The 72,089-nt window shown below is 40.8% G+C and overlaps 3 protein-coding genes across 5 annotated transcripts; 1 reads left to right on the top strand and 2 right to left on the bottom strand.

The window, feature by feature from the left end:
* Positions 1-23,947: 23,947 nt before the first annotated feature.
* Positions 23,948-34,746, bottom strand: hadhb (hydroxyacyl-CoA dehydrogenase trifunctional multienzyme complex subunit beta). Its single transcript, XM_028605569.1, has 16 exons — positions 34,658-34,746; positions 32,500-32,572; positions 32,001-32,042; positions 31,655-31,751; positions 31,461-31,505; positions 30,279-30,378; positions 30,043-30,130; positions 29,502-29,689; positions 29,214-29,394; positions 27,832-27,953; positions 27,373-27,452; positions 27,228-27,275; positions 26,897-26,984; positions 26,530-26,604; positions 26,030-26,194; positions 23,948-24,366 (listed from the first exon to the last, which is right to left on the bottom strand). Exons 2-16 carry the CDS (start codon positions 32,564-32,566, stop codon positions 24,331-24,333), a joined length of 1,422 nt encoding a protein of 473 aa, XP_028461370.1. The 5' UTR covers positions 32,567-32,572; positions 34,658-34,746; the 3' UTR covers positions 23,948-24,330.
* Positions 34,747-34,999: 253 nt separating this feature from the next.
* hadhaa (hydroxyacyl-CoA dehydrogenase trifunctional multienzyme complex subunit alpha a) lies at positions 35,000-49,332 on the top strand. 2 transcript variants are annotated; one of them, XM_028605567.1, is made up of 22 exons: positions 35,000-35,126; positions 37,901-37,942; positions 38,628-38,706; positions 39,149-39,219; positions 39,464-39,597; positions 39,813-39,951; positions 40,048-40,167; positions 40,778-40,880; positions 40,996-41,118; positions 42,247-42,365; positions 42,463-42,519; positions 42,840-42,949; positions 43,052-43,186; positions 43,324-43,495; positions 43,982-44,068; positions 44,285-44,425; positions 44,560-44,628; positions 45,039-45,152; positions 46,482-46,563; positions 47,057-47,171; positions 47,251-47,396; positions 48,715-49,332. In XM_028605567.1, the coding sequence occupies exons 2-22, from the start codon at positions 37,904-37,906 to the stop codon at positions 48,855-48,857; spliced, it is 2,298 nt and encodes a 765-aa protein (XP_028461368.1). In that variant the 5' UTR covers positions 35,000-35,126; positions 37,901-37,903; the 3' UTR covers positions 48,858-49,332. The 2 variants fall into 2 exon arrangements, with proteins under 2 accessions (XP_028461368.1, XP_028461367.1); XM_028605566.1 differs by lacking the exon at positions 38,628-38,706.
* Positions 49,333-52,398: 3,066 nt separating this feature from the next.
* gareml (GRB2 associated, regulator of MAPK1-like) lies at positions 52,399-71,404 on the bottom strand. 2 transcript variants are annotated; one of them, XM_028605595.1, is made up of 7 exons: positions 70,915-71,404; positions 65,549-65,689; positions 61,558-61,688; positions 61,308-61,473; positions 59,438-60,288; positions 57,276-57,445; positions 52,399-54,055 (listed from the first exon to the last, which is right to left on the bottom strand). In XM_028605595.1, exons 1-7 carry the CDS (start codon positions 71,024-71,026, stop codon positions 53,446-53,448), a joined length of 2,181 nt encoding a protein of 726 aa, XP_028461396.1. In that variant the 5' UTR covers positions 71,027-71,404; the 3' UTR covers positions 52,399-53,445. The 2 variants fall into 2 exon arrangements, with proteins under 2 accessions (XP_028461396.1, XP_028461397.1); XM_028605596.1 differs by lacking the exons at positions 61,308-61,473; positions 61,558-61,688.
* Positions 71,405-72,089: the final 685 nt, after the last annotated feature.

Here is a 72,089-nt window from a genome sequence, read left to right as displayed (position 1 = left end):
CAGTAAGATGAGTCTGGTTATGTTATATACAGTAGAAACACATGAACTCTGAGACAATTAATTCAATTTGTGAGACACCAGGAAGTTAAAAAAAATTACAAAATGATTACATTCTACTGTAATGATGAAATGTCATTTTGATTATAGTCTATCAGAAGTCTGTTGTTCAAGTGTAAACTGTAGAAAGTTCAAGAGCGATACACAAGGTTTGAAAGTTATTAAGTTGATGATGATGATGATGATGATGAAGAGTAAAGTTCCAACATGAAACAAGCTTTTTGAATTGAAGTGTTTGCCACACGTTGTTTGAGAGACATTCTACCATGTTTATATATAGCGGGTTAAATATAAGTGACGGCACTCTTTGGATGTTGAACAAATTCAAATAAACACAAAAACTTGTCAATAAATTGTAGAGCATTGCCAAAACATCATACGACCAAGAACACTGATGTAAGAAAAATTCAGTCACATTTTACTTTCTCTTCCCCTAAAAAGAAAACAATCATCCTCATACCATACATCATATTGGGTGGTTATACTTCTGATTTATTTTAAAAAGCATTTTCAATATAGTTATTTCACATACTTTACATGCTGTATATTTGGGAGGGTTGCACTTTAAATTCTTGATGACATCTAACTCTTTTCCCTTTTAAGTTTTAAGGCACTAAGGTAGTATATACATACATACATACATACAAACATACATTACATTGCATTACATTACATAGTTTTGGTCCAAAACTTTTTCCAAATGAACGTGATGTAATTAACTCTAAAAAGCTCTAAAAAAATAGATTAGATTATTAGATTAGTTAGATTAAATCATTTGACTCTGTAGTTAAATCTCCCAAAAGATGAGCTTTATTCAAAGTAGACCCTGTAACACTCAGTACACATTACTACGCAATTCTTACTGTTATATTAATCCATCTTGAAAACATTATATATATTATATTTTCTAGACTAAATATGAATTGTCCAGACATAGATGGTATTTCACTCAAATATTAAAGGTCCAATATGTAATATTTGTACTGTAATAAATCCAAAAATGACACCAATGCCTCATCAGATATTAAGGAAACATGTTAAACTGAAATACTATCTTTTCTGACAACAATGCTAATGTCAGTATTTTTTCTTTTTGAAATTTACATTCCGTGACGGAATTTATGTTTATGTTTTGGTCTGTGTGTTGTTATCAACGGCCCAGTTTGACAGCCAGGCCGGGTTGCCAGATATACCTGTAAAAACGAAAACCCAGCGCGCTACAGCTGTAACGGTAGTACAGCCATGAAAGCAGCAAACAAACGAACAGGATCAACGGAGATAGATTCTACATGACATAAAAAAAGAAGAACAGTTGTGTGACCAGAGACGTAACAACCCCCTGGTAAATATTGGAGATGTATTTGAAAGATGGAGACAGCTTAGAGCCCAAAAGGATGCAGAGTTGGGTTATTTTCTCCTGAACCGGTAAGCATTAGCTTCAGGCTAATTTATCCCAGCTACTAGGGACGGGCATTTTTTGTCATTTCAACATTTGTGTACTCACATTGAATTATATAGCTAGAGTAACCGAGTTGGTTACTCGCAAAAACAATTGAGACATAGCCAGTAAAGTGATCCCGACTGGTCCTGGCTAACGCCGCCATGCTAACCCTGCTAACCGTTAACGTTACCGGGAGGACCAGGCAAGCAGCCCATGGCTGTTTACAGCGTGTAGCCTCTTCAGCGGCTGGAGCCGACAACGGTGAGTTATTTTAAACCACAAGAGGGGGGCTGTAAATCGGAAAGAGAGGACTGTGAGTTTGCAGTGTGTTTAGCAATTGTTGCCGTAATTCTAAGCCAATGAAGTGTGTTCCGTCGGCAAGGTAGCTAGTGGTATTTTTAGCATTTCGTATTGTAATTCTAAGACGAGGAAGTGTGCCTGACTGGCGTGTGGAGAGGACGGTGAGGTTGTTGTGTTTTTAGCGGTTCATACTGTCATTTTAAGCCGAAAAAGTGTGTCTGTCAGTTGTTTACAGAGCTCCACGTGAGCACGGGCTTTTATGACTGTCAATATAGCCAGCATCTAACGTTAGCTACTCCGCTGTGCTGTGGAGTAATGTCTGGCTATGTGAGACTAGCATCTAACGTTAGCCACTCCGCTGTGCTGTGGAGTAATGTCTGGCTATGTGAGAAAAGCATCTAGCAACATTGTTGTGAATGCTGCGGTCTCAGCCTGGCAACCCCCGTGAACTTTGAGTCTGGGCAGGAGGGGGCGGGGGAGACGACTCTCCAGTATTTTGAATTGGTAGTGCAGTAACTATTTTAACCGCTAGCTGCCAGTATTACATACAATATTACATATTGCACCTTTAAGTCTGTTTGTATGTTATTACTGTAAAGTAATGTCCCTCTGATGATTATTATTAATGTGCATTTTGGATCTCTGCCCAAACAGTTTTGATGCTGCATTAGATTTCATGCAGATACAGTGGAAGCCTGCAGCATCATCACAGCAACCATTTATACTGTCCACCAGCATTACTGATTTCAAAGGGACATCTGACACACACACAGACACACACACACACACACACACACATATACAACCACACACTCACTCACACAGAAAAAGGGTTAAGAGAGCCTCGAGGCCAAGTGATTTACGCAAGAATGGGCTGAATAGTTACTGTCTCTTTCTGCGCGTGTGTGTGTGTGTGTGTGTGTGTGTGTGTGTGTGTGTGTGTGTGTGTGTGTGTGTGTGTGTGTCTGTGAGTGTGTGTGGGCACTCAAGTATTTAAATAAAATACTCCAATGCAACACTGCATACTAGCTGTAGAGTTTAAGAGATGGTTTAATGCCCTTCAATCCCTTCTTACTTACTTCTTTTCTTCTTCTGACTATTAGACTATTAGACTGACAACACACACACACACACACACACACACACACACACACGCACACAACGCACACACACACACACACACACACACACACACACACACACACACACACTCGAAGACGCATTAACACACAGGTAAACAGATCATCTAATGCACACACATACAGTACATACATTGAAAGCTGGGTCAAATGTGACCTTCAAGGCACTGTTACAAATGTTTTCATTTTTTTTTTAATTATTTTAATATATTTGATGATTCTTTTGTCATATCGAGTGTGACTTTATGTCTTAAAGACGTGTGATGACAGTACAGTAAATTTTAGGTGCCTATATTTTGATTGCATTCAGTATAAATAAAAAAACACCTATTTTCTCACGAGAATATAAATTCATCTTTTCTTTTATGCCCTAACATGTCCAGGGCTTATAACTGCTAACTAAGCAGGACTCCAAAAACACCTCATAAAGATATCAATCCATGAAGACAGGACATTTAGAGGTGTGTAAGCTGAGTTAAAACACAACCTCCAGATGAGACAAACAAGCAGAGAAACAGTCAGTCAGCCAATAAGATACGTTTGCTTCAGTTTGAGTCTGTAAAGAGTCTGAATGCCATCTAGTGGCTGCAGAAGGAGGCCGTGCTCAAACTGCATATCCAGCAACAGGATCACATGTCACATACGGAGCAACTTCAATGCCAACAGCACCCCCTGCAGGGTGACACTCACCCTCCTGTTTTCAAACAGTTGATCAGTTTTGGATGCATTTTCGGTTTGGTGACTTGGATGGAAATCTTTATTTTGGTAAACTCAGATTGGTCAAGTCTTTGCTGCATTATGTAAAGTTTGAACTTGTGTACTCATTGGAGAGGTGTCTGAGGGATCTTTGAAAAGTCTAATTCATACTGAAACCTTAAAAAGAAAAATCAACTGTTCAGTATTTCCTTTTTTTCTTTTTGAGGCAACCGGCAGATACGGCTTCTGTTGCCCTTAAGCTGCAATCCAATGGACTTTAGTTTCTGCTTTCAGCATATACTGTATACACCAACTGAAATGAAGCCATTAAACAAGGCAGTTGTGGACTGTGATTGTGTCACCGGTTTATGTCAAATCTTTACCCATTCAGCTTACAGCTCGGTACATGTACAGTATGAGTGTTTTGCAAACAGCTACTTTTCCAAAAAGAGCAAACAGGATGTTGGCCAACACAAATCAAACAGCTGGATAGTTGTTCATCACAATGCAGCCACAAAAACTAACATAAAGACTGTCACAGAACTACCAGAGCTGTGTGAGAATGCAGTGTCATCAAAATAGCAGTGCATGTCCGAACCCTTATATAATTGTTGTTTTGTTTTTTTTGCCTGTTTGACAGTATTTTGTTCAGCTATGGTGTATATGAAAATATAGGTTTATAAAAAATATATTGGTTATTTATTATCTGTGTGTTTGTCTTTTGTTTTGGTTCCATCTTTCTTTCCTGAGATTCTGTGTCGATGACTTGTGAGTTTTCTGTAGTTGGTACTGAATTTTTGTTCCATTATTTAGCCAAGGTGACATCGATGCACAAGATTACAGGAAATAATTACTCTAGTTATTTTCAATTTCTTTCAAACAAACTGGAAACTAAGTCAAATGTGTAACTCCCTGTGTGTCAAAGGATTTTTCCAAGGAAAGAGTCTTCAAAAGTATTTTAAACAAATAATAATAATGCAAGCATGCATGAAATCCATTTTAAATTGATGACTTGCCATTGCTTTTTCCTATCAGTAACTTCAATATACAGTTTAGTAGAATAAGTGAACATAGTAAAAACACAGTTGGATGTGTAATATGCAGTATCTCCCATTAATGTCTTAAGTGGCCATCAGCATTCACTCAGCTGGTCAGGGGAAAACAGAGACACTGGATGGGCCTTCAGCGTCTGACTGTGGACGAGCGGGGGACCATGGAGAGTGACATGACACACACACACACACACACACACACACACACTGACAGACACCTTGCGAGAACATTCACACATTCACACTATTTTGTAAGGTGCATATATACGTGCGTGTGTGTGTGTGTGTGTGTGTGTGTGTGTGTGTGTGTGTGTGGAGCTGTGGATCTCCTAATTTAGCCTCTAGAGAGCTGAGACGTCGGGGTGTCAATCTCACTGTGCCGCTTTTTTCCCCACTTAACTTTTTAACCGAGTTTCCTCCTCTTTGCAATCCTCTGTATTTATAGCTGCCAAGCCTGGAGCAGCCACATATGTGTGTGAGTGTGTGTGTGTGTGTGTGTGTGTGTGTGTGTGTGTGTGTGTGTGTGTGTGTGTGTGTGTGTGTGTGTGTGTGTGTGTGTCTGCGGTATTTACCAACATTAAACTCTTTGTGCTGCGTGTGTGTGTATAGCTGCACAGCTGTTGATATTGTGGGGTTAGGGGTTTGGTATTTCAGTCAATTTCCACAGAGACGAAGATGAAGCATAACGCGAGAGAGACAGAGGAAGTGTGGAAATCGCTGGAGGAAAAAGAGAGAGCAGAGGAAGAAAGAGAAGGAGGTGAAAGGGATGAGGAGGGAGGGATGGTGGTGGAGTGGTTTGAAGGGGGTAGAGGGATGGATGGAGGGATGAGGCAGACTAGCCGGGCGAGCTGCTCTGAGACTAATTAAGGTGAGGGCAGTGGCAGAGACGAGGTAATGATGAAGAAAAGGATTTACTCCCTCCATCCCTTTGTCTAAGACGCACACCACCACCTCTCTACCCGTCACTCAGCCCCTCACCTTTCTTCCTTCACCCCCCTCTTCCTCTCCTCCCTCATCGCCTGTCCATCTCCCCTTCTCGTTCCTCCTCTTGTCTTCCATTTCCTGTCCTCGTTCCCTAAACTGGTTCAGAATGCCTTTGGACTACAGTGATTACTGACACCCGAGCGGAGTAAACATCATTTTTAGATAAAGAGAAATTTCTAACAGGTTTGATTTAGAAAAACAAAGAAAGTGGCATTAACATTGTAAGGTTAGTGTGATATGGCCTACTGATATCTCACAGCAGAGAGTCTATATCCTCGACGTTCCACTTCCGGGATTGCTCCGGTGCCGCAGGAGATTCCGCCGGATGTATGTCTTTTCAACCGATTGTCCGTTTCCTTCCGCTTTCTTTGTGTTGGAATTTAAAACTCCGGTGGATTTCTGAGGACTATGGTTAACTGCTCCTCAGATCTCTGCAGGGTAAATCCAGACAGCTAGCTAGACTATCTGTCCAATCTGAGTTTTCTGTTGCGCGACTAAAACAACTTTTGAATTACATGTTCCACCAAAACAAGTTCCTTCCATTGGCTATTTTGCAGCGGCACCGCGCGGAGCTTAGCACCGCCCATGACGATTGTGATTGGTTTAAAGAAATGCCAATAAACCGGAGCACATTTTTCTCCCATCCTGGAATGCTGTGTGGACTAGCCAGACCCTCCTCTGCATTGCTGCGGAGGAAGGTCTGGCAATGCGAGGCTACATAGCAGACAGAAAATGCATTGAAGATGACACAACTAACTTTTTGGATGAAAGCGTATGGACTTTTATGTGAAAAAATCTAAATAGTTTCATATTTCCGTTAGGTACAGAGTTGATTTTTGTTTCCCCTGATTGCCAAGACTTAAGATAACAATTTTCAAAAGCGTTTAGTTTTTATTGTTCTCTGTGTGATTTCAACATATTTCTGTGAAATTCCATTTTCGTTTAGTCTTTTCTTTAGTCTTTATAGTCATTTGACAATTTAAACATTCATGTGACATCCCTGCAGCATACATATCCTGATAGCCCAGGTTGTGTCCTGAAAGAAATTATGTCTATAACATGATTGTGCATCACAGGGTTGAGGTTATACAAGTATTATTACACAAGGAGACCAGGCGAACCAAAATTGGAAAAAATGGCTTAGACAGGGTTAAAGTGTGTTGCATTTATTTTGGGCCTTAGTGTGACCTAAAGATCTAAAGGGGACAAGAACAATTATATTAAGCAGGTAGCTGTCCTCTCCACTGCCGTCAGAGCATGTGAGATTTTAAAAGGAAATGAATGTCATGGTCAAACACATATTTTAATAAAAAGAAAAATGTTCCAGTACAACATCATTCTCTCAGACCAACTTCCCAAGAAGTGAAACTTGTTTGGGAGTTACAGTGTGTGAACTTCTTAAAGCTATAGTGCGTAGTTTCTGTCGCCCCCATGAGGAATTCTAAGTAATGACAACAAAACTGTCGGCGCATCCACATGATACAAGCCTTCCGTGATTGCGCACCCTCCTCCACACAGTTGCCGGTAGCCAAGGAGGACACGGAGGATTGACAACATGATTGACTCTTCAGAAGAGGTCATTATGTTCACTAGACTGTTTTCCTAGTTGTTTACTGTAAATGATTAGGTGACCGGTGTTAGTGTCGTGGTTAGGATGCATACATCACTGTAATCGCTGTGTCCTGTTACCTGCAGGCAAAAGACAAAAACATAACATAACTGTCAAGTCTTTCTTAGGGTTCCTCTTGCTCTCATTCTGCAGCTCTATTCCACTTTGTTTCCCTCTAAAGCACTGTACAGTAGTGCTGCTGTTTGCTGAGAACCTCCCATCTTCCACATGCCAACATTTATTTAAAAAAATAAAAGAAACGGGTTTGGTTTTAGGTTGAAGGCTGTGCAGTTTTGTGATATTATTAAATGAGTTTTGAAAGGGTTGCCTGGTAGAAAGGGCGGTGTGTTTTGTAGACCATGGTTATATTCACAACAGAATTGTGTAAAGTACATAATATCTGTGTTTTACATATTATTAAGGTAATTACGTAAATATGTTATCAACAATCATATCTTCCGTTTGGGGGGAAAATGACACATGCTTTTAGATACATTTGAGAGGCTAATTTAGGCAGCAATGTAAAAAAAAAATACAATACTAAACTGCAGGTGTGCCCGTTAATTTTAATAAATCATGTTTTGGATCAGATCTCGTCGATATTTATACAAGGTAAATGTCTTACGTTGTACTTGAGTACCTTTAGACTCTTTGACTCAAACAATTTAAATGACATAGCTAAAGCAAAACATAAAACATTAAAACATACATTTTGGTTCAGTTTGTTTGAGTTTAAAATGCTGATTGCAGTAGGAATATTATATATATATATATATATATATATATATATATATTTTTTTTTTTTTTTTTTTTTTTTTTTTTTTTTACTTGATGACGAATAAATAAAAATTAAGTTGGATTATTCCAATAAAGTTTTTCCAATATTAAACCTTTACACATGTGTGGTATGTGCATGTCCTCCTCCAATCATATCTCCCTCTCTCTCTCTCTCTCTCTTTCTCGCTCTCACTCTCTCTCTCTCTCTCTCTCTCTCTCTCTCTCTCTCTCTCTCTCTCTCTCTGTCTCTCTCTCTCTCTCTCTCTCATTTTCAGTTTACTTTATTGGCATGACAACAAAATACATCTGTGTTGCCAAAGCATAAGAATAAACATACAAACAGCAACCAGGAGTAAATACATCAGATATAATAAGTGAACAGGATAATTGTGATACAATTGCAGATAATAAATAAATTATGTGCATGTCCCTCAAAGGGTACTTTAAAACAATAATATTAAATTAAAAAATAAAATAAAAACAACAAAAAACAAAACAAAAACAAAAATGAAAGAAAAACTTAACAACAAAACTCTCTCTCTCTCTCTCTCTCTCTCTCTCTCTCTCTCTCTCTCTCTCTCTCTCTCTCTCTCTCTCTCTCTCTCTCTCTGCCACTCATGTGTATGTCTGCTCTCTCACTCCAGCTGTGACCCCCTCCACTGGCAGCTTGTCACGAGGCCTCCTGTTCCAGCCGCGCCAACTGTGTTCCTGTCAACCACCGGCGATACTTCCCTTTTCCAATTGTTCACTTCCACCCACATGTGTGCTACATCTGCTTCTCGCCGTGTTTTGGCATCTTCTTGTTACAAATTTGCATACAAATTGCAGAAACGGAGTCTTATCCTTCAGCACGTCTTCTCCTGTTATCTGTGCCTGTCGCTGTCTGGCCTGTCTCCTCTTTTTAGTGTCATTGCTTCAACCCTACACTAATGTTTACAGGTACATGGAGGCACGCTGCTAAAATCTGATAGGCAAGCGAAACAAAATGAAGTCTGGGCTAAAGCCAAAGAATTATACTCTAAATATTCATAATTTCCCCAACCACAAAATAAGAGGGTTTCCACCAACATATGCTTCAACAAGTGCATTTGTTTTACATGTAAAAGAGAAATTTAAAAGGTCACGTACACTTTTCAATCATCTCATTTGTAACGTGTTTCGCTGTATCTGTATGCATGATGATTTATATAAGCCTATATGCTAAGCAGTACCCCTCCCTGGATAAATAAATGTTAAATGTGTCATGTTACCGCTCAGCATAACAGCACACAGTCAGAAGAACAAGCAAATGTGGGGGGGAGAGAGAGAGCAAACAAAGACAAAGAGCAAATGTCTGATTATTTTAACTGCACAATTAATGTTTCAAATATGTTGTCACCACTTTAAGACTATAACCAGTTCAGGCAGCCAACTCATGTATGGATTTATAATGTGAATACAGAGTTCATGTTAGGACGAAGTATACACCAATTTCACTGAGCTAGGGAGTGATGAGAATAAAAATGTTGTGGCTCTGCATTTGTTTCCTATTTATAGATTGCATTTAATCAGATCTTTTAGGCTGAGAAAAAAAAATACATTAAAGTTTAGCTTGCTTGGTGTTCAAACATGTAATCCACATTTAGGATAGTTTAGTTAATATTTGGACATAATTCAGGCAAACTGCTGAATATTATTTTTAATCTTTTCAAATTTGATGTAATTATTTCTTGCAAGAACGTCTAATACCAGCTCAGTAAATCTTCATCAGATGTTAGGAAGTGTGAATGCCGGAGCACATGTGGAATTCCTGCTCCACTAATAGATGGCTTTTAATTCCTGGGGTTTCAATGAAAATATAAATTCTACTTGCCTTACCATGCACTGATTTTCCTAAGGAAGTCACTGAAATAACTAGATAGAAAAGAACGTCTCCTTCTTTACTTTCACGTATAATGATGGGAGGAAGCAGCATGAAGATAGCATGTTTGATCACTTTTGCACATCAGGCAAAGGAGAAAAGCCCCTCAGAAGAACTAAGGTGTCAGTTTTTCTGTAAACTACACTGCACCGCCAAGCAGTGCGAAAATGTGAAATAACATTGTACTTTGAGCTAAAGGAATAAAGTACACAAGGATTACAGGAGACTACTTTCCAGTATTTATGCGATAAAGGAAGAAAAAGAACAATAAGGTTAAACATGTGTCTCCTTTGTCAGTAGATGGCTCTAATGCTTCAATCAAGCACTGTGTTAAATGAAAATCAATTCTAGTATTAATTGATACTGTTTATTGATCCCCAGTGGGGAAATTACAATTTACACTCTGTTTGTTAGAAATCCCTACACACAGGCCCTGAAATACACACAGGCATGCTCAGGACCTATTCGTGCACAAATGGAGAGATGTCAGAGTGAGTGGCCTGCCAGTGCTGGACCAGCACCCTGAGTGGTTGGAGGGGCAAAGTACACTCTGTACTTTGGTCCGTACTGGGACTTGAACCAGCGACACTCCGGTTCCCAACCCAAGTCCCTACGGACTGAGCTATGTGTAAAAAAGCAGTTTACAATACTGTCACGAAGCAACTTTGATTGGAAGTCATACATGTTAAACGGTTTGAATGAGATTCCAGGGTTATTGTAGTATGATGGCCGGTGGGACTGTCACACTGTGCAGCTCAACATTGCTAAAACTCACAGAACTTTCTTTTTAATTCTAGTTGAGATTGCAAAGTTTCCAAACACGTATATGAAATGATGTACTATACATCTTGTACAGTACAAGATATCTGAAATATTTGCATTTGATGGAACATTACAGCCATGGGAAATGAGCAGATACAAGGTCATTATTTTTTTGCCAACATTAAAGCTTCTGAAAAATGGAGGAAACCTGTTCATTACTACACCAGCTATCACCATTTTATCAGATGATGTTGGTGAGGAGTAGCTAGCCTTATGGCTTGTAGACTTGAAGGAAGATCCTTGTCAGATCAAAACATTGTAGAGTACATAAGAATGTGTCTGCCAGTTGATGCTTTAGATTTTCATGGGGTACATTAATAAACACCTCAAGCTCAACTGAGTGTACTGACTCACCACTGTCGCTGATTAAAGAGGTAGAAACTGTGCTTCTACAAGCCAGTTTTGTACTGAACTGAACTAAACAGCTCGAAATAGAAGAAAAAAAAGACAGAAGCATAAAAAAACAGTAGTTTTGTGTTATATTATGTGTACATTTTAATGAGATTCTACAACAAAACTGCCAAACTCCAGAAAACTTTTTGGATTCTTAAAGGACCTTGATGATACGTGCATGGTCAGCAATCTGTCAAGTCAACTCCCACCTGCTGCCCGTCCCTTTCTGCAATGCTGTCTGGTACTGGGTACATGGTCATTTTGAGTAAACCGGGGACTTTGTCTTTTTTTTTTTTGTTTAACCTAATAATGGAATTTACAAACCTTAACCTATACCTCAACCCAAACCTTATTGATCCTAATTATAGTCTTAACACTTGTATCGTAAGGCCTTAAAAGAGCGACAAAACACAAATAGCTCACTTTGCAAAGATTTTCCTCATTCCAAAGATCAAAAACTCTAAGAGAAAAGGAAGCATACACCAAGGACATACACCTAGAAATCAGCAATGGAGTCCACGTTTTAGTCATGTGAAACACCCTTTTTGTGAAAGGAGGGGTGAAAATAAGCCCTTGACAAATAGATGTTTTTGTCTGCAAAATGGCAGGATGGCAACCTTTGACCCCTTTAGATGTCAGCGCCTAAGAGGCGGGGCCCGCAGCCCAGTGGTTCTCTCATTGGACAATGTCGTTGGACATTTGAGGCCTGTGGGGGGATGTGATTGGAGCGCGAGCCTTATGCAGAGCGCAGGATTCAGGCGAGAACAAGAGACACCAACACAGCATGAGACACATACAGAGAGAGATGGATGGATAGAGGGAGAAACGGGGAGGAAGGTGTGTGTGTGTGTGTGTGTGTGTGTGTGTGTGTGTGTGTGTGTGTGTGTGTGTGTGTGTGTGCAGCAGAAAAGCCCAGATAGCAGTGTGTCAAGAGTGCTGTCAGTCACTCATCCATCCAGCTGGCTAATTGGCTCCTTACCATCTTTCTCTTTCCCTCTCTTACCCTCACTCACTTGCTCTCGCTCTCTCTCTACCTCCCTCGCTTGCCCTCTCTCTCTCCCTCCATCAGGCGTTGCTCCTAACTGCGCGCCGGAGGCCAAAATGCAGATGAGCTCTGCTTCGCGTCAGGGGGAGCTTCTGCTCTGCTTAATTATCTGTGTGTGTGTGTGTGTGTGTGTGTGTGTGTGTGTGTGTGTGTGAGTGAGTGTGAGTGTGTGTGTGTGTGTGTGTGTGTGTGTGTGTGTGTGTGTGTGTGTGAGTGTGAGTGAGTGTGAGTGAGTGTGTGTATGTGTGTGTGATAGATAGAGAAAGAGAGAGAGAGAGAGTGAGTGAGAGAGAGAGAGTAAGAGAGAGAGAGAGTTAGCTTATCAGCTTACTGGCCCACACACACACTGTTCATGCTGCTGCTGCTGCTGCTGCTGCTGCTGCTGCTGCTATGCTAAACAGCAAGGCATCCTGGGAATTGCAGTGACAGCTCATTTTGGTTTTTTCGCAGTCTATGTATGAAAGCTGCTGAGAGACAACCCTTTCCTCCCCCATGCCTCCCCCTATTTCCCTCCTCCCTTCCAACACACACACACACACACACACACACACACACAAACACACTGACACATACATACACACATTGACATATACACACACTCACAAAACCCTCTCTCTTTCCCTGGTGCACATGGGAACAGGTCCGGGGCCTGTCACTAACCCTCCCGCACCCCGTCACCACCCCACCTTCCCCTCATTGCCGCGGTGACAGGGCTTGTTGACAAACGCCAGCAGTCATCAGGGCACCATGGGAAATCTTCTGCCACCATTTTGTCAGCAGAATGACAGAAGCTGTTAATGTCTCGCCTCTCGCCCTGACACGAGACGCCTGGGCTGACAGATTCTGACACACGCCATACACACACACACACACACATACACACACACACACACACAAACACTCCTTGAGATACACACTGCTGTGCACAGCCGTACACTTACACAAATGTCACACTCGATACAGACACAAACACACACGTCCACGCACACTCACACACACTGACATGCAGCACACACACAGACCATTCATGTCCACATTTTGTGCCCCCTATCCTTCACTCTCCCCCCATCTTACTCAACTAAATCAGTCTGTGTGTGTGTGTGTGTGTGTATGTGTGTGTATGTATATATATATATATATATATATATATGTGTGTGTGTATGTGTGTATATATACAGTGGTGTGAAAAAGTGTTTGCCCCCTTCCTCATTTCCTGTTCCTTTGCATGTGTGTCACACTTAAGTGTTTCGGAACATCAAACCAATTTAAACAAAAGTCAAGGACAACACAAGTAAACACAAAATGCAATTTGTAAATGAAGGTGTTTATTATTAAAGGAGAAAAAAAATCCAAACCATCATGGCCCTGTGTGAAAAAGTGATTGCCCCCCTTGTTAAAACATACTATAACTGTGGTTGTCCACACCTGAGTTCAATTTCTCTAGCCACACCCAGGCCTGATTATTGCCACACCTGTTCACAATCAAGGCATCACTTAAATAGGAGCTGCTTGACACAGTAAGGTCCACCAGAAGATCCTTAAAAGCTACACATCATGCCGAGACCCAAAGAAATTCAGGAACAATTGAGAAAGAAAGTAATTGAGATCTATCAGTCTGGAAAGGGTTATAAAGCCATTTCCAAAGCTTTGGGAATCCAGCGAACCACAGTGAGAGCCATTATCCACAAATGGCGAAGACATGGAACAGTGGTGAACCTTCCCAGGAGTGGCCGGCCGCCCAAAATTACCCCAAGAGCGCAGCGACGACTCATCCAAGAGGTCACAAAAGACCCCACAACAACGTCCAAAGAACTGCAGGCCTCACTTGCCTCAGTTAAGGTCAGCGTTCATGCCTCCACCATCAGGAAAAGACTGGGCAAAATGGCCTGCATGGCAGAGTTCCAAGGAGAAAACCACTGCTGAGCAAAAAGAACCTCAAAGCTCGTCTCAATTTCTCCAGAACACATCTTGATGATCCCCAAGACTTTTGGGACAACATTCTGTGGACCGATGAGACAAAAGTGGAACTCTTTGGAAGGTGTGTGTCCAAGTATATCTGGCGTGAAGGAACACTGCATTTCATAAAAAGAACATTATACCAACTGTAAAATATGGTGGTGGCAGTGTGATGGTCTGGGGCTGTTTTGCTGCTTCAGGACCTGGAAGACTTGCCGTGATAAAAGGAACTATGAATTCTGCTGTCTACCAAGAGATCCTGAAGGAGAATGTCCGACCATCTGTTCGTGTACTCAAGCTGAAACGAACTTGGGTTCTGCAGCAGGACAATGATCCTAAACACACCAGCAAGTCCACCACCGAATGGCTGAAGAAAAACAAAATGAAGACTTTGGAGTGGCCTAGCCAAAGTCCTGACCTGAATCCTATTGAGATGTTGTGGTATGACCTTAAAAAGGCCGTTCATGCTCGAAAACCCTCTAATGTAACTGAATTAGGACAATTCTGCAAAGATGAGTGGGCCAAAATTCCTCCAGGACGCTGTAAAGCCTCATTGCACGTTATCGCAAAACGCTTGGTTGCAGTTGTTGCTGCTAAGGGTGGCCCAACCAGTTATTAGGTTTAGGGGGCAATCACTTTTTCACACAGGGCCATGATGGTTTGGATTTTTTTTCTCCTTTAATGATAAACACCTTCATTTACAAATTGCATTTTGTGTTTACTTGTGTTGTCCTTGACTATTGTTTAAATTGGTTTGATGTTCCGAAACACTTAAGTGTGACAAACATGCAAAGGAACAGGAAATGAGGAAGGGGGCAAACACTTTTTCACACCACTGTATATGTGTGTGTGTGTGTGTGAGTGTATATGTGTGTGTGTGTGTGTGTGTGTGTGTGTTGTCTGACAACTAGATGTGTATGGATGTTTAGTGTGTATGACTCTGGAGTGTTAATGAGGATATGTCTATGAGTGTGTACGGCTCCTAATGAGTGAGTCCTACTGAGTGAGAAAACAGTGTCTCAGCTCTCGTTATGGATGCAGCGTATGCGTCTGATCAATAACATTAACAATCCCAACAGGAGATCGAGCCTGGCGGACAACCCTAACTGACCGTTATGAGAACATGATGAACTCCGGACAGAGCGCACACACACACACACACACACACACACACACATACAGATACATATGGGCAGCCTTTCTGGACAGCCAATTACCGTTCCTCATAATCCACTTGCTCCACACACAGCCTCTGCCATCCACCCGAGTACAGTCGGTGAACAACCGACAGATGTCAGGATGTATTTGTGAGTGTGTGTGTATGTGTGTATGGGGGTTGCTGAGGATGCCAATGTTCCCTCCAGAATCCACAAAGATACACCGTCTTAAGCACACAGGCCCCTGATCAGATTAACATTGGTAGTTTACCACATTTGCTGCACTTGCTCCACCTGTTAGGAAGTGTGGTAGAAAACTGAGGTATTTATTTAATGTCTCAGGATTTTATCGAGTCGTACCTGTGAGGACGAACGCTGCAGAATCTGTTGAAGATGGAAAAAGGTGTTTTTATAGTGTGCTTCAAAGTGTGAATTAGGATTAGCCTGGGTGTTTCCAGAGTCAGGAAAGAAGCCCAGCAAGCAAGAAAGATGTGGACAAATTGAGGTAACAAAATGTGACTTTGTGGTTTGTTAAAAAAAATATATACAGTATATTTCAGCAGGTTTGAAGGTTGCTTTGAAACAAGACAGATATAACTTAACAACACAGGGAGCAGTGATAGACATCATCAATTTAACTTCAAAATGTTTGTGATTTACCACGCAACACTGCAGTTCAATTCAACTTTACTTGTCTCTGTTAGAGCGATTGTTTGCAGCAGCTCACCACGCACAATGTAATTAATCTGTACAAAGGCTCTGTGCATTCTAAGCTTTTTAACGTTCAAGTTGAGCTTTTATACATACTCAGAGTTATCAAGCATTTTCATGTAATACATACATGTCACAGAAGGAGCGTAATTGTACAATTGGAAAATTGCATTGATAAAAGCAGCAGAGTGGGCACAAAAATACCAAACCACAAATTGCTCTGATCACAGCTGCTTCATTAAACATTTTTTTTGCAACGCCTAAATGTGTAAAGATATCCATGAGTCTTCACAGCAAACTCTGGCCCAAGGATTTTTCATTATGTCAATATGAAGTGAATTTTTGTTGGGTTTTAAAACAAGACATCTGAAGACATCTCTTTGCACTCTGGGAAGTTTTTACAGGCATGTCTCACAATTTTCTGATGTTTTACAGACTTGTTTTTTAACGATTAACTGTAAATAATCCAAAGATTAATGAACAAGAAAATTAATCATTAGCTGCAGACATAAATCAATTCATGTCTTTTTCCTCAGCTTAATGATGTTTAAGTTTTTTTTTTATTATTTTTTATTAGGTCTACTTGGGGTTGAATTATTGCACATTATTGCAAACAATATACTTATGATACTTTGAAAAAGCGATCTGGTTGCCATATGGAGGATGCATCACCGCAAACATTAAATATCATTGGCCTGCAAGAAACTTTTTAATCTGGTGTCATCAAAGTTTTTGTCCCTTAAGCTGGTTTAGTCATTTTAATTTGGTTCTAGACATTGCACTAGTTTCTATAAACTCAAAAGACAGCACTTTACTGTGCCAACAGACAGTGAACAGAACCAAAAAGTTAATAAACTATTACCTGCAGGTACAGTACATTCCTCTTTAGAGCCCTCCAGTTAGAGTATTGTATGTTCATGGTACACAGAGCTTGCCTGTTAGGGTAATTTGTTTGTTTTGTAGTGTACACAGACTCAAGCTCTGACTCGTAGGTTAACCAAACTGCTTTAATATTATCAGTGTACAAGTACACGCACATACACAGTGGAGCCATGACACTTCTGCAGCATTAAAAGCACACACTCTGTCTCACAAACACTGGCAGAGCTCTGTCACTTGTACAGTCTATACCAAAACTTTTAACATCACACACACCCACACCCACTCATTTTGACACTGCACAGTAAGTAGGCCTACTAGAATATATGGAAACCACACACACACACACACACACACACACACACACACACACACACACACACACACACACACACACACACACACACACACACACAGGTAGAGAGCAGAGAGATACAAAGAGAGCGAGAGAGGGAATTTGATGTCCTGTTTCAAATTACATTCTGAATTATTACACTTACACTGTAAATCTTGTGTAAACTTGTAGTAATACTCTACTCAGTTACAGTATATTATTTCAATAATGCAATGAATTTGAGACAGAGTGTGAAGATTGGGAGAGATTGGTCAAAACCTGGTTCGCCCAGCTAGTTTTGCTTTTGATTAAGTTTAAGTTTGCTGCTCCCTCTGCCTGGAACAAGTTACAGAAATCCATGAAATTTATTAGATTAACTTTTAAGAGGATGTTGATTGACTTGGATGCAGCCACATCTGGCTGCAGATGTTTTGCCTTATGTGTTTAGGATTGTGGTTGACTTTGAAAGATTTGCTGTGTCAGTTGTTTTATGTTTTTGGTGTTTTTGCGTATTTTGTGTTTGTATTTACTGTATGTGTGGTTGTACTGCTGCCTGTCTTTGCCAGGACACTCTTGAAAAAGAGATTTTTAATCTCAATGAGTCTCTTCCGAGTTAAATAAAGGTAAAATAAAAAAAATAAAAATGTATGAGAATATTTCAAAAGCCCTGTTGTTTCCTATTATGAGCAATGGTGTTCTACATGAAAACAAAATATTGTAAGTTAAAACACTTTTGGTTATTTCACACGACAGATTTCTGTATTTGTGCTATTGTCTTCGCTCCTCTCACTGGTTTGAAGTAGGCGGGGCTCAGGTGGGAAAAAAAGTGCTGTCACTTACAAGGATTTAGCAACATTTGCATCAAAATGTGATGACAGTTGTGGGGTTGTTTGCTCATATTGCTATATCTGATCAAACCACACCCACACAGTGATGAAGCAGATTAGAGGGTTTTAGTGTGTAATTTGTGTTAAAATAGTATACTGGGCTAATTAATGTAGCCTACTTGATGTCAGGAAAGGTAAACAATTAGGCAACCAGAGACACTTCCGAGGAGAGGTGGATTCTGAAGCCCAGAGCCAGACAGGAGCCTTGGAGAGGGTTGCCACCTTTCATGTAGAAAAATAAAGGACGACAAAGATATTTTTTCTTTTTCTTTTTTAAGATAATTTTCTGGGGAATTTTTAGGCCTTTATTTAACAGGACAGCTAAAGACATGAAAGGGGGGAATGATGCAGCAAAGGGCCGCAAGTTGGAATTGAACCTGGCCCGCTGCATCGAGGAGCAAACCCTCCACACATGGGCGCCGGCTCTACCAACTAAGCTATCCAGGCGCCCCAAAGATATTTTTCTTAAAACAACGTTGATTTCATACGGACTTGTGGCTTCTACAGGAACAGAAAACCAAACAGAATGCATTTTTTTATTTTGAATTACGGAAAGATTCCGTATTTTAAGGGACAGGTGGCAACCCTAACCCTGGAGCATGTTTATTTTATCAGAGATGTTGTTGAGATGTTATCTAGATGTTGTCAGGAGGCCTAGAATTTACTGCCCCAACCTAGTTACAACTGACCCTAACATGGGCAGTTAAGATTGCAAACTTTGACTAGAGCACTAATATCACTACAGTCATATTCAATTCAATGCATCTTAAAAGACACATTATCCGATTATAGGCTAAACAAATTGTCAAACAAGTCAAACAAAAATCATAATGAAGTCTGATCATCAGGCTAAACATTTTTGCCCCACCATTAACATGTAAAACACGGAATTAAAAACTGCTATCGCTCTCAAAAATGATTGACAAGTCTGACAAGTGATTCTTAACCTCAGAAACAGCAGTTGAGAAAACAATCTCCACTCAAGGTCCACTTACTGGAGCTTTACCAGTCTTCATCAGATGAAGATTTTGATCTGATGAAGTCATTTTCTTATGCTGTTTGCACATCAGTAATGTTTCTGAGCAGGACTACATTTCATTCAGTTGTATATGAGTATTATGCAACCAACAGTTGGTGTCAGTTGAAAATTCTGTTGCTACTGGTAACATCTTCTGTCACAGTTCCTTAACAGTTTAACTGACATTGTTACATTCTGCCACTTGTTAGATCTGTGACTAAGCATATTGACAAAGGTATCTTTATTTAGCCTACTCCACAAATGCCCTTTTATCATTTGGTTCTCTGCTTGTTATAACTGTTTTGTAAACGTTGTTTTTTTTTAATTAAAAAATAACCTTTTTAGGACCAAGCATGCCATAGGCCTACTATCTGCTGAGGCGAATATGTTACTAATAAGCCTGCAACTAGCTAGTTAATAATTGCTGATATGGTAGTCAATAGGTAGTAGTATGTATTTTTTATTTTCATTTTTACACTTGCGGACTAAGTGTATTTTTACAAGATGAATCATTGTGTTGTACATTTCTGGGGGGGACTTAAAGGAATAGTTTGCAAATTTGTCACTGTGAGATTCCAGGAAGTTCTCCCGGCCAAGAAAAAGTTCAGCACATAACTCCATAAAAAATCGTACCTTGTGGTTTGTACACTTCGAATTTTTTGCTCATTAAACAAACAAGATATAAGAAGCTAATTGTGGCTTTAGAGGTGGATTCTGTTGCCTTTTCCAGGCTTTATTCTGGTGTTGATCGTCTGATCTAAATGGCAAGGAAGGACATAAGCTTGTCTCCCACAATGCTGTACTGTTGCTTTAAGGTTGTTCTTTCACCACTGATATTTATTCAGTAAGAGTCATTGAATTTGTTGTTTTAATCCAAAAGGTTTTACTATTGCTTTCACTAAAGAGCTTAAAGGCCAACTCTTGGCTTCAAACTTGATTGTGTTTAGCTCACTGTATAGCTGGCACACACATGCATACAGGATGTGAAGTGATACTCAATTTAATTTTATGTTTTTAATAAAAAATGTATATTGTAGAATAATTTTCTTAGTTGCAGATAAATATAAGTATGTAAAAGGTTTCCATAAGCAACCAAGTGTATTTTGTTGTATGCTTATTGCACAGAGTTGTGTGCTGTCATAGAGAGGGTGGTTCTCCAAATAAAGGAAACTGACGCACAGATGGTTTAGCTTAAGCGGTAAATATATATAAGATAGTTAGGGTCACAGTAGCCTCGGGCAAAGTACACTGAGTAATAATAACAAATGAAACAGGTACAGAATGTACCACTTCACGTGAGAGCAAATGAGGACGAGACATAATACAATGGCCCCCACCCTGGCGGGTGTTTTGTGAAGAGAGCAGTCCCACTGCGGAAGAAGAAGAGGGGGGCCCAAGAAAGAAAGTATAAGAGATGAGGGGAAGAATAGATCGGGGCTCACAAGGTCAGACAGTCTAGAGATATGTGGACCGACTCTGGCTTTTTGTCTGTTGCTAGGGAAACTTAGTCTCTGCTTGCTTTATGATCCCACAGATCTGTGTATTTAAGCTCCGATGCTTGACTGATTAAACAAATATATTTGACTTTATCTTATTGTCTTATTTGGCTCTTGCTTAGGATCAATGTAATTCCAATTTAACGATTGCACGGGGATATATATATATATATATATATATATATATATATATATATATATATATATATATATATATATATAGGTCTTTTATTTGGAGTCAGACACATCGTCCCAAAAGGGGGGACACAAAATATATAATCTTACTTGTGACTTTTGTTTTCTAAAAATTGTGAAAAAACAAACCCCGATCCTAAAGTCCCCTATAGCATATTCATTGGGTGTATTACAGTAGGCCTAGAGAGCACTAAAACCATAGACACATAAAACAATATCCTATAGCCTATATAAACAAATCTGTATAAAAAAGAACACAGTAGGCTTATTAAAATAGTAATGTAATACGTATTACAAAAGCCAGGAAATATAGCAGGATTCAAAACTATACAGTGAAAATGTTTAAAAGCACTCAAAATTGGATTACTTTGTTTGCACAAGGAGTGCGATTGCAACTTGTTTAACATTACACAAGCACGCGCGCACGAGCAGGTGGAGGTAGCGCGAGTCAAGCGCAGCTTTTCAGCAGGTGCCCCTCCGCGTGAGCCGGCTAGGCTAGGACGAGATAAAAGACACCGCTGCACACCGGCTGCACACCGACTCCACCCCCCCCCCCCCCAGTACCCTCCTTCCTCCACTCCCCCTGCCCGCTTCCCCGCGCGCTCGGTGAGGTAGATTTGTAGTGACAGCAGCGGGTGCATTCGCCAGTCATTCCCCATAAAAGGTTCCGTCTGATCAAAGCCCCGCTGAGGCAGGGAGGCGGCCCGCTATGTCGGCGTGTGTCTGCGTGTCTCCGGCGTCTCGCAGGGTTGAGGCGGTTTTGAAGCTTTAACACAAAAACCCTCTCTCTCTCTCTCCCCGCTATTTACATTCTAGCTCCGTTTTGCCTCGGCAGTAAAACATTGGTTTTATTCCCTCCGCCTGTAGCCCGTGTGACAGACTCGGCTGCATTAATCAACTCCTCCCTCTGAGTCAAGGATTTCTTAAACTGGAAGAATTAAATCTCTAAATATATTTTAAACGGAAGTGTCTGACTGAAGTTATGTTAACAACCCCCCAAACCTGAGGTGTGTGTGTGTCTGTGTGTGATGAGTAGAGAAGATTCCCGGCTGATTGCTGAGGGAATCGTACACACCAAAGCAGAAAAGAGCCAATGTGTTGATATACAGTTACCGATCCGCTGTCAATTGCACAAACACTTTAGAAGATGTAAAAGTTTGCCTTTTCCCAAAAATATAAACACTTAAATATCAGGAAGACACCCCTGCAACCTGAACTTTTAAGTAACCTGCCAGCCATATTCCCACATTTTCCATATTTATGTTTTTAAATCACCAGGAAGCCCGAGCATCCCACTTTACCTCCTCATTAACATCAGTCTCCCGTCAGAAGCAGACAGCATTCTTCACCATCAATTAAGCGCACAGGAATCCAAAGCCAGTCTACTGCTGACACATCTCGGTACAGAGGCCGGGATGCAAATGCAAAATATTTTGGTAATGCAAATTTGTTTAAATCTGTTAAAAAAGGAGTAGACTGCACACCCCCTTCCCCCCCCCCCAAATTCATTGTTGTTATCGGCAGCGCAAAGCTTTCTATACATTGATCTTTTCTCTTGCAATAGTTTCAGTCCCTGCTGAATTAAACACAGCCCATCAACGTTACTTGAAATGTTGTCCGTGCATCAAGGCCTTCAATCAGAATAGAGTGTAAAGACACATAGAGACAACACAATAAACTACTCACACTGTCGCTGAGTAGTTGTTTTGTAAACCAACAATTGATTACTGGAAACACAACTACTTGAATTTACGTGAATGCCCTAATCTAATTATCTTATCTAGCGGTAAGGTGAAAACCTAGTTCACCCAGTGATTTCTGCGAAATCTTTTGATTTATGAGAATATGTCAAAGGTCCCATGACATGCTGCTTTTTGGATGCTTTTATTTAGGCCTTAGTGGTCCCCTAATGCTGTATCTGAAGTCTCTTTCCCGAAATTCAGCCTTGGTGCAGAGCCAGTCCCATAAAGAGCTTTCCTTGGAATGTGCCATTTCTGTGTCTGTAGCTATTGAAGAAGAGAGAGGGGGGGAATGGTGGACGTTTGAAAGCCATGATGTCTCTCTCTCTCATGGGCAAATTCTCTGGGTGGGCAAAGCAGAGAAAGGGGAGGTAACCTTGCTCCTTATGACGTCATAAGGAGAAGATTCCAGATCGGCCCATCTGAGCTTTCATTTTCTCAAAGGCAGAGCAGGATACCCAGGGCTCAGTTTACACCTATCACCATTTCTAGCCACTGGGGGACCATAGGCAGGCTTGGGGAACTCATATTAATGTTAAAAAACCTCAAAGTGAAATTTTCATGCCATGGGACCTTTAAAAGCCAGGTTGTTTCCCATTATGAGCAATGGTGTTAAACATGTAAGTTTGAAACACTTCTTGGTTATTTCACATGACAGATTTCTGTATTTGTGTTTTTGTCTTCTCACTGGTTTGAAGTAGGCGGGGCTGATTTGAAGAAAAAAAAGAAGTGTTGTCACTTATGAGGATTTAGCAACATTTTCATCCTAAGTGAAGACATTTGTGGGGTTGTTGGCTTATATTGCCAAATTTGATCAAACCACACCCACACAGCGATGAAGCAGATAAGAGTGTTTAACTTTAATTGTTGCTTATGTAGTCACAAATATTTATTGTTATCCATATACAAATACATACATAAGCTAAGCGCTGAAACAAATGATTATTTTCATTACCGTGTTATCTGCCAATAATTTAGTTAATTGTTTTGTCTATAAAATGTCAGTAAATAGTGAAAAATGCCAATCACAATAATGTTGTCCTCCCTCTTTAGAAAAATACTGTTGCTAATGTCTAACATCATGCACCTGCAACCTTGTGTGAGCATTGTGGCACTTATTCACATTGGCTTCTCCTTGATATACTGTGGCTCATTTGAACAGGATGTTCGTTTGGACAAAAGTCTCCGCAAAACAGATAAACCTAAATGTCTTCAAACGCAACAGTCCAAAACCCAAACGTATTCAGTTTACTCTCATATGAGACTAGAAGAAAAACATAAATATTCACATTTCAGAAACCGTAACCAGTGAATTTCTGCAAAAGGTCTATTTTAAGGGCGAGAAAGAATAGCAAACCAATTAATGAGTGGCAGTGTGGTCATCATCACACCCTTTAATTCCAACAGTTCGTAAGAAAAAAATATTACAGCGTATATAAACATTAGGATCACTGTAGCTCCTCTGAGTGCTTAAATTAAGCTATGTTACATTCGACTCAGTCACAATGCCGACAAGATGCACCTCAAAGTCTATAAACCTTTCTTTACAAAGTTACGCTATAATTTAACAGCTTTGAGGCAAAGCTGAATTTACACAAGATTCCTAAGACTCACTCGCATACTGCATCTGACTCCTCTCTCAGCAAGGCAAAGATGGTGCTAGTATGTACAGTCTGTTGTCTGGTGTGTGTAGCCGTTATGATGAACCGGAAGATCGAGGCTACGGAAGGCGTTTTAAGTAATTTACTGGGGGTAGGCCTCAATCACCATGGCATGACCCTGGAACACACAACACAGGTTTGTCAGGAAAAAAACAAACAAATAGAAAGTTAGAGATGGTCTAAACAAGAAAGAAAATGGAAGCGATGTTAGACTCTCTTTTTGAAAAAACATCTGAGTTGCCCAGAATTTTACAAAAAATGTATACTGAGGTCTACATTTCTCAAAAATGTTACTTAACGCTGTAAATTGTGAAATTTGAATTATACTAAAAGAGAAAAACCAGGGTTTCACCATGTCACATTTAAGACTTTTTAAGACCATTATGAATGAAATTTAAGACTTTTATCACAACATCAACTGAGCCCAAAATTCAGTTTTTTTTCAAACCACGTATCACTAAACTTGCACTTCCCCAAAGCTGAAGAATAAATTCCGTTTTACGTCTATGATACAATCCGAAAGAGACTCGCGCCAATAAGTCAAAAGCTGACTGGCTGCAATATAAGTTGCATGTTGGTCTCATTTGTAGTCGTAATACAGCAAAATTATATTTGGATTAGCGAAAGAAAGAACTACAACACCACGGAATAATAAAAAAAAAAAGTATGAGCATTAGAGGCAGAGTATCACAGGAAATTAAGACCTGTTTAAAATAATATAAGACCTAGAACACAATACTTGAGCGAATTTAAAGGTGCACTAGGAGTTTCTGCATGACGTCACTTCTGTTAACGTTCCAAGTAAATACCAAACAAAACAGAGCAAGCTCGCCCCTCCCCCCATGTTTCCGTAATGGTCGTGAATAACTGACTAAGGGCCGATTATCGGCCGTGGGACAGTCCGGCGAGGTCAGTGACTCAAATCTGTTCGGTGTGTCCCGTGTTGTCGTCTGTCTGGGGGGCTGTCGGCGTTCATTTTGGCCGACCTGACATGTTCGGTCGGCGGCAGGGCAGTCGGGACTCACCCGGAAATGACGAGCGGGATGAGGTGACTTTGTTGAGCTGAGATGAAGACAGATTCAGCAACTGCATGGCCTATTTCTCGCTTAAAATGTTTTCAGAAACATGTTTCAGTGAACTATTTTAGTACAATATGAGATCGTATTCTGAACGGCCGCCATGACAGTCTGGCTTTGAATTTCCGGAGAAAACAAACCCATGTGACGCGTTCGTCCAATCAGCTGCCGGTTTTCATTTCTTGGGCAACAATACAGATTAGCACCGCCTGCTGTTATAGAGATGTATTACGTCTCGTCTCCTCTCGTCTTTTTGGTCTGTTCTGTGGCACTTTTTTGGACCTGGGGGACGCGACTGATCATATTGACGGGTTTTCTGTCAACGGTCGGCCGTCGGCTAAATGTCACTAACCCCCACCCCCTCTCCAAACCATTTTGTCGGTGATTGGCTGGAGTGGTTTGTTGTATTTTGGTGCACAGCCTGTGCCCCTAGTGTTTGTTTGACATCTACGACCCCTGTGTTTTTTCACAGTGTATTCAGGGGGCAGGCAGCTAGCGGATCAAGGAGAGATGCCTAAGATTTGAGATAAAAATTAAATCGCGCTGAAACCATGCAGGAACTCATAGTGCACCTTTAAGACTTCTTAAGGCCTAACATTATTTTGAAATTTTAGACTTTTTAAGAACCCGCAGAAACCCTGAAGACAGTTAGTCGTGGCTTGTGTGACTCTGCTGTCTCATGCACACGTGTCAGCCAGTAATTACCTGTCCTCCAGCAGCACAAGCCGCCACCAGTCCGTACTGTCCTCCCTCCTTCTGCAGCCGGTGTGCCACTGTGGTTACCAGCCGGCAGCCTGTGGCACCAAACGGATGACCCAAAGACAGAGAGCCTCCCCACAGGTTGAACTTCTCCATGGGAGGAGCTCCCACCTACACACACACACGCACGCACGCACACACACGCACACACACACACACACACACACACACACACACACACACACACACACACACACACACACACACACACACACACACACACACACACACACACACACACACACACACACACACACACACACACACACACACACACACACACACACACACACACACACACACAGAGATAATCATACTTGTACTAAAGTACTTATTAGTGTAAAATCTAAATATGACATATGACACCAATACCACATATACATATAAATCAGCTTGGCCTTAATTTACTGTTAATCTGTTGCAGTATGACCAGTGGCTATCTTTACCTTTGATTTCCTGCCCAGGTACGTCTGACCGAACCAATCTGAGTCCAAAGCCTTCATATTTGCCATTATCTGGCCCTGGAAAACACACACAAATACAGTACATCCACAGTTACCATAGATACCAGACAGAAAACATATTGATTTTGACTGATTCAAAAGTGCAGGACATGAAGTAGACCAGTCAAATCTTACTCCACAACAGGAATAACACAGGCCATGACTGGGTTTAAGGCAGACACAGAAATTGAAAGATACAAGTTTAATCATGCATATCTGTAACTTAAAATATCTTGGAGATTGACAGGGCATATTCACCCACCACTACACAAGCTCACACAGTGTCTCGTAAGTAAGTGCGATAACTTACTGCGAATGCCTCGTGGAACTCAAAGACATCAATATCACTCATGCTCAAGCCAGCCCGTTCCAGGACCTTTGGTGTACCGTACGTCGGCCTGGAAAAGTTAAACAGGGCGCAGTGTCAAACAGAAATCAAACTGTTGGTCTTCAAAAGAGCAATTAAATTCACCTCAGAATAAAATGAGTCTCTACCTTCCAACACAAATGTACTGTACAGTAGGTTAAAACACACACTAGGTTAGCTTTAACAGTTCCATCCCAAATCGTATAACAAATATTAGCTTATATAATATTCGCTTTTCTTTCTTTTTTTAGCTAGACTACATTTGTGAACTCACCCCAAAAGCAGCTGATCTTTGGGGTCCTGGGACACGTAGACAAAGTCTCTGCCAGAATGCAAATATAATATGATCAGAACATCTGAAAGAGCATTATATTGGGGAAAACTGAGGCTGCTCTACCAAAAAGAGAGGGTGCAGATACCTGAGGTAGGCTTTAGGCTTGTAACCCATAGCCAAAGCTTTCTCTTCAGACATGATAAGGGCAGCAGACGCACCGTCAGTCTGAGGACACACACAAACAAGCAGTGTTTTTAATGCCAGGGCAGTTCATGAATGGTTCCACTTGGGAGCGAAAAAAGTTGAAAAAGAATCTGGGGAGACAGTTTGAGCAGGGCTATACAAATTTGTTTCATCAAATCGACCAAAAATGTTACCAGAAATTCTTAAGATAATAATAATTAAAAAAACAACAACACACAAAGCCAAAGTTGCTTAACAGTGTTTTGCTTCAGGTACTTTGTAGCTTTGCAGATTGGTGTGTGTGCGTGTAGCTTTGCCCGTTTGTTTTACACACACAGAGTCAAATAAAGAATGAATGCGTTTTTGAACCAGAGGAATTAAGAACACCGAGTGCTGCAGGGCCTGGTGTGTGTGGGTTTACCAGGAAGGAGGAGTTTGCGGCGGTGACCGTGCCGTGAGGTTTAATGAAGGCGGGCTTTAGTTTGCCCATTTGCTCCATGGTGGATGGGCGGATGCCGTTGTCCTTGGAAACAATATCACGACCTGGTGACAACAAGCACAGACAAATGACATCTACTAGTTACAACAATATAACCACCAACGTTTAAAGTACACAACCATCCACAGAATTCCTGAAAACTAACACAACGTATTCAACCATCCCTAGTCTGGATCAATTGAACAAACCCAGAGCTAGCAAGCTACTCGCTGAAAACGGCAGGTTTTGAAGAAAATTTGGATTGTGCAACAAGGCAGGCGTGCTTGGTTCTTTCGTGGAATGATTGTTAAGATTTCCAAAGACTATGTTTACTGCATTTCCTCTCTAACGTTTTGGGACCGATTGGCGGGTATTGTAGTACACATGGCGAAAAGAGCAAATTACGTTTAACCATGTATCCAGCTAATTTAAATGGCTCACGTTACTGTAATGTGTGAACAGTTAACTTCATTTAACATTTTATGTGGCGTTTTTTTTTTTTTTTTTTTTTTGGCTGTTTGCAAATGTTCCACCAAAACAAGTTCTTTCCCGAGACCATTTTGCAGAGCCACCGCTGCTGCGTCCGGAGATTAGCACCGCCCAAGAGGATTGTGATTGGTTTAAAGGTCCAGTGTGTAACGTGTTTAGTTGTTCGTTATCAAAATCTGTGTTGCCCGTTCACAGACTTGTCCTTTTTCATGAATATTTACCACCACCATCAATTCCAAGTCTTCCTTTTGGCTTGAAATTTTATTTGTATGAACTGGGGTAGACGCTCCATATTCATGCTCCATCTTGCAATATGTTAGCCAGTAAGGGACATACAGGACATACTGCTCTGCCTTTCGCGTTTTCGCTGTCACATGATAAACTCACAGGTGCTGCTAATGCTGCTAATGGGTATCATAGCTTCCCGGCCCCGGCTAGTTTGAAGAAAGAAACATGCAGGACCACACGTATTCAAAATCTAAATTTCAGGAACAGGAGTCCCCTTCTTCACCCAGAAAAAGAAAAAGGATATTGAAAAGAGCAAGAGACCAGCTTTTTGAAGCGTGAAGGCTACCGTAGCTGTAATACGTACTTTGAACTGGGTGGTGCGAGAGACTTGATTGCGATATATGATCTCAACGCCAGATGGGAGAAATTCCTACACATTGGACCTTTAAAGAAACGCAAACAACCCAGAGCGTATTTTTCTCCTATCCCAGAATGTATGTGTGGTGGAGCCAGAACTTACTTCACAGCGCTGTGGAGATCCTAACCCCCTAACATCCCTAACCCATGAATGTGTGATGTCATGTATCTTTAGTTTAAAGAAAGTTTACCTGGCACTTTAAAGGAGATGACATCCTGCAGCAGACCGGCGTCCTGGGCCTGTTTGGCCAGTGTGTGTGATCGCACAGCGAACTCATCCTGCTCCATCCTGGAGACCCCAAATGCAGCAGCCAGACGATCAGCACTGTGGCCCATCGTTTCAGCTGTGGAGAACTCAGCCACAGCAGGAAGCTACAAACGCACACAAAGACGCAAGAAATTTGATTTCTGATGCTACAAATCACATGTATCAAACTGAAAGTGGTGTAACTCTTAAGAGATTTTAAGTGAATATATACCTCAGGGGAGAGATGTGCCAGCCGGATACTGCCAATCAGACTGAGCCTCTGGCCAATGGTCTTCGCCTTGTTGAGAGACAGCATGGTCTTTCTCATCTTACGGCTGTGACGGATAGGAACATCGGACATGAACTCCACCCCTCCTGCCACAACAGAGTCACACTGGCCTGCAGCAATCAGACCAACAGCTGGAGAGAAGGACGGAGGAAAGAGAGCCAAACAAAGGTTAAACAAAGAGGAGGACAACCAAAAACATCTTAATCTTAATGTATGAGGACACATCTGACCTCGGCCTCCTGCTCTGACCTCCTTTATTATTTCCCCTTCATTGTCATAAGACATCTGTGTAGTTTTTCCTTATTTTCCTCATCTATAACATGCCCAGATGTTGTGGTGTGTTATGTCTTCAGCTCAGCTTGAGTGCTTGTTTGTTTAGCTTTTTTTGTTGTGGTCAAGATTGAAATGCATTTTTATTACTTCCAAATGATTCTCACAGCAGCAGCTGTGAGAATTGGTGTAGAGATTACTTTCCCTGACATACCTGAGGTCATTGCCTGGTTGGAGGAGATGCAGGCCATGGTGACGGTGTGAGCTGGGATCTTGTCAGAGAAGCCTGCACCCAATGCTGCCTGAAATCACAGTGAAAAATGAAGGAGATGCACAACAAAACAGCAGCTCAAAAATGCTCCTTTGGTTAATATAATGCCTTAGCATGAAGTGGTAATGCTTAGGACCAAGGCTTAAAGAAAGTACATGTACGTGTGTGTGAGAAAATACCTCTCTTGCTACATTGCTGGTTTTGACCTCCTGAATGACTGTTCCATAGATGATGTAGTCTACAGCGTCTTTGGGTAAGCCCGTCCTGTGTAGCAGACCCCTAGGGAAACCCAAATGGACAATTTTAAAATCACAGTAGCACTACAAAAATGTTTTTAACAAAACACTCCACCCCCCTCTCACAGCTCTGTCAGATTGTTGCTCCAATGTTCCTCTCTCTCTCTCTCTCCCCCCCCTCTTGTCTGAACTGACGGGTTTCAGCCGTTTTCAAATGTTTTAACGCCTAGATATTACATCTGAAGGTCACCCGTACTTCACAGAACCGTAGTTATACATGTAACGCTTGTGTTAACGTCTAAAAATCTAAACAGCTCTATTATTGGGTCTATAACGTACCCTGGGTCATAGATAGAGTCTAGACATTCTTCAATAACTGGATTTTTTTCTGGTGAAAAGGAAAATAACTTCTGTTTTAATGAACACTATGGGCCCAGGATCAATTGATAAGTGTAATAATATATTCAATTCAATTTTATTTATAGTATAAAATCATAACAAGAGTTATCTCAAGACACTTTACAGATAGAGTAGGTCTAGACCACACTCTATAATTTACAAAGACCCAACAATTCCAGTAATTCCCCCAAGGAGAGGCATTTAATGCAACAGTGGTGAAGAAAAACTCCCTTTTTAGGAAGAAACCTCGGACAGACCCAGGCTATTGGTAGGCGGTGTCTGACAGTGCCGGTTGGGGGTGTGATGAACAGAGGCAATAATAGTCACAATAAAGATAATGGAACTATGATTAGAAATAGTAGTTGTAGTAGTTCATGGCGTAGCAGGGCACTGCAGGGCGTTACACGGTGCAGCAGGGCTCTCCAGGACGTAGCAGGACCACGGCAACAGATGCAACCATGATTTCGGTGCCGCCCTAATATATGACTGTACATGTAATTTACTAACATAAAAATGTACTTAGTGTTAAGTTACTGGTTACGGCGCTGCTTGGTGGCCACTATTGAAATAAAAAAAAGTGGTATCAATGGCCAGTTTATTGGACTGCACGCTACGTCAGCAGACTGTAATTCGATTTATGGTGTCAATTAAAACTCTGATGGTGGATTTGTTAGTGTTATGACACCATTGACACACAAAAAAACGTAACCTATGAAAATCACTTACTGCAGAGCTGCTCTGGCCAAGTCATGGGGCATTAGGTCAGCATATCTGTAAACACAAACCAGAAAGGTACCTTCAAGATAAGACACTCGCTCTGTAAATGCCATTTGACAACAGGCTTTCCCTCTTCCTAAAGTTATGCTGGTCAGAGGATCCAGCCAGTGAACTTAACCATAAGAAAAGAGCCAGAGACGTACGTGGTTCCAGACAGTAGGAAAGGGGTTCGAACTCCTTCCACCAGAACTATGTTCTTCACACCAGGCCGTGCCAGTGTCTTTTTGCTCTTTGTCTGAACTGGAAGAAAATGAAGACAGTAACAGGCAGTCAGACTCTGATAGTTGTGAGCTGACCTGAGGATTGAGTACTATCTTAATATCACATTTTCAACCATTTAGATTTCACCTAGACAGGGTAGTTTTGCATAGGCTCTGTCCAGGATAAAAGAGGCTCACGATGTTCAGCTCACATTTTAAACAGTGGGATCTCCACAAGACTATAATCTGGATTGGTGTGTAAGTGATATCACTTAGAGTAACGACTTACCCTGAGCCTGAAGCTGAGCTGTCGTACTGAGAGAGCGTGCCCCTGAGACAGACATTCAGAGAAAAACATTCCTTAACATCCTCAATTATATCTTTTAAAAAGGGGGCTGTACTCGATATTCAGCAGCACATTAATAAAGCAGCAAACAAATATATATGTGTAAGATATAATGGCTGAGCAGAGAATCAAGTCTATATTATACAAAATTTTAGATGACAGTGTTGAGCAGTCTGAATTTAAAGACCAGACGTCTGTATTTTAGATTTTAGCCAATGATCCCCAATCAACCAACTGATTACCAGTTAGTGTAATTTGACAAATAGAAAGGCTAAATAAACAAACATGACAGTGGCCCTTAGATCACTGTATGTATTCCTAATGACACATCAAACAATCTATTAGCTGTTGATGCGGTATTTCTGACTCTCTATATAGTGTTCCTTTCACATATATTTGAATATGTTTATCTGTGAAACAATTAATATTAAAGAAAACGTACCCAACCACACCGCCCGGGAAGGGCGGACAGAGCCGCTCCGCATTGTGTTCAGCAGCATCGAAGCCATTATGTTCTACAGAGAAAGAAACTGTAAGTGTTAGTACAAAGTTATAACCAGGGTTGTGATGAAAAAGTTCATGGCCCTACATAACACTCATAACATTTCTCAAGCAGAAAAATGAAGACTTCCATTTAAACTGGACTGCAAACTGCCAGCTAATTCAATAAACATAGTGTTTCAAACACATTTATATCAATGGGGTAAGGCTAAATAACAGAAACACCCCTCTGTATAATGCAGTACAATTCAGCACCTCAAACTACATCCTCCAAAATAACTATAACATTGAATTAAGCTCTCTCTTCAACAAAAGCTGCAAAGTGTAAACTGCACGAAGAGAGTTCTTATTTATAAGAAAGCATTGCACCCTGTCCATTGCACACTATATATAGCCTACACCAAAGTTTTCAACATCTTTGCTCATACTGCACTAAGCCTTACAGCCTTCTTTTCTTAATGTTAATCATTTATATTTGTACATATATGTTTATGTTAACGTGTTTCTTTATTTCTATATTTGTGCATATAAAATAGAATAAAAAGAAAAAAGAAATATTCAATAACATAATAAAATGCACAGGTGGGAACAACCTGAGGGCTTGTAAAGGGAACCCACCTAACATTGGAATTAAAGACAGTTCTACATGCCACAAATTTGCAAATTAACTTAATTATTTTTAAAATATTTAAGGAAAGAAAGAAAAATATTTAAAGAAAAGAATAAAAATCCCAATACTACAAAAAACAAGCAAGAAAAAAGAGAAAGAAATTACAGTAACATAGTATTTACACAGTGTTTTGCCTAAACACTGTGTCATAACTACATTTACATAGTGCTGTACTCTTATAAACAGAATAATGTATTATTTATTTCCTTTTCATATGTTTATCTATGCACCATCCATCTAGTCAAATTCCTTGTAAGTGTTACTTAATTGGCAATAACATCATACTACAAAGCCTCTCGGGTTGGCTTAATACTCTAGATCTACCTCTGTAGGCAAAAGGTCAACTGTGACATGAATGTCTGAATCACATTAACTAGACATAACAATAAAGGCTTTGATTGTTTATACAATTAGCTAATTTGACGTATGATTACCCCCAAATATTCACACTCCATATAATACGGTGGAAATGCAACGTTACTTTGCTGTAGAAAGACATAACTTACCCAGGAATGTAACTAAGTACATTTTTCTCAAGTACTGTACTGTATTGATATACTTTTTTTGTCCTGCTTTTTACTGCTACTCCACTACATTTCAAAGAGAAATATAGTTTTTTACTGCACTACAATTATGAGACACTTTGTTAATAATAATTACATAAGTCTACATACAGTTTGATATTCTTGTTTGATATAATGCAGTACCATTCTACCAATCTACCCACTAGTATTAAGTATCTGAAAATAATAATGCTTCTGTATTATTAATACTTCTGTAACATTTTGACTTCAGGACTTTTAGTTGTAATGGAGATATTTTTAGACTGTGGTATTTCTACTTTAAGTAAAAGATCGGAGTAACGTTACTTCCTCCAACGCTGACCTCAACGTTACCCCCACCAACTATAAAACTAAAGACCTTTAGGCTCTAATCTGCTACGCATAATATATAAATAGCTACATAGACGCCACAAGATGTCTTATGTATGTTTTATTATGTAGGACAGTATGACGGTCACCCTGCCCAACCCCCTACCCTGCCTTTGACCCTTCACCTAGATTCCTATACTAGAGAATGACAGAGACAGAAATGCAGGATCACGGGACTTAAACAGGGTCATAACGGTCTACGGATCGATACAAAATTTGGTTCTTTAAAGTAACGTTTACAACAATCAAAAACACATGATTGAAACATTGTAAACAGTAAAACAGCGTTGGACGCAAGATGCAAGCTAACGTCAGTTAAGCTAAGTAGCTACTAGTTAGCTGAAGTGTCCATTCAATTGTGATCTATTGCCATACATATATCATGATACGATCTATTCCGCTATGCTTCGGGTGAAGAAACGCATTTGAAGAGTTCATATCATGTATTGTCTCTGTCTAGTTCTATTATCAATAGTTATGGTTCGGATGTAGCTTACCTATAATTGAGTTCTGTCTTTGCCGAGACCTCTTCCCTGCTGCTCAAACACACCAGCGCCACAGTGGACTACGTTTTCAAGGACCCACCAGTGTGTTAGCGGACTAAAATATGCCTGAACGAGACATGGACAACAAAAGAATGGTTACATATCTGCTTTCGTTTAATCATAAATTACAATACCGACATCATATAATGTATTGCTTTACTAAAAAAGACAAGATAAGTTAAAAAAAGATAACGTTTTTAGTACAAGAACATTTTATGCGACGGCAATATCTCAGCGTGCTTTGAGGTCCTTAACCTGTTATCGACTTTATCGACACTTTTGCGCCCCCAACGGTCAGAATATTTAATGTGCGCACGGTGTGCTCAACACCTTTTTGAAGAGTTTCAGGTGGAGATGGCAGTTCTTCGTGCAGCTGGAGTTTTTTCCAAATTTGCAACTAGCAAATGTCCTCCATTGTCAGGTATGTGATACAAAATGAATAATTTAATATCTGTTTTATAGTCGACAAATGTAATGGTGAATTGCACACTTTTTGTTAGTTAATGGCATATGCTACATTCTTGTTTTCACAGATTTGTTGAACTTGTAATAGGCGACTTAGCAGCTGGCCTCAAGCTTAATATTTAAAAATAATTTGTGAAATTGTACTGAGAGTGGACAAGAGAATGGTTCTTTTGCACGCTTAGGGGAGATACAAAAAAAAACTAGTTAGTAATTGTGCCAAATTATTGTTAAAACTTATTACTTGTAATCTACGTCATTCAAATGTTAACAGAGACAGAGTATACAAATTTAGCATATACGTGGAGGAAGACGTGTTCAGATCTATTCCTTAGGTTTAAGGAGCGTTATGTAGGCTATTATAGTGTAGTCCTCTAGAGCAGTGGTTCCCAACCTGGGGTCCGGGCACCCCCAGGGGGGGCGGCAAAGATCACAGGGGGGGCGCGAGTCTTTATCTGGTTTAAGGTTGAGGTAAAAAATAAATATTTGCACGTTAAACAAATTATGATAATACACTAAAATATATTATGTATACAAAAGTCTGTATGAAAACTATATATTTTGTTGTATCCTCGTCTTTCCTGCCGCCTCGGCATCACTATTTTATGAATGAAACATGGCGGAGAAACGTAACAGTGCTGATAACTGCTCTGTATCAAAAAAGAAAGTAAGGCTCTATCTCGAGAGTTACCTCAACTTCGGTTTTTGGGGGGGCTCAGCTTTTCTCAGACATGAGTAGGGGGGGCGCCAAGGAAAAAAGGTTGGGAACCTCTGCTCTAGAGGACTACACTATAATAGCCTACATAACGCTACATAAAGTCTACATAAAGCTGTTTACTTTAAGTAAAAGTCCTGCATTCACTATCGTACTTACAAAAGTATTAGCATCAAAACATACTTAAAAGTACCAAAAGTAAAATTAATCATCATTCAGAATGGCCCATTTTATGTTTATTATATTATTAGAATAATTATTAAAATGATTGATGCAGATGCACTAATGTGTACACCACTTTAATTTTGCAGCTGTTAAAGGTCGATCTTATTTGAATTACTTCATATATTGTTGGATAATTTAACCTATGATAATTTATCATAATCTAAATCTGAAAGACCTATATCTAACCACAAGAAATCTCACAGGCAAATTCAGACACGCACAGGCACACATTAAAAACTCACAGGGTGTACTCCTCACAACCAAGGAAGACCAGGTGAAGAGATGGACTGAACACTTCAGAGACCTGCTCAACAGGCAGCCTCCTCTATTGTCAGCAGATATCCCAATAGCCCAAAACCCATTGGAGATTAACTGCAACCCCCCCACCAAGACGGAAATCAGAAAAGCCATTAAGGCCTTGAAAGGAGGGAAAGCAGAGGGACCAGACGGGATTCCAGCGGAAGCTCTTAAGGCCGACACTGAAACCTCCACCAACATGCTCCACCACCTCATGAAAACCATCTGGGAGGAAGAAAATGTCCCATCCGACTGGAGAGATGGCCACATCGTGAAAATCCCCAAGAAAGGAGACCTCCGGCAGTGCAAAAACTACAGAGGAATAATGCTCCTTTCAACACCTGGGAAGGTGCTCAAACATATCCTGCTCGAGAGGCTCCAGAAGGGGGTCGATGAGAAACTGAGGGAAAACCAGGCTGGCTTCAGGAACAACAGATCCTGTGGAGACCAAATTGCCACCCTCAGGATTATTATTGAACAGTCCATCGAATGGAACTCGCCTGTCTATGTGAATTTCATAGATTTCGAAAAAGCCTTTGACAGTGTGGATAGGGAAAGGCTGTGGAAACTGATGGCTCATTATGGGATCCCAGCAAAGATCATCAACATCATTAGAAGCATCTACCATGGGACGAGATGTCAAGTCCTCCATGAAGGATGTATATCGGAGGCATTTGAGGTCCTGACTGGTGTGCGGCAAGGGTGCCTGCTCTCACCCTTTCTTTTCCTCCTTTGCATAGACTGGGTGATTAAAGAAACAATCAACAATAGACGAACCGGCATACAGTGGAGCTTGACCGAGCAGTTCGAAGATCTCGATTTCGCAGATGATCTGGCACTACTGTCTCACACACATCAACAGATGCAGGAAAAATCTGGAAAACTGGAGGAAACAGCCGCTCTGCTCGGTCTCAAAATAAACTCTCAAAACTAAAATATTGCGTATCAACAGCAAGAACAATACACCCATAACCATGGATCAAAATGAACTAGAGGATGTAAACAGCTTCACATACCTTGGTAGCATCATTTCAAGGGAAGGTGGCACCGAAGACGATGTCCAAGCCAGGATCGGAAAAGCAAGGACAACATTCAACATGCTAAACAATATCTGGAAGGCAAAAAACTTGTCACTCAAGACCAAACTGCAAATCTTCAACTCAAACATAAAAACCACTCTACTCTATTGCTCAGAAACCTGGAGAATTATCACCACCATACTCAATAAGCTGCAGACCTTCACCAACCGTTGCCTCAGACGCTTCCTAGGAATATACTGGCCTAACACCATCTCCTATGGGAATCTAAAGGCCTAAAGTAAAGTAAAGTAATGAATCGGTTGATTGAAAAAAATAATTCAGATCGTATCAATATTATAAATGATTGTGTGTTGCAGCTCTATATAAAAGGCTCAGTGTGGTACTCACTCTTTCTTCTTCCTTATTGGAGAGCATTCTGGGCTCTCAGTCCTCACTGCCTCTCTCGCTGTTTCTTAGGTCATGCCAGCCGAAGCCTCTCATTGTCTTCATCATTGGCAGGTAAATAGAAACTTGATGCCAATTGGTCCATCTAATTTACACACACTTATGGTATCACACTGATGATTTGCCAATATATTATGCCGTTTTACTTAAAGTTAGAAATTATTGAGTTTGTGTGGGCTTCCATATGTGAAAGGTTTTAAGGAGGTTAATTATACTGCCCTGCCCAGCCTGTAGCCATTTTCCCCCTTCTGTAAAATCTTTAGTCAAATGTTAGCTGAGGTAAGTCTTTGTTAGCATTGTAACTGACATATGGGTGCCCTGTGGAGTTTTTTTTCTAACAAACAAGTCTTGTTTACATGCGGTATTGACTCATCAAAACACACAAGTGTGTATCCTTGAGGTCTAACAGACAGATTGAATGCATTTTCTTTATGAAACATTTTGCAAAGCTGTTGTTAAAACCTGTGGTGTTAACATCCTTACAACTAACCATCAACCTGTTTATTTGTATGACCCTTGCTTATTTACTGTTTACCTTTTTAGCATTGTGTATATCTGGAAGTTGCATTTTACTGTTAACTAGTTGTATTTATGATACTTTAACGGTAACACTATTTTGACATTTCTGACATTGTGTTCATTTGGTTTTTGCACCTTACTGATAATCTTTATTGTTTATGATTTGTTTTATTTATACCACAATTTTCTCGGGATAAATAACGTCTTATGTTATCCACAGTTACTAGCGTGCAGTCTTCTTCTCCACTACCTGTGTTGGCACAATGCTGGGTATATTGGCACATTATCGCCACCTGTAGGTCAGTGGAATAGTTAAAAAAAACTGCTCCATAGAATTCTATAGGTTACATATTTTTTATATTCTAGATATCGGACTAAAGCCTGTCCAGTGTAATGTTTGCTTCAAACAATAAACTGATATTGATATCTTCATCATCGTGGGTTACATCTGTCAGAGGGTGTGTCGTCTGCCTTTGCGGACCAGCCAATAGTGGTTTTGCTGTTCAGTATCTGTGTAGATGTCTGGCCACATTCAGATTTAGGCTGTAAAACATTCACACGATAGTTTATTGGGCCCTGCCAGTTCCAACTCTTCCCTACATGCCCAGGTGTCCTGAGCAAGGGCACTGTTCAAGTGTATTTATGCTATTATTCTCAAGGGATCATGTTAAACTAGCAGAAATTAGCATAGTGCGTTACTGGTAACCCTCTGTCTGGCTCTCATCTGTTCTCTCCATCAAGCTCGAACACACGTCAGCTACGAGCTCAAGGATGATGTGGCAGTTATACGACTCAATGATCCAACAGCCAAGGTGTGTGTGTGTGTGTGTGTGTGTGTGTGTGTGTGTGTGTGTGTGTGTGTGTGTGTGTGTGTGTGTGTGTGTGTGTGTGTGTGTGTGTGTGTGTGTGTGTGTGTGTGTGTGTGTGTGTGTGTGTGTGTGCATACATGTCAGAGAGTAGTCGTGACTACCTGTCTCTGTCTCTCACTCTGACAGATGTGACATGATGACTAATCAGAGCGTGTGCATTCATGTGTATGTGTTTGTGTATATGCAGGTGAACACCCTGACATGGCAGTTGCAGTCTGAACTGATGGCGGTGATGGAGGAGATCTGGGCCAACAGTGCTGTGAAAAGTGTCGTCCTTATCTCCCGCAAGCCTGGCAACTTCCTCGCCGGGGCAGATATCAAGTAGGCTCATTAGCGCTTGAACAACCATTTCCAGTACTTGTATGTGTGGTCACTCCTCCACTTGTGTGTGGTTTGAACCAGAGGGAAGACACATTTTAAATTAGTTTTTAACTTTCGTAATTGCAAGCAAACTGACTTTATACAAAATTCAATAATAAATTCAGTTAAATACGTGTAACGGAATAATTTAACATACCTTATTTCTTTACTCGTAGAATAATCCAATCTGCCAATAGCAGTGAGGAGGCCGCGGGGTTCTCTCACAAAGTTCAGAAGAACCTTGAGAAGTTCGAGAAGTCACCCATCCCTATTGTCGCTGCCATCCACGGCTTCTGCCTGGGTGGAGGCCTTGAGGTACTGTGCAACTGTGCAACAGATTAGGTGTGAAAAATGCTGCTTATGTGGACTAAAATTTGACCACAAAATCTCAATTCTGTCTCTTCTCTGTAGTTGGCGATAGCTTGCCAGTACCGAATCGCCACAAAAAGCAAAAACACGTTCCTGGGGACACCAGAGGTGAAGCTGGGACTGCTGCCTGGATTAGGCGGCACTCAGAGACTGCCTAAATTGGTAAACATAAACACACTCATATTAATCAGTATTAATCATCGTTATTCAGTTAAAGCTTTAGTGCGTACCTTTTTCGATATTAATAAACGTCTGTTACATTCAAGCCATTGAAAAATGTGTTGCTACAAAGCTAATTAAGACTATCAGCTCCACAAGCGACTTTCGCTCGCAGAAACTCAAGTGAAGATAATTACCTCTTTTGAAGAGTTCATCATGTTTTTTTTCATCCTCCGTGTCCTCCTTGGTTACAAGCAACTGCATGAAGGAGGGGTAGGGGTGGTGCGTGATCACGGAAGGCTTGTATCATGTGGATGCAACCCAGTTTAGTTGTCATTACTTCAAATATCCATGGGGGAGAGAGAAAATACGCACTAAAGCTTTAATGTCTTGAAAATACTGCCTCAGTATTGTGCTAGTGGCTACTGACGTGGGGTATATTAAGGTCAAGAGCTTCTTTTATCTGCAACCCTGTGTGTGTGTGTGTGTGTGTGTGTGTGTGTGTGTGTGTGTGTGTGTGTGTGTGTGTGTGTGTGTGTGTGTGTGTGTGTGTGTGTGTGTGTGTGTGTGTGTGTGTGTGTGTGTGTGTGTGTGTGTGTGTGTGTGTGTGTAGGTGGGTCTCCCCGAAGCGTTGGATATGATGCTGACAGGCAGGAACATCAGCGCAGACAGAGCTAAGAAGATGGGTCTAGTGCACCTGCTTGTGGACCCTCTGGGTATGTTCTGCATGTGGCATTTCTTCATTGCTGTACTACACTGCTGTGATCTTCTGTGATGTGCTCCTCCAGGCGAGGGTGGGAGGGGATTCAACTCTGTGTTTGTTTCCTCCAGGTCCTGGCACGAAGCCTGCAGAGGAGAGGACTATTGAATACCTCGAGGAAGTTGCAGTGGGCGTGGCCAAGGGAATCTCCAACAAGCAGGTTCCCCTTACAAAGGAGAAGAGCCTCATGCAGAGTGAGTGAATCCTGGTTCACACTAGTTGCCCTAATCTCACTAGATCTCTTTGCTCACTTCTAGTTGTGCAAAGACTTTCAATGATTTAGGGTACATACAGTCAGCAAATCATGTTTTGAGGCGTTATCTCACGACTGTTTTCAATTACATATTTGATATCCAGAGAGCAGATATGCAGGAAACACAAAAGCAATATTGGAGAGCATGAATTCATATGCAATCATTAATAACAGAAACAGCCTGAGACCCAGTGGGGGAAAAGTAAGTAAATCTACTCAAGTACTGTACTTTAGTTAATATTGAGGTATTTCTACTTAATTTGAGTATTTTCTATTCTGTGCTTGTATCCACTACGATTCAGAGGAAATATTGTACTTTTTACTGCACTACAAGTATGTAATAACTTACTTTTGCTGATGAGATTATGAACACAACATATGATTAACAAATAAATAATTATGTATTATTATAGGTTGAAATAAGATAAGGCTTTGTTGACCATTGGTGGGAATTCAGAAGCTACCTAGCAGTATGCAAAGTAATTAAAATAAGCCCCACCTTTACCAGCTGCAACATCAAAGTGGTGTACACATTAATGCATCAATAATCATAATCCAATAATAGAATATATACTTTTCTGAATGTCCATAAATCCACTTAGAAATCATAGAAAAAAGACGCTCTTTAAAACTCCAGAGCTTGCCCGTGAGAATCATCACATCTTCACGTTTTAAGTAATCCAGTGACAGTTGCAAACAGGAACTGCTAACACCTAATTCAGCATAAGTTTAATGGTGCCACTTTGCCAAGATGTAAAGGCTTAAAAAACTAAGCAAACAGGGTATAGCCCACAGCATAACTCATTGAATAACAACTATTCTAGTACATTCCCCAAAGCACCACCTGTAAAAGACAGAGCATGTGAGCATGGGCCCACACTGTCAGACCTTGTAACCCCTGCTCTACTGCAATTTCTTGTTACTCGTTTACCAATCCACTCGCTGATACTATGTCTGTGATGAGCTCTAACTGGAAAATCGGCCATGCAGATATCCCTGTCAGGCTGTAAATGCACCATAAATATTTAAATGGTCCACGTGTGTAAATTGTCATGGTGTGTCTGTGCAGAGCTGCAGGACACAGTGATAGGCCTGGGTCAGGTGAGGAAGATGATCTATAAGACCGCAAGTGAGAAGGTCCAGAAACAGACTAAAGGTCTCTACCCTGCTCCTATCAAAATCATTGAGGTGAGGAATTCATGAATTGGAAGTAGCAAAAGATACATGCATTTCCACTTGATTCTGCTCATATGTGTGTCATTTTGTCTTTTGTTTGAATGTGTAGTCTGTCAAGACTGGACTGGAGCACGGCACAGAGGCAGGTTATCTGGCTGAAAGTAAGGTGAGTTTGTGAAAAATGAACTATTCTTTTTTTTCTTTCTCAGCTGTATAAAAACCTTTTGCCATTTATTTTAGCCAAAACACTGACTAGGATGTTTCTACAATTTAACAATTCAGCCGTGAGGTCTCAATAATAATAGTGCGTTCCATTGACTTCGGAACTCGGAGCCGGGAATGAGGTCAGGGGGCGTGTTTCCGACTTTGACCTTGGAAAATCTGAGTTCTGAGTACAAATGGAACACACTATAAGTCACCATGGTCTCGGCTCTCGTACCACATTGACTAAATTCTAAATAAAGTCTATTTTTGCCTCTTACACAGAACTTTGGGAAGCTGGCAATGACTTCAGAGGCCAATGCTCTGATTGGCCTTTACCATGGTCAAGTGACTTGTAAGAAAAACCACTTTGGGACCCCGGAGAAGGACGTGAAGTAAGAGCTGCAGACAGGAGTGAAATATTGTTAATAACACCCCAAACATTTGCACTATCAATGTCAGCAGTAAGACTGTACAATGTGTGTTTTGTGTGTCAGGAGGCTGGCAATCCTGGGTGCAGGGTTGATGGGTGCTGGTATAGCCCAGGTATCAGTACATAAAGGCCTGACCGCCATCCTAAAGGACACCACAGAGGAGAGCATCAGCAGGGGACATGAGCAGGTCTACAAAAGGTAAGATGCACATGCAAATTAGTATTTCGCTATTCCTCCAAAAATGCTTAAAGCAAGTGGCTGTCATAACAACTCTGAAGAATGGAATGGGATCATCGTTGAGGTGTTATTTTCAAAAATGTTCTCTTTGTTTTCAGTCTTAACACTAAGGTGAAGAAGAGAGCCTTGACATCATTTGAGCGTGACGTCACAATGTCCAATCTCTCAGTCCAGCTTGACTACTCTGGTTTCCAGTCTGCTGACATAGTGATAGAGGCCGTGTCCGAGGACATCAATATAAAACACAAAGTCCTCAAGGAGGTGGAGGCGGTGAGTACAGTCCCCTGGAAGTCTCTGGAATTTCACTTTAAATAGAGTTTCAGTTTGAGAGTTTGGACAGACCATCTTAAACTGTTCCAGAAATACCTTTTTTACACATGAAAGGTAGTAGCTCTCTGAGAATAAAAATATCTATACTATATGTATATCCAGTAGTTTTGTCCAGTAAAATGGTCTGTATTAAAAAGTGTTTTGATTGGCTCTTTAATCACAATCAGTTACCCACAGTCACTATTGATATTGAATCGTTTTCTGGATTCTTTGGAACAACATCAGGTACACGTTTTGGCTGCAGAACTAAAGACTCACTCTCTGAAAGCTCCACTTTATCTCCCCTTTAATGAGGTTTAAATAAAAAAAAAACATCAGGCCCAAATCATATAGTACCGTCCTCCACCTTTGCAGAATTACCTGGCATTCTTGTCCTGGTAATTAAATGTATGGTGCATAGAATTTTCTATTTTTCTCCCTTCACAGGTAATCTCTCCCCACTGCATTTTTGCCTCCAACACCTCCACTCTGCCCATCAAGGACATCGCAGCTACCAGCAAACGCCCTGAAAAGGTCAGACATACTTAACCCTTAACACTTTTTTTTTCATCAGTACTGAAAATGTTACATTTCCATTATTGAGCATAGTGTCAATATGCCTAGTTTTCCCTTAGCTTATTTTGTTGTGCTTTGTGGCTGTTAACAACGCTGTTAGGAGCAACAGGAGCCACACTGTAAAAAAAAGACATTTTTGAGACAATGTCTGTTTATTGTTTTGTGCATGTGCAGGTGATTGGCATGCACTATTTCTCCCCGGTGGACAAGATGCCGTTGCTGGAGATCATCACCACAGATGAGACCTCTAAAGACACCTTGGCCTCTGCTGTCAGCGTGGGCCTCAAACAGGGCAAGGTTATCATTGTTGTCAGGGTGAGAGCAACTCTGAAAGAGTGCTTTAAGCAACGTTTTTGCTACTTTGTTACTTACTATCGTATTAATCTTTTGGCGTGTTTGTCTGCATCTTGTCTCATTCTCTTTCGGCCTGCCGACCCCCTGAACCACAGGATAGTCCAGGGTTTTACGCCAATCGCTGCATCTTTCAGACAATGGCAGAGGCTATAATACTTTTGCAGGTAAGCAAAAGAATTTCCTCAGAAAAAAAGTGATGGACTACAGATATAACGCAGCACTGGAAAAACATTTAAGTTATTTTTTTTATTCTTCTAAATAAATGTTCAGAATGCAGTAAAGTTAGTGGGATTCTTGTGAAGCTACATTAGCCAGGGATGGATGTGTCAAACTATCTGCGTTGAGATGGCTAACTACAGCAGTGGGGTGATTTTAAATGCAGGGATTATTATCATTATGCAACATCCTGTAAATGAGTCCTATCTAAGGCAAATACAGAACTCATTCACAAAAGAGAGATTACAGGTCTTGCTCTTCTCGGCCCCTTTCCAACTAAAACACACCATCAGTGGATTCGATTCTCCGCGTACCAGACAGATAACAGCCTCAAAATTACATATGTTTTGTTTCATAGGAAGGTGCTGAGCCAAAGAAACTGGACTCCCTGATGACGAGCTTTGGTTATCCCATCGGCCCTGTATCGTTGTCTGACGAAGTTGGTTTGGATATAGCAGCACACGTAGCAGAGGTAATGTTGTCTGGCTCTTGGCTACTGCCAATTGAATTAACATGGTCTGCCTTTGAAAGCAACTGTATTATCTCTTAGAGCTGCACGATATGAGGAAAATATGAAATATGAGATAACGTATTTGAAGATAAGATAAGATAGACTTCATTGATCCCACACTGGGAATCAATGTGTTCATCGTGATAACGATATTACTTGCGATAGATAAACAGATGTTAAAGAGTACTCAGTTCTGCCTTTCTGCTGGTTTCAGTATTCTGCTAAAATACAAAAAGTTGCTTGTTGAATTTAAAACAAATGAAAGGAAATCATTTCCAACATTCTTTTGTTGAACAAATTAAACTAAAAATTAAGAGCAATTTTTGTCTTTCGCGATGTTTATTGCGCCAGTTCATATTGAGAGAGAGAGAGAGAGAGAGATAGAGAGAGAGAGAGAGAATATAATTTTTATATACAGTACAGGCCAAAAGTTTGGACATACCTTCTCATTCAATGCATTTCCTTTTTATTTTCATGACTATTTACATTGTAGATTCTCACTGAAGGCAACAAAACTATGAATGAACACATATGGAATTATGTACTTAACAAAAAAGTGTGAAATAACTGAAAACATGTCTTAAATTTTAGATTCTTCAAAGTAGCCACCCTTTGCTTTTTTGATAGCGCCGCAAACCCTTGGTGTTCTCTCAATGAGCTTCATGAGGTAGTCACCTGAAATGGTTTTCACTTCACAGGTGTGCTTTGTCTGGGTTAATTAGTGGAATGTTTTTCCTTATTAATAAAAAAGCAAAGGGTGACTACTTTGAAGAATCTAAAATATAAGACATGTTTTCAGTTATTTCACACTTTTTTGTTAAGTACATAATTCCATATGTGTTCATTCATAGTTGTGATGCCTTCAGTGAGAATCTACAATGTAAATAGTCATGAAAATAAAAATGAAAAATGCATTGAATGAGAAGGTGTGTCCAAACTTTTGGCCTGTACTGTATATATATATATATATATTATTGTTTCAACGTACCCTTTGAGGGACATGCACAGAATTTGTTAAGTATCTGCATTTATATCATAATTATCCTGTTTACTTGTATTATTATATCAAATGTATTTACTCCTTGTTGTTGTTTATTTGTATGTTTGTTCTTTGCTTTGGCAACACAGATGTATTTTTTGTCATGCCAATAAAGCAACATGAAATTGAAATTGAAATTGAAATTGAGAGAGAGAGAGAGAGATTGTGCAGCCCTAATCTCTTGAATTTTTTTTTCCTGAATTACCAATATAATACATTCCACTAATGTCGATGTGTGTGCTTGCATGTAGAATCTGACCAAGGCCTTTGGTGTTGAAGGAGGACATTCTGCCCACACAATTCTTAGTGATCTTTCAGAGAGAGGCTTCAAAGGTAAAACTTTGATGAGAAATGATGCATTAACATAGTCATTACATTAATTCATACCACTAATGTGTAATTTAAATATTCAGCCCATGTGAAGATGCAGTGCTGTCATACTGCATATTGCACTTTACATTAGGTTTTCTGGAGAAATAGTTCATTTTCTTTTCAGATTTTTACTGAAACAGGCAGAATGTGTTTTTGGTCACTTATCTACAAACTCTTTAAACCATCCTCCTAGTATCAGTTGCTTTCCCTGTCCCTTTCACCACATTAAAATTACAAATATTTGCAATTTTATGTAAAGCATTGTCTGTTTTTGTCCATCAGAAAATATCGAGCCCATACTGAGAAACAATATTTAGGCAGTGACTCCAAGAAAGCCTAGTTTTAACCCACTGTTACATTGTTTTGTTAGTGATCTAACTAACCTAGCTAACCGAACCCTCGTGCATCACCTAGCGCTCAGTGAGTCTAATATGTGCTTTATTACTAATTGTAGGTCGCAAATCTGGAAAAGGCATATACCTCTATGAAGGTGGAACAAAAGACAGGAGTGTGAATCCTGAAGCTGAAGAAATCTTGAAGAAATACAACATGGCAGCTCCTCCTGCAGTGTAAGTCAACATCCTCTGGTCTGATCTACTCATCACTCTGATCTTCCTCTCTTGACATGATCATGTGTGTTTGTTGCAGTTCTTCAGACTCTGACCGCCAGTACCGGCTGGTGTCTCGCTTTGTAAATGAGGCAGTTCTGTGTCTCCAGGAGGGAATACTGAGAAACCCAGTAGAGGGAGACATTGGAGCCGTGTTCGGTTGCGGCTTCCCTCCCTTCCATGGTGGTAGGTCTCATACTTAACACACATCCTGAACCAGACTCATACACTACAGTTCAAAAGTTTGGAATCACCTGTTATGTTAATAGTGTGTTACTTCTATCCTTCAATAATGCCTATTTTAACAGATTAAAAAAAGCATAATTACATAATAACACCAAATGTATTATTTACATTAGAAATAGTTTTGGAAGAAGAAGAATTAAATGATTTTAAACTTCCATTTAGTCAATGTCCCCACAGTGTTGCGTGACGGGGGAATGCTGTTGTAACCATCTTTCCCTCCCAAATTACCTTTCGATTTTGACTTTGTTTTCCAGTCCAGAAAAACATAAATTATCCTTGATCATTATTGAACCACAACGGTGCAGTTGGGCTCTAAATAGTTTGGGAAGCTGTTCTCTACATTCTTTTTTTTTTTTTTTTTTTTTTTAAGACAATTCTTTTGGGCATTTTAGGCCTTTATTTGTATAGGACAGCTTAGACTTGAAAGGGGAGAGGGGGGGGGAATGACCTGCAGAAAAGGGCTGCAGTCAAACCCACGGCCGCTGCATTGAGGAGTACACCTCTATATATGGGCGCCTGCTCTACCAGGTGAGCTAACCAGGCGCCATTGGCTCTCTACATTCTACTCAGTGGTAGATTAAAGAGGTTTGAACTGTGATTATAAATATGTTCAGCTGATATTCCAATAGTGCTGACCCTAGACCTTTTCTTTTAATTGTGAGCTTTAATAAAGCAACATGCCTGTTAATTCCAGCTCGTAAAAGGCTGCATTATTGTGCTCTTAGTCTCGCTTTGCCAGACCCTCCTCCGAAGCGAGCTAGAGGAGAGTCTGGCTACTCCACACAGCATTCGGGGATGGGAGGAAAACCTGATCTGGTTTATTGGCATTTCTTTAAACCAATCACAATCGTCTTGGGCGGTGCTCAGCACGCTGCAAAAAAGGCTCGGAAGGAACTTGTTTTGGTGGAACGTGTACGTTTAAAAGTTGTTTAAGTCGTGCGAGAGAAAACTCAGATTGGACAGATAGTCTAGCTAGCTGTCTGGATTTACCCTGCTGAGATCTGAGGAGCAGTTAACCATAGTCCTCAGAAATCCACCGGAGTTTAGAACGGCAACACAAAGGAAGCCCAAGGCAACGAATATTCGGCCGAAGTGAGTGAAATCATAACCTTTTGTAGGTTATCAATGATCAATTTAATCAAAATGGAATCCATAACTCTTGTAAAATTGCTGCCCTGAAGTACACAGCTTTCTCTGTATTGTCAGTACTGATCCTACTTTTCTTCTTTTTTTTTCTTTTAATGCCACGTGCATTCAGGTCCGTTCAGGTTTGTAGACTCGATGGGCGCAGAGCGTCTTGTGAGCATCATGAGACGTTTTGAGGATGTTTACGGAAGCCGGTTCACACCCTGCCACCTTCTACTGGACCACGCCAAAGACCCCAGCAAGAAGTTTCACTAATGGTCCAATTTTCAAACTTGTAAAACTATATCTGTTTTTATTTTGTTTTATTACAAATGTTTGGCAAACTGGATGTGACTTGACTGGATAAGACAAAGTGTACTGAAGGTATGCACTATAGTTTTGTTTCTTTTTCTTATTTATTATTTATTTAATTCCTCTTGTACTGATAGTTCTTTATGTTGATGGCTCTCAATGAGTCAAATTCAGAAACTGCGTGGAGTCACAGTTTGATACTGTTAGGTGGACTTTTGGATTGTTAAACTATTTATCTGATTTCAGTTGTGTAAAGAGTTCCTTGCACTACACTACACTACCCACAAGCTTTAGCAAGTTCCCACCAATCAAACAGGTCACTTGTAGCGCCAATGGCGGAAAGTACATTTACCCAATTATTGAACAATTTTGAGGTACTTGTACTTTACCTGAGTATTTTAGTTTTATGCTACTTTATTCTTCACCACATTCCAGAGGAAATATTTTACTTTTTTCTTCACTACAGTTATCTGACAGCTATAGTTACTGGTTACTTTACAGATTACGATTGATCATAATAAGCTTATAAAATACAATTTATTGTAAAAAAAAAAAAAAAAAAACTAAAACAAAGGCGGTGTATGTCAAGGTTCAGATGTCTTTAAGTTGTCAGCAGTTCCATCAGAGAAACAGTTCCCATTTAACTTTCCACATGGTTTCAATCATATAACTTTTTGAGGCCCCAAAAAGTAAAACGATCATATATTTCACAGATTATTTTTTTTTTACATATAGATGTGTTAATTTCTCATGTGACCATTTGGAGGTTGTTTACTATTGGACTAAATTACCAACATTACCTGTTTTATAGTTAAGTTCTCTATATACAGTCTACGATATAAAGTAGTCAAGACGGCATTACACATTTATGGATCAGTATTAATACTGTTATTTATGATAACATTTGTAATAATCAGTCACAGTTACATTGTTATACTGAATGAGTACTTAAGTCCATGTTACTGATAGTACTCCTGTACTTCTACTTAAATAAGAGATTGAGGGCAGGAATTTTACTTGTACTGAATTATGTTTATATTGTTTTTGTTTTGGTACTTTTACATATTTAAAGGATTTGGGTGCCTCTTCCACCACTGCTTACCACTGAAGCCTCACCTTTTCACCATTTGGATTATTGCTATCTAAACCATGGCATAGCAATCAATTTGATCACTGTTACTGTAAAAAAAAAAGAAGGGGGAAACGGATCAATGATATAATTTATCATGCTGATTGAGACACAAATTGTATTCCCTCGTTTTTCCTATCTGTTTTAAAATGTGTCATAAGCTTTCTCATTCATCTTTTTTTCAACAGTTGTAGTGATATGTTTGAGCTGTGCTTGAATGTGGTTGTATTTGTACCTGGAATAAGATGTATGTATTAATACTTATATACTTAAGATGTATATTATATATTTGTACTAGTTGATTAACCGTGGGCCGGGCTGTCTTTTGTAGTTTGTCCTTCATGTATGTATGTTGTGGCTGCATCTGCTCATCTGCAATAAACCTCACAACCTCCTGTCTGCGTGTTGTAACGACTCCAGCTCCACACATCCCCCAGGGGGCAAAAAGACAACCTGGTTTTCAGAGGTCATTTTGTTTCTACAGTATTTATTTTCAGTGTTGGGCAAGTTAAAATGTAATACATTATAGATTACTAGTTACTGTCATTTGAGAGTAATTAGTTATATTACAATATTACTGTCTCTGAATTGTAATGCGTTACACTACTTTTGCATTACTTTTGAGTTACTTTCACCAAAATAAAAGAAGTTTGACTTGGCAGCTAGCATGTGAATTTCAACACTGGATCAATAAAGTCTCATCTTTATCCACTTTAATACATCACAGATTATTCATAATATTTTGTATAATTAATATGAATATGCAAAGTAACTAAAGCTATAAAAAATAGATAAGTAAAACGTACAATAGGCAAGTAGGAGAAAATGAAAATACTGAATTAAAAGTACCATACAGTTGTATTGAAGTACGGCATTGTTGTAAAATGTTTGTTTAAAGCACTTGAATAAGAAATTCATGTTGTTAAGTTTAAAACAGTCTAAAAGAAATTGTCAATTATAGTGTGATTAAAACTCACTATTTACATTATTTACAGTACTTGATATACAGCTGATATGTGAAAAGGTACACAACCTTATTTGTTTAAAAGTAATCTAGTTTTACTGCGAACCGTCACAGGAAGTGCTTTTATTTTGAAGTAGGCTACACGGAAGTTGTCGGTTGTGTACCTTGTGTACTCTTGCTAGCTTACTGAGATGTAACTGTTATGCATGTTGTTGATGCAACAAATACTGTCTATGGATGCAACCTATGGATGCAAAATGTCCGTCAAGCTAAGTTGCTCACTTTCTTGTTGTTTCTTGCAACTGTAATAATTATTACCGTTCATGACAGAAACATATTGAACAGTAAATGGTCACAGTAGAGGACAAGCATTTTTGGTCGCCAAGCCATTCCACTACAGAGTTACTCTCCACGGCTGATAAACTGCAATGATTTACGTGTAACAACCTAAACATTAATTCCCGACATGTTTAAATCTGTCAGCGGCTCGGACACACTGCTGTCCGAGCTGACGTACCGTCACCTGTTGGGACACAGATGTTATGAAATAATAGGCTAGGCTACTCACGGCTTTTTTTTTCCTGTGAACAAATGCTTCGCGGTGTTGGGAAATTCTTAAAAAATGTACAAACAATAATTGTGACACAGGCTAACGTGTTGGGAGCTTCTTGCAGCGCGTTTCTCTATTGTGTTGTCAAATTGGGGATTTCACCTCAGAAAGTGAACTTTAAAAGGTGCTCTGCCATATAGAACCGTTTTTACTTGCATTTGTTTTTAATATGTTAGGTCCATATGTGTTTGTGTTATGTTGTGAATGTGAAAATTAACTGCTACCTCCTCTGTCAGCTCTAGCTACTGAAAAGAAATCAGGCCAATTACAAAAGCTTTTTAGCCAGTTAGGCTGGGTAAAGGATTCTGACAGCCAGGCTCTCATTGGCTAGCCGTTAGCCAATCAGATTCAAACAGCTTAGCTTGTTGAATATTAATGAGAACTGGCAGAAATCGAGCTGAGTCTTCCTGCAGGCTTTCTATACCACGCTAGAATGGCTTGAAACAAGGTAACCAAGGCATTTTTTCCACAAAAAATGTTACAGAGTCCATGGTAGAACTTCAGACAATACCACAAAGTAATGAAATACGTGTGGCAGGGCACCTTTAAAAGGCAGTGGTCCTTTTGAATTATTCTTTTTTATGATTTAATATTTAGACGATAACAACAGTTATATTAACATCTGATGCCACATTATAATCCTTCAACAATTTTATTGTGTCATCACTGATGGGGCTTTGGACCTTCCCTCATATTTTCAGGCTTTTTGTTATGCTTTACTGGACGGACCTATTATTTTCAAGCAGCCATCGGTGTGTTTTATACAGTGGTGTGTAATTAAGAAGTAAACAATGTGAACACATTCAGTGTAATTTCATTTATTATTATTATGCATGGCTAAATCAAGCATATCCGAACAAGTGATCTGAGGTACAGTTTGAGAACTCTATTTCTGAGGCAGTCGAAAATGTTATTATAGCATGGCAACACATATCTGTGTATCTGACTATACAGACAGATGGACATCTCGTGTTACCCCTTAAAGGCAATGTTAATACAAATGTCACTGTCCCAAAGCACAAAATGGCCTTGATACAGAATACTGTATATTAAGTGAATCATTGATCAGTACCAGAAACTCGGTAATTACGTCATTGGGTGCTTTTGACTTTCTGCATTTCTCTTTTCTTTTTTTTTTTTGATTTAGCTTAAAAACAACTCTTTCTTATCTCCTAAGAATTGTTATTCATACCAAATACAGGCCACTGAAGCTCAATGCACAGATGAAGAACAACGGATGAAGAAGGTTGTGCAAGAGACTCAGGTAGGGAACAGAATTCAGTGTTACATCAGCGTGGTTACATGTCCTACTGGTCAACAATAGAGGCTGTAATTCTCTTAATGCCCCTCATATTGAAAAAAGTCACCCCGATATTTTTTTAATGTTGAATAAATGCATGTTTGCGCCTCATATCAGATATGACGTGGGATCCCAGCATGAAGGCCACACAAATCCATATAGTGCTTAAAACCTTAAGCCATCTCGAACATGTGGTTGACTATCTGCCCCGAAGACGGACTGACACGGGGCACCTTCGTAATGTAGCTCTCTGTTGTAGCCTTTTGTTAGTAAACTAGTCCCAGTCTATGATTCAGACAGGAAGTATGCAGTCAAGTCTGTCAGAGACTCCTGGCGTGAGATCCAGTCAAGTCAAGTGTCAGTTTTATACTTTGACCACAGGGTGGCGTGGTTTCCTTCAGCAAAGTCTCAGCAAAGTCAGTGGGGCTCAGCAGCCGGTTGGTCACAGTGAAAGGCACATTCAGGATGGCTCAGTAGCCAACAGGCACATTGTGTGTGTGTGTGTGTTTGTGTGTGTGTGTGTGTGCGTGCGTGGCGTGCGTGTGCGCGTTAGATCTTGGGCCTCCAGCCCTGTATGAACTGTGTGATCTTGGTGACATGGAGTCGGCTCAGGTGGAAGTCATGTGACAGGATGTCCTCAGTCAGCTGCACCAGGAGGCTGCCGTCGATTCGCTCCCTCTGGAACACAGCCACCGCTGCCTCTGATAGGCCGATGAACCGCAGGCAGGCCGACACCTCCTCCAGCGACAGCACAGACAGGTCGGCGGGAGGCCGCCAGGTGGGGTCAGGGGGCGCGCACGACCCTTCAGTGACCCCTGTGGACGTCCCGCCGCCCTCTGCACCTCTGGAGGAATCTGCGGAGGGATTGGCAGTGGGCTCCGGCGAGGGGCAAGGGGACTGGCGGTTGAAGGGGTTCAACGCCCCGAAGGGGGCAAATCTGCTCTGTGGAGGTGGCGGCCTCAGTCGAGGTCCCGAGGAGGTGAAGGATTCTACCCACGGCTCCGCCCAGGTGGCCTGTGCTGGCTGAGGATTGGCTGCGTTTGCTGTGTTGTCCGCGGGGGTGGCAGAGGCTGGATCAGGACTGGCAGGGTTGGGGGCCGGGCAGTCGGCCCAGGAGCACGGGTAACAGTAGAGGGAAGCATCTGGAGAGGGCGAGCAGCTGGGACAGAGCAGGAGAAAGGGACATTAGCTTCTAGAATCAGTCAGCATGACTCAATACACCAATACGTTTCATGTGAAAAAGGGAAATAATATACATTTTATTGGGTAGTTTATAGTTATATTCCCATATCAACGCTGGTATCGGTATCGGGAAGTACTGGAGTTAATGCACCGATCCGATACCACGTAATAAAGCCCTAAAGAAAATCTACTGACTGTCAAACTGGAGAATAAAAGAAAGTTCTGGGGCATTCATTGTTTGTGTTTGTTCATGTTTCACAAAGAGTTTAACCTGAGCCAGACCGACAGCAAAGATAGAAATCATATCACATCCATACAGGGATAGTAGTATACAGCTGTTAAAACATAATGAAATATATGACACTCTGGTATCGGATCGGTACTCGGTATCGGCCGATACACAAGTTCAGGTATCGGAATCGGTATCGGGAAGCAAAAAAGTGGTATCGGGCAATCTCTAGTTAAAACTGCCAAACTTATTAGTAATTAACCATTATTTTAACAGTATTTAAATGAATATATTTCAACGTCAAGCAGGTCGTAACACGTTGGAACATTACCATTGAAATACCGTCGATACAGTGGTTATACGTCAGCTAGACAGCAACAAAATGTTTCCTTTTCAACCAACTGCATCACCAAATAATCTCACCAGAAGGTTCCTTAAGTAGCTGCTCTGGAGCTTTCGATCATATGACATGATCATCAGCAGATGGAGTTTAGCCACTACTAGCACAACACACCAGAATCTCCAAACTGTCTGTGGTCCAGTTGCAATGCTGATAAGGCAGGTGGCAGGTTTTGAATTTCTCAGTAGAAAGTTGCTATTTGTCCCTGTTAACGTTCATGTATTATCTGCTTTAAAGAGCAAGAAGGATGAGATTCGGTGGCATCCTTGGTGGCTTTCTGTTTGAACCGTAAAGTACATCCAGAGTGCAATCCGGCGATTCGTCCCATGGTTGTGCGGCGGTGGGAGTGTCACTGAAATGGCACTGAAATTTGTGTTACGCCCTGTTGTAGACTTTACACTTCACAATCATTAGGCTCATTTCCAGTGTTGGGAGTAATGCGTTACAAAAGTAACGTAATTACAGTAATGTATTCCTTTTTGCTGTAACGCAGTAATATGACGCATTACTAATTACATTTCGGTAATATTATACCCGTTACAATCTCAGTAACGCGAGTTACAACGCATTTTAACACAACATTTAACAATTTCCCAACACTGCGAAACATTTGATCACAGGAAAAAAAAAGCCCTGAGTATTATTTCATAACATCGTGTCCCAACAACAGGTGACGGTACGTCAGCGCGGACAGCAGTGTGTCCGAGCCGCTGACAGATTTAAACATGTCAGGAATTAATGTTTAATGTTTAGCCTTGCTACATGTAAATATAATTGCAGTTTACCAGCCGTGGAGAGGAACTATGCCTGTAGTGGAAGGGCTTCGAATGTCGACCAAAAACGCTTGTCATTTACTGTTCAATACGTTGCAGTTTTACAAACAAGAAAGTGATCAACTTAACTTGACGGACATGTTTGCATCTAGGGTCTCACGTTCATCTCAACACAAGCTAGAAAGAGTACACATCCGTGTAGGCTACTTCAAAATAAAAGCACTTCCTGTGACAATTCGCAGTAAAACTAAATTACTTGTTAAATAAGGTTGTGGAGATTTTCACATATCAGCTGTAAATCAAGTACTGTAAATAATGTAAATAGTGAGTTTTAATCACACTATTGACCATTTCCTTTAGACTGTTTTAAACTAAACAACATGAATTTCTTATTCAAGTGCTTTAAACAAACATTTTACAACAATGCTGTACTTCAATACAACTGTATGGTACTTTTAATTGAGTATTTTCATTTTCTCCTACTTGCCTATTGTATGTTTTACTTGTCTAGTTTTATAGCTTTAGTTACTTTGCATATCCATATTAATTATACAAAATATTATGAATAATCTATGATGTATCAAAGTGGATAAAGAGGAGACTTTATTGATCCGGTTGTGAAATTCACAAGCTAGCTGCCAAGTCAAACTTCTGCTGTTATTTTGGTGAAAGTAACTCAAAAGTAATGCAAAAGTAGTGTAACGCATTACAATTCAGAGACAGTAATATTGTAATATAACTAATTACTCTCAAATGACAGTAACTAGTAATCTATAATGTATTACATTTTGGAAGTAACTTGCCCAACACTGCTGATTTCGAGATGAACTGCGCCTCGCCTGTTAAGTGGACGAGAGCGGCGGCAGCAGCCGATGGTGGTGACAAAAGCGGTAGAGTCGGACAGTTTCCAGCCAATTCCAGCAGCCTTATAGATTATATATATATTATAGCCAGATTTATTTATTTAGTCTCTCTGACTTCTAAACGTCACTATCAGCCACACAACATGTGTTCTGTACACAATAAGCCTTTAAATCAGACAAAGCAGTTAAAATCCCTCCAATTCAAAATCAATAAAAAGTTTATATAAAATGTCATCAAGTTGAGTCGATTCTGAACCAATCAGCTGTTAGATCAGCGTTTCCCAGCATGCCCCTGGGTCCGCCTGGGTCTTGCAGTCGGTGAAAAGCAACTGCGCTGCTGCTGCCTGCGTCTCAGAACTGCGGCCGCCTTGATCTCGTGAGGTTCTCGTTGCCCACGTGTGCTTGAAGTCAGAGCAAGTCGGGATCACGTCGGACACAAATCTAACCGGCACGCACTGGGCGCCGATCGGCGGTGATCGATTCTGCGCAGACCTGGCTCATCGCGAACGAGCCTAACGTTTTCCGTCCGACCGTTTATAGATCTTGACATTTCTGCCCGCACTGAAAGGCAGCTTTATTTCACCGAGAAAGAGAGAAAGAAAAGGGACGAGCGACTGTGTTTTGGGCTGGAGCTTGTTGCAGTAGGCAGTAAAGTGCTTGTGTTTCGTTTTTTTTACCCTTATAGTTTTTTTTACTTTCTTGTGGCAACGATAAAGGCAATGAGGTTTACTGTACGAGCTTTTCACACTGCCTCAAAACGGGATGCATTTCTGCAAAAGTTGAATCCGTCTCAACTTCTCGTGCAGACTATGTGAACCCAGCCTAAAACGTGTCGAGGCCAGAAAAAAGGCTGCCAATCCTTTCACAATTATACTAATATTTCCAAATAAATGTGATTTGTTGCATGCACAAGCTAAACATTCACACTGTACCTGTCCTGAAGTCCAGAAGAGTAGAAGGAGAGGTTGGGCCTCGGGGAGGTGGAGGTTTTGGGGAAGCGAGGTGGGACGGGAGGGCTTGGGACCGGACTGGAGATGGAGCCTCCTTTAGAGCAGCGAGGGGGAACCGGAGGGGCAATCAAGTAGCGACACTCCTCTCTCACCTACACACACACACACACACACACACAGAAAATGAGAGCTACAAAACAGCAAAAAGGTTAACTCGCACAACTTGACTTCTCATAAGGCTTTATGGGAGTGTGTGTGTGTGTGTGTGTGTGTCTCTGCTGGCTTGTCTCAATGTTCTGCTTGGTAAATGTCAAATTTGGTGACCTTTACACCTCAAACAAACTCCCTCACACACAGTAGCAAGCTCTTCACATACACACATGCACACACACACACACACACACACGCACGCACACACACACACACAGTGTCTTGGCAGGCTAAATATCATGGGAATGAAGAAGGCTGTGTGTGACAGGGTATAATTCAGCTGCATAGCAGACATTAACACCCACACACTCTCTGTACCGCTTCTAGCTGCCATCACTTTGAAAGAAAAAAGTTAATTAAGCAAAACAAAGCGTGATAATTTCCCCCTTACAAACACAGGATGTGAGTACTAACCTTGAAGAACAACCTAATAACTCCAAAGTGAGAACAGATCAGTAAAGAAAACAACCTTTGTTTTCAACTTGACACACCGTTTCCTGGTTTTAATAAAACATTTGTTTTTTAAATGGTTTCATATATCTTATAGAGGAACATAAGAGCCTCCAGTTGAACATGAGAAGCGTGAAACAATAAGTGGATAGAGTACAATGTTTAGACTGAGCTTTGTCAGAGCACATACAGGCCTGAACTCAACAAGTTAACCAAAAAGAAAAAAGCATAAAAAAATGTAGCCACAACAATCTGACAAATAAATTCAGTTACACGTCATATATGACACATTGCACTAGAAAGAAAAATTCCACAACTTTCTCCTTTATGTCAAATAAAATCAATTTCCCTTTTCTGTCACCAAAGCTTTCTATCAAGTGATGTACCACGGTAATGTTACGACCACATGTTGTTCATGAAGGCCAGTAGTATTATACTTCTAAATACTCACGGTTTGGTTGCAACGTCATGCAGCGGAACACCTTTTTGTATAGGAAGAGATGCATTTTACATTTCCAGGGAATTTAAACTTTAACTTTTAAAGCTATTAATTCAAGTGCTCTGGATTGAGTTTACGTGCCTTTCCTCTATAAGAAAAGTTGTGTCCCCTCATCTTTTTTTAAAATTATGAGGTGCTCACATTTTCTATCCAGGTAGCTTAAAATACAGACAGGAGACCCTCAGGAATAAGTTTTAGCTTTTCATCAGGAAACCCTGATGAATGAACTAATGAGTGAACCCTCCATGAGGCTGGGTAGGAGGAGGGTGTACAGCTTTAGTGTTGTCATTAAACTAAACTAAAAATGTGGTTCGATATACCGCATTAATGCATTTATAATTACTCTATCAAATTAATTATGGATAACCATTTTTAGATTTGTCGTTTAAGTAATTTGTCAAGCGAAATTTCCATCTATACGTGGCTGAGCAGACAAAAACACACACAAAAAAAACACAGAAACAAAAACTTAATTGCACTGAAACTCTAAGACAAAAAAAAAAAGAGCGGCCACGCTTTCTGATTTCTGAAGTGATTTTTGGGAAGTGTAGTGCCGATACAATCAGCAATCGCCATCTTTTGTTTTCTGTTCTAATCATCGGAAATGGTTGTGGCCATCTTCGATCGTGAAATCGATAATAGTTTGGTCATTCTTAAAACCAAAGGCTCCATCAGTATTCTACTCTACCATCAAGACTGAACTGGCTCTGTGCTATTTATGGAATTATTGTATTCCAGCACACATGTACCTGCATCCTTGGTGATATGTATTAACGTGTAGTGGTGTGTGGGTGTGAGTGTGTGCGTGCGCGCCTGTGTGTGTGCCTGTGTGTGTGTGTGTGTGTGTGTATGTCCATTGAGGTTTTAAAAGCTGTAATGTATGAATAATTCAAACCAGGCATCCTGACTTCTAACAACCGGATGCTGCTGTGGACCGATAAGAGGAACGAGAGACAGAGGACAGGAGGTGAAGACTGAAACTCACAGCATCAGATTTGGGAGGTACGGGTGGCGGGGTAGACACTCTCGTCACCATGGTACCGAGAGATCCGTCCAATGAGGCAGACGAATGAAAGGAGATGAGATTTGGCTCCTTCCCCAAGCCCTCTGCGTTCTGATTGGTCCAGAGTTCCTCGTAAGGGATTTCCTCACTGGTCCTCATTTCAGCCTCGGTCCACTCAGGAGTGAAATACTCCCGCTCCTCACCTGGCCCCTCCCCCAGCCGCTCTCCAAGAGAGTCCCTGCAGCGCTGTGATAAGCTGTCCGAAACCCCGCCCCCGTACCCGCACATGGAGAGGCGCTGCAGCGCCGGTGCCAAGGAGTCCTGACCCGACACACACATGCGGGAGCGCCGCGGGCTCACACACTCCTCTGTCATACACTCCAGCTCCGGCCGGGTTTCTCTAACAGCTCGAGAGTAGGCATCCGGGTCGAACGCGTGTCGCAGTAGGAGGCTTTCCAGCGCTGCCGTGTGGACAGAGGCCTCGGCCACGTTGAACCGGGGCATGCAGCGCAGCAGCAGGAAGTGGGAGGGGGAGACTTCCTGTCGGCGGAGTACCATGCAGAGCACCACCGTCTTGCTGATGATGTTGAGCAGCTTGTAGCGGTGGCCCTCTCGCACCGCGTGGCGGTCGTAGGGGTTTCGTGGTGGCCGAGAAGGCACGGACACGTTGACGGGGAGGCGGACCCTCTCGATGATGCTGCGTACCGTGTGCTCCCCTCCCAGCATGCCTTGCTCTAGAGGGGAGCGTGTGCAAAAGCGTCCACGGCAACCAAAGGGTAGGCTGACGCTCTGATTGGTGCGATGGTTCATACAGACCAGGCATGGAGTTTTACCTGAAGATGTAGAGGGATTTGGATTAGACAAGGGTCTTCTGCTCAATGATATTTCTCAAAAGTTGATAGCGTGATGTAGGGCTGGGCGATATGGAGAAAATCAAATATCACAATATTTTTGACCAAATGCCTCTATACCGATACCGCAATGATATTGTGGTGTTGACTATTGGTGCTTTCACAAAATATTTACACAATGAGATTTTTTATAAATAATCATCAGTAATGTGGATATAATGACTAAGTAGGGAAAAGGCAAATAACAGTTACAACAGTCTGGTAAGTTCAGAAAATGACATCACTTTACTGTAATGCAGCCTTTAAAACCAGGAAAAGACAACACCTATGTCATATAACGATATCCAAAATCTAAGACGATATCTAGTCTTATATCACAATATCGATATAATATCGATATATTGCCCAGCTCTAGCGTGATGTATTAAGCATGGTGATGAAAAACACTAGAATGATTAACTTAATTTCCAGATACAGTGCATCGCTGCTTCTATAGGCCGACAATGCAGAGTTGCAAGTTGAACAAACAAGTCGCTGGAACTGAAACAGGCAACGCATGCTTAGAAGTGAATGGGAGAGAATATTTGTGGGATGGAAGTGTAATGTGACCACAGTATATAGAAAAAAGTTTTTTTAAGTTTTGAACCGAAACCAACCGGCGTCAAAGCAAAAACATCCATATCACTTCCAAAAATAGACCATATACAGTTATTTTTTCTTCTTTTTTTTTCTTTTTTAGGGCTTTTCCCTTTTACTTTCGATAGTGATAGAGAGGAAATGGGGGGAGAGAAAGAGAGGGGATGACATGCACCAAAGGACAGCCCACATGGGGTGCACGCTCTTACTGGGTAAGCTAGAGGTCGCCCCAGAATGAACGTTCTTTTCCAATACAGTGTTACCGATGATGTCACTGACTGTCACGCTTTTCATTCTCATGTCATGAACAACCCCTGAAATAGGACTCCATAAGACATAGAACCCAAAAGTTTGGCCTTACGTACTTCTAGGAGTCTTTCCCAGGCGTCTCAAGAGCGCGCTCAGTCCAGTCTTGTCCTTAGAGGGCGTGGCACAGAGAAGCTCCGCCTTCCCCATGAGTGACAGCTCATCTCCAGCCTGCAGAGTGAAGCTGTAGGGCTCACTGTCCTCACTGAACTCGCCTGAAACCACCTGCAGCATACACACGTATGGATGCGTGGATAGGATATTGCATGACAGAAACGTTTCAGCATGATATTCTTATGTTACTCAAACCTTGACGCTAAAAGTGATCGTCTCCATGACAAAGACCCGGTCAGGGAAGACTGCGGCAACTTCCTCCACACTGGAAAAATACTGGACCGGATCCCTGACGTCTCGGTCTTCATCCAACAACTTGAACTTCCCTACAGAGAGGACGGGAGCGGGATGGTGGAAAGAGAAGAGATGGAAGGAGGAAGAGGAAGTGGAGAAAAGCATGAGAGAAGAATAAGGTGGAGGGAGCCCAGAGGAAAGAGGAAAACGAAGGAAAGGGGGGAAAGGAGGAGGAAGGAATGTAGGAGAGAAGAGTAGAGGAAGACAAGAGGGGAGAAGAGGAAGTAAAGAGAGGAAAAAGGAGAGGTTTTTGTTCTGTCTTTTCTGTTTTTGACTTCCTACAGTCTTACTTCATACTCACACACACACACACACACACACACACACATCCGTAGTAGACACTGTTTGGACGAGAAGAATACAAAGACACCTCCGTGACCTATGACCTGGCACCAGCTCTCGACCAATCGACAGCCGACGGGGTTGGCATGGCAACCAATAAAGGACCCCCATTCTCACGCAGAGCAGAGACACATCACCATGGAGACACTCACACATACACTCACACACTTTCACCCTTTCTTTCCCTTGCTCATCCCCTCCTCCGTCTGTAAATCTTTCACCCAGTAACTGTTTGTGTTCTGTAAACTGTTCTTTTTTTGGGGGGGTTGTGCCACTTTTTGACGTGTAGAGACCATTTTAGGAATGCCAAATTAGCTCCAAATCAGCCTTTTTAAAATCACATTATCCTTTCTTCTTATTTACCAGTTTATCTGATTGCCTTTAACTACTACGACCCTCAAGGATCCTCCTTTTACTCACAGTCTAAATGTTTGTGTGTGTGTGAGGGAAAGAGACATGAGAAAGTTTTTTTTTGGTCTGGGAGGCAGAGCAGAATACCAAACTCCAACATCCTCCTCGCCAGCACCTCCCTCCCTTTCTCTCCTCCTCTTTCTCCAACCCCCACCATCCAATTCAAACAGACCCCCAGGATAAGGAGCTTCCACCCACCGAACAATACCAGCAAGTGCTACTTTTCCACACAACCCACCACCGCCCCGCCTAAAGTAGTGGGACTCCTAACAGAACTGAGGTGTAACAAGCTATTACTACCTTTCAAGAAATAAAAAACGGAACCACTCAGGCTTTTAAATCCTTTGGCCACCAGTTCCACATTACCAGGGTGGCTGTGGCGCCACTTACTTTGCTGAAACCTGTTCATTCAGCTTTTCTGTCCTCTGCCCTTCAGTCATCCTTGGCTCTCTCACTGATGGACAGAGGAGGATACAGACAGAGAGAGGTTAAGGAGGACGGAGCATCCTGTTGTCTATCCCCATATTGCTCTCTCATCCTAAGCTTATTTAGACTTCCTGTATGAAGTCATCACACAGACATTAGCTCATCACTGGCGGTGGCTTCTGATTCAACAACAACTCACCTGTCATGTTTAAAGAGACAAAAAGCATCCTAAAAGTAGGCGTACATTTAAATTGGCTTTTTTTTGGCTGGCTTTTCCTTTGCTACTGGAATGCATCAGTAAAATTGGTTCACAACTGATGTCGGGTTGATGGAATGCTGCAGGGTCCAGCGACAGAAACGCCCCCAACAATACAACTATCCCAATGTCGTATGGCAGCCCGTACAAGGCTGTTATTGAAACCTTTTGAAACTATGTTACAGTAAAGCCTCTTTTCCAGCAGTGCAACCATTTTAGTTTCCTGTCTACAGTTACCTCTACCTGAAAAAAAGGTGGAAGTAAATCATGGACCTGCTGCTTTGTATCTTTTAAAGCTGGGCAGACACTCAAATTCCTGCCAAGCCAGAGGTCCATCTGATCGCCCAACAGCCACATGATGGTTCAGACAAGTAACAGTGACCCCCCCTAAAACTGAATGTCAAACGAGAACAAATCTGGCAGGAATAAAATTGGTTTGGGTGACCCATTCAGGGTTAAAATTGGGCTTTTTTTCAGCATGGTGGCCCAATGGTTAGCACTGTGGCCTCACAGCAAGAAGGTTCTGTGTTCGAATCCAGGTCGTTCCGGGGCCTTTCTGTGTGGAGTTTGCATGTTCTCCCCATGTTTGCGTGGGTTTCCTCCGGGTGCTCCGGTTTCCCCCACCATCAAAAACATGTACTAGGTTCTCCAGGCAGTGCCCTTGATCAAGGCACTGGCTCAGATCTGGAGTTGGTCCCCGGGCGCTGTCATTGGCTGCCCACTGCTCCCTTGAGGGATGGGTTAAATGCAGAGAATGAATTTCGCTACATGTACGTGTATGTGACAAATAAAGTACCTTTACCTTAATCTGTACAGTGTCTGCTCACCTTTTAAGAGAAGGCGATTTAGAGTGTGAGACATTAAATAAGATGGCAGTACAAAGGTTCACATGTTCCCAATGTGCTTATTCTTGGCAGCTCTTTTTGAATGTGAGTCTCTTTATGGAAGTGTAATACTAAATCACTGGAACGCCCCTTTAAGAAACCCTGGTTACACTACAGCCCATTGTCATGCTGAGACATCCCTTATTGGACTTGGACTTAATTAAAGTCCTTCTACTATAGTGAAACCAAGAGAGCTCCTGTTGAGTCAGTACGTCTGTTACATTTATATAGTGTATGTTGGCTTTTGAGCTGTTTACTTCTTGCTGCAAACCGCTTGTATTGCCAGTAATGGCGGTCACATGATTCCGCAAGCGGAAATGTCTAAAATGACAATGACCTCAACACACACCCCCCCTCCCAAGTTTTCTTTCATTCTTCCGAAAAGGAGCCTGCGAGGCGGCAGCAGAGTGAGGTGACATCAGCACTCCATCGGTGGAGGAAATGAATGAAGAGGAGGCATTAGGATCCAGTTACACAGTGAATAATGTGACTGATCGGACAGTCTGAACAATGGGATTGTGGGGATTGAGCTCCGGTGAGATCATACTGACTGGACTCATTCAGCAGGAAGACGGTAGGTCAATAGACCAGGAGGAGTCAGGGAAGGTCACATCTACAGTAGCTGGTTGGATGTGGGTATTTGGCTGCGCATCAATCAATATTGTTAAATGTGACCACTTAACAGTAGGCCTACATGTTGAAAAATGATCATTTAATTAATGATTTTCCAATTTCACACAAATCAGTTTTGTTTTTTTGCATAAGCATGAGTTTGTAGTGTCTGGCTTTGAGATAAAGTCTTAGACAAGATAAATGGCAGGGGTATCTCTCTAATACCTGGCACGCATGCCTTTTGGAAGAAGCAACCAGAGGACGGTCACACAAACTCGTGCAGAAGAACGTGCAAACTCTACAAAGAAAGATTCCAGTCAACCCCTGGTGGGGTTTGAACCCTCGACCCTGCAAAATGCAAATGTACCATTTCACCGTTCAAATTACAGTAAATCATAGATTGGGATGATAATGCGAAACTCACCTTTCTTGATTCTGGGAGTTTACGTATATTTTGCTTCTGTGTTATGTCACACTGTTATGTCATAAGGTCTTAAGGTCTTAAGTTTTTGAATGTTATCTGCCAAGTTCATGATGAATCACCAAGTAGGAGACTGTTCCTCTATATTGTAAATATGTGTCTCTGTTGTATTTAAGATGGACTAACACAAATTCTTATCAACTAGGTTCACATGAGAATAAAATATTTAACTTGAACTTGTTTTATTTTATTTTTAGAATGCATCTTTAGAGCATGGTGACCAACCCTATTATTCAAAGCAAGGACATTTCTACCCATCAGCCGTTACTTGACATAGAGCAAGTGGAAATTGTTGACCTTGTGACAAAAAAATCTTTGGGACATTTATTCACCCCCAGAGATTTCAGTTTAGGGTAAAATGTGTGTGTGTGTGTGTGTGTGTGTGTGTGTGTGTGTGTGTGTGTGTGTGTGTGTGTGTGTGTGTGTGTGTGTGCGTGCGTGCGTGCGTGTGTGCGTGCGTGCGTGCATGCGTGCGCTCACCCTGGTATTGCAGAGGGATGTCTATCTTGGGTCCAATAACGTAGTGTCCCTCCTCTAAGCTGTGAGCAGTCACAGTGGTCCACTGACGGCAGGAGTGTAACAGCACCACATCCTCCTCCGAAAGCCCCTCCACACATTCACCTGGAACACATTAACACACAGAAATGGATTAGGATTAACAACAATTTTAATTCAAAAAGAGAGGTTTTTAATTTCTAAAGTCAGAATACAGTAGGTAGCCAAGCAATGAAAAACACTAAAACACTCCCCACACACAAACACCCACATGCATTCAGGATTCAGAGTCTGTAATTACTACTATCGGTGACAGTTCTCCACCCCTAACCTACTCATCAGGATCCTGCTGTGCAACTGGCAACCCACTATTGTACAACCCGCACACACACACACACACACACACACACACACACACACACACACACACACACACACACACACACACACACACACACACACACACACACACACACACACACACACAGACTCACATGGATGCAGATCTGTTCATGTTGCTGACTGATAGCTGTTACTACCTTTTGATCAAACAATCATGTTGATGGATGGCTGAATACAAACACAGGACAGACGATGAGAGGACATGTCAAAGGTTTTTCTGCATGTTAAAGGGTCAGTTCGCCAAAATCACAAAAAGACACATTTTCCCTCTAATACCTTGCAGTTATGGAGCCATGCAGATCGTTTTGATTTTTTTGTCCCCACCGCTAAGACTACAGCTACCGTCCAAGAGCGATGAAGGGGATTTTTTGTTGTTGCGCTCAAAGCAAAAATTGTACACAACAGTAATGCCTTTTTCCATAAACACATGGTTACTCTGGATGACTCACAGGCGTTGCTGTCAACAGTTTTCAGGAGTTGCCGCAAATTACCACGAGTCAGAAAGATACTGCATGTAAAAAGAGTCTGTGAAAAGAAGTCAACTGCACAGTTGTCTCCATTGCAAACACCCATTATTATATAAATCCAATATTGAATGTCTGTTTGATAGAATGTTTAGACAGTAAGTTGCTTGTTTGCAAAGGAAACAATTGTGTGGAAGTTTGGGTTTATTTTCATTGGATTTATTTCACACCAAAAGTAAAAAACAGTGCACAGTGAGGTGGATATTTTAAGTAACCGAGAATATGTTAGAATATTAGAGTAGTCCCACCTTCAACAGTACACCACTATTATCAGCAACATGTACTAATATATGCTATTAAGTATCAACAGTGAAAGTACTCTTTATGCAGAATGGCTCCTTATTAAGTATTATCATTATAATATATTGTGTTATCATATTATGCACTTTACATGTCATTGGGTGATTGAATCTATAACAATGCATTGTATCTTTAATCTTAATCTATGTTTTGTATGTAAAATCTTAATCTGCAAAATCAAAGGTACCTGTCAAATGGAGTAAAAAGTACAACATTTCCCTCTGAAATGTAGTGGGGTAGAAGTATATAATAACATTAATAAGAATAGGGTACAAGCACCTCAAACAATTTAAGTATGTTTACAGTATGAGCAAATTATGTGGTTACTTTCCACCACTGGTTACAGCCACAGATAATTCCACCTGGGTTATATGAGAGCATGTTTTCATGTGATTTGGGTTAACTGACACTTAATGTATGACATCACTTGCCTCTTGTGTAGCATAATGTAGCCTACTTTTCCATCATGGCTGTACATTATCTGTTGTGCGAGTATTTTATAGCGTGCACTCTGGATCATTCATAAGTTTAATAAATTCATCACACTAAATTACACCCCCACACTGAACCACAGTCTCTCCATGCAGACAAAACACTGTTGTTGTGCTGTTTTAAATGTGAAATGGAGGGTAACAGCTTAATGCTGATATCAAGCCTTGCTGTAAATAACTAACCACCAAGTGGGTTGGCTGGTTGTGCAAACAAGTGCTACAGTGCAGTTAATGAATATCTACGGGTTATCTCTCTCTCTCTCTCTCTCTCTCTCTCTCTCTCTCTCTCTCTCTCTCTCTCTCTCTCGCTGTACCATGCACGCGCGCGGCCAGAAGTCGGCTAAGGTGCGTAATTTTCGGGGACCATGACACGGCTCGGGTGCGCGCTTTTGTCCAAGAAGGAAAGTCGGAGGTTTTCCTCCTCGTCGCTGCTCGTTTAGTATTCACCACATTCACCGACAGATTACAGCATTTACATATGAAAAGAATTGAGCAGCACTTCAGCAGAACAACAGATACTTTGTGGTTTTCCGGGCCCTCGCTGGACAGGAACAACTTTGGCCATGACGTTCCCAAAGTAAAGACACCAAATCTGGTGATGCAGAGAATCATTTTGGCGGCAAAACATGAAACAAATAAATAGAAAAACTGAACACAAATGTTACTCAATGGTTGGTGTGAACCAGAAAAGTCGGCGTCCAGAGTAAATGCAGCAGCTGTATCAAGACAGCCAGATTTAATCAAAATAATAACGGAAATAAAGCGGCGTTGGTTTCAAAATAAGAGCACCAAATGTGCCCGGGCAGCTGGGCCAGTGTATAAAACGTGTCATTATATTCCATACTTTAGACCACCAATAGTGGCTTCTCCAATATTTTGTCAAACTACATCAATAATGTCCAAAATGTTGCCTGTGATGAAAAAACTCTATAACGATTGATTGACTATGACACATTTGCTTTGACAGCACAGCTCATTTTAAAAGAAACCTAATTTGACTAATGCATGCACTGTAAAGCTATTTTAATTCAGAGCAAATCTGAGCTACATCTTTATTGAGCCCGTCAGCCAAAATAAAAATTGGTACTACAATAGTAAAGCACACCCGAGATCATAGATTCAGGCGGGAGCTCCAGGGCAGACCGGAGACCTTCGGTTGGCTGCTGTGGTGGCTCGATTTCAGCCAGCTCCTGGGGTCTGATATGGGTCACTGTATTACTGTGTTGCAAAGTGGCATGTAATTAATTAAAAAATGATGCTGTGTGGCAGAAAAATTATGTATTACTGAGTATAATACTGTAACATTATGATTTACAATCCCTCTCTAATGTTATCATCTAAGGATTTTGGGCGTTTCCCGTGTTTTGCTTTGAGTAAAAGCAACTTGAGGGGTTAAAGGTTATATGACAGGCATCCAAACCACACGCTCAATATGGATATGTCATTGATAAATTACAGATTTTTCTGTGTTTGAACATAGTTGGAAACATTTGGGATAATGTAAGTACACAACAACAAAAGATATAACATTTAGTTGTTTTTATACATTTTAGTGAGAAATATTACATATATCTTTAAAGGTACGCTGTGTAGTGTTTAAGTATTTTATTATCTAAAATCAATGTCTTCATTCATAAATATGTCCTCATTGGTGTAAAATTACCCCTGCCAATGATCTGACTTATCCTCGTAAGCGAAGAATTTCTCATCTGTATTTACATTGGACGGGCAAGTCCAAGGAGGCTTCCATGTCGTTCCGCCATTTTAAAAAACTATAATCGCTGAGAGGGACATAAAGCACTAGCCTACTTGTCAAGCTAATCCCCAACGCGTTTTCATTCAGAGCCACCGTCACGTGACTGAAACCAGCTGAAACGGAGAAGGAGATCAGTGAGAGGCGCTTATCATTGAAAGCCTGCACTGACTGCACTTTAGTTCATAAAAACACCAGATCTCACTTGAGCACATAAGGACAAATTATATACAACATAATTCTCAGTGCCATATTCTGGTTTTATCATTACAAAAATACGCAATTTTGGCTTAGCCCATATATCATCAGCCCACTGCTTTTTGTCTTTAGCAAACACAGATTCTTTAAACAAACCGATATGCAGCTTTTCATTATTAAGAAACAAATCCCCAAAACCATAATTACAAAACAATTTGCATATGTCGTTAGACCAAAGACCAAGAATGTGTTTATCCCAGAGAAATATTTTCCTTGTCAACCTATTTGCGTCCATATCTAATAGACGATTCCATAACTGGGCCATACATATCTTCCAGCGAGCCTCATATGATTCCCATCCCATGTCTCCCACTATCGCCAATGTAGGGGTATACTTATGCACACCCAGAAAATATCTTATAGCACTATTTTGCACTAGTTCACAATTAGATATATTCCTAAGTCCTCTAACACCCACAATATAATCAAGTATAGGGCACACAGGCTTGAAACAATTTAGAATACTTTTGAAAACTTATGTCTTTCAGATTCCTGCTTTTACCAATAATTCCTCCCAAAGCTCTACGTGCTGAATCAGCAAGAACCTTAACACCATTTCTAAAATTCATATGTTCATCAATATAAAAACCTAGATATTTATATGAGTCTACAAAGTTCAGCTTGTGTGACCCAATTTTAAACTCATAAGTGCTGCGAGTAGTTAAAGGTTCTCTAAAGTGAATTATTTCCGTTTTCTTTCTATTGATGAACAATCTCCATTTATTACACCAATCATCAATATAAGACAGCATGCGCTGCAGATTATCTTCAGATGGAGACAGTAGTACTATATCATCCGCGTACAAAAAAAAATACTTATCATTTCATTTCCACATCTTATCCAACAATTCAATGCTTTAATTTCCTTTGCCAAATCATTTATATAAATTGCAAATAATGTGGGAGACTACTACATAGTAGTATACAGTTGTTAACACATAATAAAATATATGACACACTGGTATCAGATCGGTACTCGGTATCGGCCGATACGCAAGTTCAGGTATCGGAATCGGTATTGGGAAGCAAAAAAAATGGTATCGGACCATCTCTAAGAAATTCCTACACAGTGTACCGTTAAAAGACACAAGCCTTCTATTTACTCTTTAACTGTTTAAATTCATTAAAATTCCTGCTTTAAACTATTAGCCTACGACTAATTATCCTTCTCATAATGTCTGCCTAAATTAATTATTGTTTTCCTAACAGAGGCTGTTCCATCAACATTATTCCCAACTAGGTTATGCTCTAAGCTACTGATAACTGATAATAATTATTTATTAATGTTATTATTCAAAATGTTAGTTCATCTCCAAAAAGGGGTTTCCTTATTGACAACGGCCAAGGTTTAAGATTTATTTTGAAAACATTGACCGGAAGCTGTAATTTCTCCTGCCCATCTTGACACAGTTGAGCTACTCGCTTCAGTAAATTGCTACACTTGTTCTTACCCAGTGTCGTTATACTAAAAACCTAAGAAACACACTTTCCTCGATGAAAGTTTGAGTTGACCTCTTTTGCTGATTTGAAAACCACATTTACCGCCATTTATCATCACTAGCCTGCTGTCAGTTTCAACCCCGGTGATATGAACCGACGGAGGAGCGAGTTTCTGCCTCTTACCGTGGGCCAGACGGACCAGAGTGGGCAGACGGAACTTGCTCACCACCGCGTCCAACGGCAGCGCCAACGGGCTCCAAGTGATCTCCGACAGGCTCGCCGACAACTTCTCCATCCTCCCGGGTCATCACGCTACCGGAGATAATGGTGATAGTGATGGCGAAGATAGTGGCGGTGATGACGACGTACTGGAGGAAGGTGATGGTGGCGGCGGCGGCGGCGGTGGTATAATGGCAAAGAGTTTCGCCATGTTCGAATGGAGGAGAGGGAGCGCAGTCACAGTCGGTGCGCACGAGCGGTGGGAGGGAGAGCGAGCCCTCTCTCTTTCTTCCTCTCTGTCATTCAGTGTTTGTCGAGCACCACCACCCCCACACACATAAACCATAACAGGGTAGCAAAGTCAGTCAAACTTTTTGATTTTGTAGAGTTTATCATTCGAATGGAGATCATATATCAAGCATAGATGTCAAGAAGCCTTCCTTTTTAATCTTCCCACGCGTATTGTTTGATAACCTGCCCTGTAGGCTACTTCATGTTTTCCACATTAATTATTGCACCACTTGGTCCACAGAGGTTAATCTGAGCTGGTGTGTGGGCGGAAAGTGATAGATGCAGGGACTTTTAAGGGAGGATTTCTCAACATTTGGCCTGCATGAGCCTAGAAATTCTGGAGATGGTATGCAAGTGTTGAGAATTTGCGCAATTTGGTGGAATGTAACGGCAACATGTACTTGAGGCGTGTATTGAAGTACAATGTTGAGGTACAGTGCTTTACTGTAGTGTTTCTATTGTATTCTACTGTATATTTCGAATTCACTACATTTTTTCTCTCTCACTGTATTTCACAGCTATAGTTAACCCTCACTTTGCAGATTAAAACTTTACATACAAAACCAATATTGAGCTCATAAAATGTAATACTGACCCCAATTCCAATGAAGTTGGGACTTTGTATAAAACGGAAATAAAAACAGAATATAATGATTTGCAAATCCTTTTCAACCAATATTCAATTGAGTACACTACAAAGACAATATATTTAATGTTCAAACTGATAAACTTTATTCTTTTTTTAGCAAATATTCACTCATTTTGAATTTCATGCCTGCAACACGTTCCAAAAAAGATGGGACAGGAGCATGTTTACCACTGCTGTTGAAGCTTTATAAGTGGAATTC

The sequence above is a fragment of the Perca flavescens genome, chromosome 18, assembly GCF_004354835.1.
Source record: "Perca flavescens isolate YP-PL-M2 chromosome 18, PFLA_1.0, whole genome shotgun sequence".
NCBI classification, from domain to species: domain Eukaryota; kingdom Metazoa; phylum Chordata; class Actinopteri; order Perciformes; family Percidae; genus Perca; species Perca flavescens.
The sequence above is the reverse complement of the archived record's forward strand: the minus strand, read 5'-3'. Positions and strand labels throughout refer to the sequence as shown.

Excerpts from the sequence above, each read along its gene's own strand:
- hadhb (XM_028605569.1), bottom strand. The coding sequence starts at position 32,566 with ATGGCTTCGATGCTGCTGAACACAATGCGGAGCGGCTCTGTCCGCCCT. Across the intron at positions 30,379-31,460 it reads TTGGCCAGAGCAGCTCTGCA|GGGTCTGCTACACAGGACGG; the intron begins GTAAGTGATTTT and ends GGGTTTCCCTAG. Across the intron at positions 29,690-30,042 it reads CAACCAGGCAATGACCTCAG|CTGTTGGTCTGATTGCTGCA; the intron begins GTATGTCAGGGA and ends CCTTCTCTCCAG.
- hadhaa (XM_028605566.1), top strand. The coding sequence starts at position 35,012 with ATGTGCGCACGGTGTGCTCAACACCTTTTTGAAGAGTTTCAGGTGGAG. Across the intron at positions 39,598-39,812 it reads CTCGCCGGGGCAGATATCAA|AATAATCCAATCTGCCAATA; the intron begins GTAGGCTCATTA and ends CTTTACTCGTAG. Across the intron at positions 45,153-46,481 it reads TAGCAGCACACGTAGCAGAG|AATCTGACCAAGGCCTTTGG; the intron begins GTAATGTTGTCT and ends GCTTGCATGTAG.
- gareml (XM_028605595.1), bottom strand. The coding sequence starts at position 71,026 with ATGGAGAAGTTGTCGGCGAGCCTGTCGGAGATCACTTGGAGCCCGTTG. Across the intron at positions 61,689-65,548 it reads CATCCCTCTGCAATACCAGG|GGAAGTTCAAGTTGTTGGAT; the intron begins GTGAGCGCACGC and ends TCCTCTCTGTAG. Across the intron at positions 60,289-61,307 it reads CCTGGGAAAGACTCCTAGAA|GTAAAACTCCATGCCTGGTC; the intron begins GTACGTAAGGCC and ends CTACATCTTCAG.